The following is a 70562-nucleotide window of genomic DNA, read 5'->3' as shown; positions in this document are numbered from 1 at the left end:
GCTTTAAAAGAATGACATGTGTGATTTTTTTAGTTTTGTATTCATTTGTATAATAATTAGTTGAAATAATTTCTATAACTGAATCAGTTTAAATCTTAATATATTATGTAATATCATCCAAATATTTTTTACTTTATTTTTTTTTAAAATTTCTCTAACAATAATTTATTAAAAGATCTATGGTTAATATTTTGTTCCCTAATTTATAATTTTAAATTTGTTAATATCAGCTAAATGATTCTTAATTTATTGTTTCTATTCTCATAGTCAATTTAAAGATTAGAGTATTTAATTAGTTGAAACAATTTCTATAACTAAATCAGTAAATTTAACGGGTTAAATATTGATTTTGTCAAATCTTTAATTGATGTAAACTGGTCAGCTATTAAATTTCGTTAGTTTAAATAATTCAATAGAAAAATCATACATGGCAAGTGCTCTAGAAATTTGACACTTAACTTTTCATAGCTTTTATTAATAGATGTTATGATTCATGCATAATGCTTTAGTTTTCAATCATTAATTTTTATTTAAGTACATGATTAAGATTAGTTTAATTGATATGTTATTAAGATACTTGTTCTTTCACCTTAATTTTATCAAACATATATCCAAAATAATATTGTTTTGAGATAAATAGCACATAGATAGTATAATTACTTGGCATCAAAACATTAATAGCTTTTAGAAATAAAATTACATATAAAATTACGTGTAATATGTTAAAATGTTAATACTTAAGATTTTATTAGGAAAAATTACCTAGAATAATCCAATCTTTTCATGATCTTCTTACAATAATCTTAGTTATTGATTAAGAACGAATAATCTCAACTTTAAAGGGTATTTTCATAGAGTAAACCCAATAACCTACTGACTTGCTATAGCAAGTTTTATTCTAAAAAAAAGATAAATTAAAATAAAATGTCAAAAAAATAATTTTAAATGTTGAAAAAAATTCTGATTTTTTTAGTGTTCGGAATTTTAATGTAAATGCAAAATTTTTCTCTAATTTTACATTAATTTTCAGTTAACATTTTTGGTGAATTACCTAGTATAGCAGGTCATCGGTTTACCCATGGTTACTCTAGGCAAATACCCCTTAAAGTTGGAATTATTCATGGTTAATCAACAGGTGGAATTATTGTAAAAAAATCAGATAAAGGTTGGATTGTTCTAGGTAATTTTTCTTTTTTTTATTAAACTATGTATCAATCATTGATTTTATTTTATATTTCTTGATCAAAATCTCAACATAAAAATATCAATATACTATGCATCATCTCAATATAAAATTATTCTAAAAAACATTTTAATCGACATGTTAGTTTTATTTTTATATATTTCAAATATAGTTATAAATCAAAGATAGTATAAGACACTAATCTAATTTTTAAAATTTCTTCTAACTGATATTGAGATTAAATTATTTGATTGCTAATATTTATTTTAATATGCAAAAATAACATAAGTCGCAATTAGACTTGAAATTTTAGATATCAAAATCATAATTATATTTATCTACATATTGATATTAAGTTAGTCAATACAATAAGTGTTGTGATTGGTGTGACTTGAGTGCACATTTGATGAGGTGCATTCATGTGTGACCTTTGGGATGGAATCCCATGAATGTGTTAAGTTGGTGTATTAAGTTGATTATTGTGGTTTATGATGATGATTAAAGTATGGATTAATGAGGTAATGAAGTATGAGTTAATCAAGGGTGTTATGGGATTTAATGAAGAAGTGCAAATGTTTAGTTCAAGATGCTCTACAATGTAAGGTCGAGCAACTACTAACAGAAGCCTTCTGAAGTGCCGCTCGACCAGCTCGCTCGACCGAGCGAGCTTCAGGATGGGTCGAGCGAGCAGACAGAATGCAGACAGACACTTCCTGTATCCCGCTCGACCGAGCGAGCCCCTGCTTTGGTCGAGCGATGTTTCTGATGCTCCTAAGATGTTGTTTTTGACTCTTCAAGTTCTTGGAGATGTTTTATTATCATTTATTCATAGCTTTAATATACTTAATGTAACTTAGTGTGATCTCTCCTATAAATAAAGAGCTCTCAATCACATTGTAATAATCCACAAATACACCCCAAGCCAAACACTAGCCTATATCTCTTCTCTATTGTAATTCTCCATATTTGAGAGTTCTTTGAACTCCTTTTGATAATATAAGAGATACTACACACCGGAGGACGTAGCCTTAGTTGGGTGAACCTCGTTAAATCTTTGTGTCGTTTTATTGCTTTATTTTCTCCTACTAACATTGATATCATTGATAGCGTAATTTGTTAGTCACTAAAACTTCATACACTCGATCTTGGTAATATTGGAGTTTGAAACACATTGTTCGAACTCTAATACATCGTCGTTTTCAATAAGTATTGTTCATATTTTCGATTTTCAATTATTAATTAACTTTTAAAAATAAAATACATATCTCAACTTCCTTTATTATTATTATTGTTATTATTATTATTATTATTATTATTATTATTATTATTACTATTATTATTACTTTTTTTTGGCAAATAAAAAAACTTTTTCATTAATCGGAAAGACCAAAATACATTCAAGGCAAGAAAAACTCAGTCTTTCTTATTTGCATCAGTGTGGAAACGAGGCCCAACTTCTACGAAGGGTTTCCTCGTCTCACTTTTCATGTGCATACGAGAAAGGAGAGGCCTAAAATAGCCAACGCATTAGTGTCAGCTAAACAAAAGCTATACAGAGAGATTAACAAGTTATACACAAAAATCAGCAGAGAGCATTGCTGAAAAAGCATCAAAATGAAACAAAAATACAATATCAGCTGCATCAAATCATCAGATAACAGCATGAAGCTGATCAGCAGCTCAGCAAAACAATAATTCAGCTAGCATTAAGCAGCTGCACAGAATCAGCCAATCAGACCTGCAGGTACTGTTTTGTGGTGCTCAACTATGATGTACACTTCATCAGAAAACACAACACAGAAAAACAAAGGGCTCCATTGGCAGACAGAGCAACACCACTGGCAGCAATCAACTAGACCAGGTTGCCCAACAGCTGCACCAGAGGACAACAGATTAGTGAAAACCAGCTGCACCAGAGACAACAACATGAAGAAACCAGCGGGCCTGAGTCCAAGGGTGTCAATTCTCCTTCAAAGGCTTGATATTCAGCGCATGACATCTTTGAGATACATCTGCCTTAATCATGTCAATAATACACCTAGGCAATGGCACAAAGTGATTCCATATTGTCTCATTCCTGCAATTCCAAATATGGTATATAATGGAAGCATTCACTGCAGTCATCACTTGTTTTAATCGGGAAAGACCACATTTTTTGAAGTCCATGCGAGTAAAAGGCTTCAAAACGATACCTGTCCAAGCCTTAATTCCTGCCGCACATAAGAGACTAAAAGGACAATCAAAGAAAAGCTGAGTGTGTGTTTCGAAGTGTATACCACGTAAAGGGGACGAATCATCATCCACCGCTCCTACATGCTTTAATTTGTCCTTTGTTCTTAGTCCCTGTTTAGTAGCTAACCAATAAATAAATCTAGTTTTTGGTATGGATAGCCTATTCCAAACAAGATGCCTCCATTGCACCTTTGGACTAATCCCCAAACCAGATTCATATACCTCCTTGATGGAGTATTCATCTTTGCATATCCATGGCCTCAAGAGTGTCGTTACATGACAAAGCTTATTTATAGTCCAGCTAGCTGTAACTGGAGCATTGAAAATCTCCCATTTTGCACCTTTAGTATACACTCCATGGACCCACTAACCCATAAGGTTTCCCTCATCATATGAATGGGCCAAGCTATTTTACCAACCGCTGCCGTATTCCAAAGCTGGATGTTTCGCATACTACGGCCACCAACCTTTTTTGGAGTGCAGATTTCTTTCCAATTAATGTTGCCAGGTTTAGGTGATTGGGCAACCCCAAACCAAAGAAAAAAACGACATATGAAATTCACAATATTGATTACTCTTTTTGGAAGAATAAATATTTAGGACCTGTAAGAAGTAATTCCTATCAACACTGAGTTGATGAGTTGCAGTGTGGCAGTATAAAAGAGATGCTTACTTTGCCAAGAATTGACGTGCTTGGTCATCTTATCAGCCAACTGCTCACATTCGGCAATACTAAGGCGTTTGGATGAGAGAAGAACACCTAAATATCTGAACGGGAGTGTGCCAAGAGCAAATTGAGAAATGTCTCTAATATCATCTTTAAGGGAGGTATCTATCCCGGCCAAAGAGATTGCGAATTTGTCTGTATTAGCATGAAGCCCTAAAGTATTGGAGAAAACCTTGATGCACTCACAAATAACTCTAACTGAGGAAAGGTCACCTTTGCAAAAGATCATCAAATCATCCGCAAAGCAAAGATGTGTGAGGTTAATGGATTTGCATTGAATGCGAAAACCAAAAGTACCTACAATGCTCTTCAAACTTCTAGACAAATACTCCATCCCAATAACAAATAATAATGGTGAGAGAGGATCACCTTGTCTTAACCCTCGTTTTGCTGCAAAAATGTTAGTAGGAGACCCATTGGTCATTAAGATATAACTCGTGGAAGTGATACAAGCCATGATTTGTTTAATTTGTGAGGAAAATTGAGAGCCACCAGCATGTCCTTTATAAATTGCCAATTCATCGTGTCATAAGCCCTGCATAGGTCGATTTTCATGAGGCAACTGGGAGCACAACCTTGTCTAGTATAGTGTTTAATTATGTCTTGACAAAGTAAGATGTTATGCATAATACTACGACCTACTACAAAAGCTCATGAGCTTGATCAATCAAATAATCCACACAAGCTTAAGTTTAGAGAAAATAAGCTTAGAAATACATTTATACAACACATGACAACAAGAAATCGGTCTTAAATCACCTGGATATAAAGGGTTGTGCACCTTTGGAATCAACGTAATTGCCGTGATATTCCAACTCTTGAGCATTTTGTCATTTTCAAAAAACTGATTAACTGCTTTGATGATATCATCTCCCAAAACCTCCCAAGTAGCCTTATAAAATTTACTATTGAAACTATCCAACCCCCGGTGCCTTATCATCAGGAATACTCTACAAAGCATATTTAATTTCTGTTGGAAAAAACTGGAGATCAAGTAACTGATAAAGTTGAGGAGATAGGATGGGGCCCTGATACACCGTGTCAATATTGATCGTATATATTTCTATCCTTGCCCTCAAAGGAGAATATATCAGAGTATAAGTCAAAAAAAGCCTGATGAATTTGAGAAGGCTTAGTGATGTCCTTCCCCTGGAATCTGAATTATTATTATTATTATTATTATTATTATTATTATTATTATTATTATTATTATTATTATTATATCAAATAAATCATAAATTTAAACAGAAATTATTAATTAATGATCAATTTTTTATTTTTTGAGTTGATGATTGATTTCCTTATATTGATTCAGATTGTCATTTTGATTACTTAATTTACTATTTTTTATTATAGAATATTCAAATAATATGAACTTATGATAATCTTTATATTATTATTTTCTCTCAAAAATAGTTAGAGTCAATTATGTGAAAATATTTGTGTATGTATTCTTATTTCCGATCCTAATACAAAAGATTAATGGTAAATATTTTCTATACTTATTTCCTTAATAGTTGTTATATATTTTAACTTAATCATTTACCATTTTAAGTCATATTATTTTTAAATGAAATTTACTCCGAATAATATGCCATATAGTTATTTCTTAACCAATCAAAATTTTCCACTTGTCATGCCTCCTTAAAGGATGATACGTGAAATTTTCCAAAATTTTTATAGTATTGTATGATATGATATGATATGATGAGCTCGAGCTATTATTGTTAATGTTCATGAAGAAGTTTAAACCTAAAGTAAGGAGTTCTACTTATGCTTATAACCTCTTTAAAAAGTCGAGTATTTATAAAGAATATTTGAGTGCAAATGAGTTCTGAATAATTATTTTCCATTCAACTTGTGCCATTTTGAGTATTTCTTTGACCTCTTGAGAAATAAGTTTTATTTCAATTGGTGTAAATATTATCGTTTTTAAATACGATATTTGATTTGATTATCACTTAGTTCTCTCATTCCCTGGTCTAACATGTGTAATTAAACAAAAAATATTTTCTAATATCTATAGTTAATCGTATTAAATAGTGCTAATAATAATGAGTTTTAGTAGACATTTAATAATGAGATTTGTTGTATTATTCAAATGATAATCCTCAAACATGTTTTTCATTAACAATTTTTCATTACCGTTTAATATCAATCAACCCATGATGTAATGTATGAAAATGGATTTTGTGAAGAAAAAAAAAAGGCTATGACGAACGTAATATATACCTATTTATGTAAATTTTCTAATAAAATTACTTTATATTTTTATTTCCAATATTTCATATCAACAATGAAATAGGTTATTGATTAGATTCAATTTTTAAAGGCCTTATGGGGACACAAATATAAGAACACAACCTTATATTAAAGCACACCTATTCTTCATTATCATACCTAATTGATAAGATTGTGGAAACTTTGACTACTTACAAGATTTCCACCACTTGGATGAATTTTCTAATACATTTTCTTAAAGATTCTTGCATATTAAAGTTAATCTTGCACCTAATTAACCATAATTAGACCATTTTTCAACACCTTAAGTATCTAGAAGAAATAAGGTCTTTTATTTCTCAATTTCAACTCTTAAAGAATCTCAGTCAAAATGTTGAAGATTATGCTTACAAACAAAGCCCTTCCATGACTATTTCAACCCATATGTTTGGAACTTAATTTGGATCTTAAAAGTTAAACCTAAACATACTTCTATTTGTTAGTCAATAAAGTTTAATTTTTAGATATTTATTGGTCAACTCTATCAACCTAATTATTATCATTACTAATGTATTAATTAAAGAATTGTGTTTGGTTGTGATTACCACCTATATAGAGGTTCACCAAGAGTCTTGGTACTTATATAATTGGATCTACATATATTACATAAATTTTACTAAAATTAATTGCTAGTAAGTGAAATAGCCTGTGTTAATTTTTTAACGTGAGATCACAAATAAGGTTTTCTAACACTTAAATATTAAATTCTAAAATATACTCGTTAATTTGGTATGTGTCACTCACTTTGTTACTCTTATTCATAAAAACTTTATTGAAAAGTTTATTTACAAATACAATGAAATTTATGAAGTTTAGGCACTAGATTTAGAACTTTATTTATAAATTAAATATATATTTTTGTATGTAGAATTTTAGATAACAAACTCTTTCAATCCACTTCAGAAAAAATTAGTATTTAAACACATATTTCTCTCCATATATAAAACGGGTTTTGAAAAAAAGTTTAGACAACAAAACATGGTGGACTATCTTTATATAGAATGCCAAGTTTTATTATATTTAATTTGACATAATATTTATTTTTAATTCGATAAATTCGAGTTAAATCTACATAACATTGTCCCATTTGATATTTGCAAGTTGAACAATACACATTGTCCCATAAATGCAATACTAGTGAAAAACAATATAAGAAAAAAAAGTAGGTGAAAAAGTATGATTTATAAAGAAGCGAGAAATTTGTAGCTGAGATGAAAATATAAGTTAAATGTATGAAATGAGAATTAAAAAATTGTATGACTCATCCAAAAACAGAAATAAAGCAAACTCTATAAGTTGGATCAGAATATAAAATGTGACAAAAGTCATGGGACGGAGGTATTCAATCCTATATAATTTTTTAATTTATGTATAATAAGAATTATAAAAAGTCAATGTTAATAAAATTTACATTGAATCGAATCAAACACGTTCATATCAAAAAATATTTTTAATTTATAATTTAAAAATTGAACAAATAAAATTATAACAGAAGAATATTAATTGATCCTTTTCATTAGACGTAAAACTATGGCCTTGAACTTTGAACTTGCTTGGATTTCGTATAGGATAAGTTTAATATTTTGAGTATCGTTGTATGCATGTCCCACTTATACTTTGTTAGACTTAATTACCATTTTAATGTATGATGATTGATGATAAGTGATAGATTTATCAATAAGAAGTGCTCAAGTACAGATTTGTTTCTATTTAAAATTTGTGGGTTTGTACAACATCTAATCAATATAAATGAGTATTATCATGCATGCAAGTATATCTTATAAGAAATATATATACTTCTTTCCTTTCTTTACTTTTTTTTTTTTTCAAATTTTCTTCAAGTCGAAGATTTCACTAGTTGTAATCTTGACTCATTAGATAGGGAGGTATATAACTGACTTTTATTCTGCGGTTTTGAACTGAAACACAAATAATTAAACCTCATTCGCTACTATCACAAGTTCTTAGGGTCAAAATCGCTGCATATGATGTTTTTTCACTAATATATGACTGTATGAGTTGTTGTCTCCATCCTTCTAAAATTCGTAATCGTAGTTTTCTATGAGGCTATATACTAATTACTGTGTATGATAAAGATGAAAAAGCTGCTAAGTTGTTATAGTTTGATTTATTGTGAATGACTTAATCATCATAAAAGATTAACTTGGCAACATAAATCAGAAAATTAGTTTCAATATTCGACCATATGAATACTTCACCATTCATTTCAATTTCATACTTAAACTTAGTATCCCTTGAAGTTTGTTTTATTAATAAAAAAAATTTAATAATAAATAGTTGAAAGGACAAACTCAAATAGACAATGCAAAAATATTAAAAAATATGTAATTCTTACTCTCCCTATTCCTTTAAAATAATATCATTTAATTCAAAAGCTTCTATATAATTGGGTCATTTGATGCCATCTCAGAATAATGGAAATACGCCTTATAGGCTTATAGCCTTAGTGAACGATATGCCATGCATATACACAATGACACGTGGCTAAAGCCAAAAGTCTTTCCAAAGAGCCGGCTCTAAGAGGGCACTTTCCTTTCTTTGATTCCACATATGGGACCCTTTTTGTATACAAAATTTAGGCTAAGTCAAGTCAAAGAACACAACCTTTGACTCTCCCAAAACATATTTAATCTATTTTTATTATAATTTATAATTTTTTTATTTCCTTTTTTACCCTTTTCCATGGTCAAACTTTTCTCATCTATCACCTTCTTAGAAAGACCTTAAACAAAGACCTTCATTTTCAAGCCATCCATCACCACAAACATACATACCCTTAAACCAAAACCCACCTCTTTTTATCATCTTCCTTCTTCCCCTTCAAACACCCATATTTTTACTTCATTTTTCAATAAAACCCATTTCATATTTTTACTTATGTCTTCTTCTATAGCAAGATTAGAACCAAATCTTTCCTTTAATAGCAATACTTTTCCTTTTACAAACCTTATGAACTCTTCTTCCTCTTTCACTGATTTTTTTGCTACTACTACTAATGATGGATTAGAGAGTGATTATCATAAGCAAAAGAATACTAATAATGATCATCAAGATGATATAAATAGTAAGAATAATTGGCAAGGGTTTGATCAATTAATTGAAGTTCCCAAATTTAAATCTTTGGTTCCTTCTTCTATTTCTATTTCTGATAATACTTCTACTCCTTTTTTGAACACTCCTAATGCTTTTAGCCCTTCTATCTTCTTGGATTCCCCTCTTCTCAATGTAAGTTTTCAAATCTCTTTGGGCGAATTCAGTTTACTAGTATAGATCAAATGGACCGAATAATCATCTTTGTGTGGTGTGTACTAAATAAATCAACTCGATTGATATTTTTTTGATCATATGATACATCATTGAATTCATTTTACTTGTATAGGATGGATCGAAAAATCGTGTATGTGTGTAGTGTGTACTAATTAAATCAACTCGACTGTTATTTTTCTGAGCATATTTTTAACCATTTAATATTAATAGGGGTTTTTAAATGATAATCGGGGTCACGAGTTAGACAAATTATATGTATACTATATTAATTTTGGGGTGTTTTATCTTTGCAGAATTTCCCTTCTCCAACTATAGGAGCTTTTGGTGGTGAGAGTTACAATTGGACAAATTGTAATGACAATAACCAACTTGATGCTAAAAATGAAGGAAAAAACACCACTTTTTCTTTTGATACTCAAAACCCTTCAAATGTAAGTCCTTTTATTTGGTAATCTTCATCTTAATTAGTGACTTTTAGCTAAATTTAGACTTGATTTAAAGTCAAATTATTCAATAATATGACTTAATTCTAAACATTTTCATTTCATCATAAATAAACTAATAAATTATGAAAGAAAATAGATAAGTATCAAACTCAGATCTTATTTTTTTTATGAGATAATGATCAATCAAACAAGTGACATGTAATGGTTGGTTAAATTATTTTAAAATATTTTTTTTGATAATTATTTTAAAAATATTAAATGCCCACTAGAAAGACTTTGCACATAAGTCATTGCTTAGAGACAACTAAGTCAAGTCAATGCATATAATGCCAAGAAAGACATTATTTTACATTAATTTTCAGAGCCGCCTTTAATTCTAGAAGCCCTATTTTTAAAATTTTTTTAAAATAAATTTCCATTATTCTGTATACTAACATAGGAAAAGATACTAATTGCTTGGATGAAAAGTAAAGGATACGTAGGGTTATTAAAAAAAAATATAGCAAATAATATACGACGAATTTAAAAAATTATACAAGTTAAATATGAGTGTGTTTGGTAAATAAATTTTTAAATAACTTTTAATTTTGATCTTTTTTGTCAAACATTCAAAAATATATGATAATATGAAGTAATTGACTGAAAATGGCCTTTAAACGAAAACTAAAATAGTTAATATGAACAGTTTTATTGGTTTTTAAAACAATTTAATTTATTTTTTTCCAACAAACGACTAACAACTAACAACTTATATATATAAGACGGTCCCACCTCAAGAAGCGCCTTATATATAAGGCTAAATAGCCCAATAACACAAATTATTAATATATAAATTTTTTTTGTTTGTTGTCTCACCGAGAGTCAGTCTCTAACATGTGTGTGTGACACTAAATATGTGCAGGAAGGATGGAGTTTAACTGAACCCAAGAAGGAAAATGAGATGATTAACAACCAACAAATCACATCAAAATCTGAGTTTAATGCTCCTAATCAAATCATGCCCGTAGAAATGAACAATATTCAGACAGATTCCAATAATATGCACACAAACTTCAACAACAATCAACATCCAATAGTTCAGATGAACAGAGCACAAAAAAGAGCAGAAGATGGATATTGTTGGAGAAAATATGGGCAAAAACAAGTTAAGGGGAGTCAAAATCCTAGGAGTTATTACAAATGTTCGTACCCGAATTGTCCTAAGAAGAAGAAAGTCGAAAGAGCTCCTGAAGGTTATGTTACCGAGATTGTTTATAAGGGAAGTCATAATCACCCGAAACCTCAGCCTGGTAGAAGATCGTCTTTGCAAAGTGATTGTGCGAATGGGTTTGATGGTTCGGATAGGCCTAATGCATCGAGTATTCAGGCACAGAACGAGTACTCGAACTTTAATACTCCCGAAACCTCTTCTGTTTCCCTCGAGGAGGACGATGAGTTTGATCAGAGTTCTGCGATGAGTAAATCGGTAAAGGAGGATGATTATGAACAACCCGAATCCAAAAGATGGTGAGTTTATTTTCTTGCAGTTAATACTCCCGTCATCTGATTGAATTTGCAACATTTCATTTCTCAGCCTGATCACTATATGATTGTTTTTTGTAGGAAAGGAGAGAATGAAGGGGAAGTCATGTCAGGATATGGTAGCAGAACAGTTAAGGAACCAAGAATAATTGTTCAAACAACTAGTGAAATTGATATTCTTGATGATGGATTCAGGTGGAGAAAATATGGGCAAAAAGTAGTGAAGGGAAACCCTAATCCTAGGTAAATACTCGGTTTATAACTGTCAATCGGAAATAACCTCTTTGTTATCACTAATAAGGGTAAGATTGTGTACATTTGACCCCACCAATCCCCTATTAGCGGGATCCATTTTATGGCACTGGGGCAATGGAATGTTGTTGATAACAATGATGGGTAGAAACTAGAAAGCTCTAATGCTTGAAAATGATGAATTTTACAGGAGCTATTACAAATGTACCAGTGCTGGTTGCTCGGTGAGGAAGCACATCGAGAGGGCATCGCACGACACAAGGGCGGTGATCACAACCTACGAGGGGAAACACAACCACGACGTTCCTGCAGCTCGTGGTAGTGCAAGCTACAACAATGCCCCAATTTCAGTTAGGCCATCGGCTATAAACAGCCAACCTAACCAGCTAATCAGCCTAAGGTCAATCAATAATGACATTACGAGCACCTCGAGGCCAGAAGCTCGACAGGCACCTTTCTCCGTACAAATGCTGCAGAGCAGTAACAACTTCGGTTTTTCAGGGTTCGGAAATGCTTCAGAAACCAAGGAAGAGCCGATCGATAGCATGTTTTTGGACTCGTTTCTTCGTTAAATTTCATGAAGAAAATGAAATATAGGGTTTTAACAAATAGGTGTAGAATCATGTACTTCTTGAATGTATAAATCTATACTAGTCTTTCTACTCTAAAAGATCATAGGTTTCACAGAATAAGCATAGTTAGATCATTTATTTATTTGTTGAAAGGCCCTAAGTTTATAAAGCTTCCAAGGCCTATTCAAGATTTTAGTCATGTGTATTATTCCTCTGTTCAATAATATTAAAGCTTCTTCCTTTACTTTTCTAAATATCAGGAAAAACCCATGTGATTTTCATTAAATAAAAAAGGCGAAAAGGGTGAACGAAGGAAATGAATGTCATTTACAATCAGACAAACCATAGTGCAAAAACAAAGCTGCATCAGATCATATAGTAAAGGCTTTTGAGTTTATCATAATCGAAATATAAGCTGCATTGGTCGCTAAATCATGCGCGACCACAACTGCGTCTGTGACTGATACCGTATTTTTCCAATATGTGACAAATTCTTAAAATTCGGGGCAAAAAAATTAAGGTAAAATAAGTCTTGGACAAGCTAAAGGGCTCAATAACAAGGTTTGGTGATTAAGTATGAACAAAGTGTAATGACTATATACTTTTATAAAAGAATCAATTTCAACAAATTTCTATTTTTCTCTCTCTATATGTATATGTATGTAGACATAGACCTATTCATAACAACATAAATCCATTAATCCTGTATAATTACGTGGCTCCCACCTAGGCAGAGTTTGAAAGAGTCAGATGTATGCAATCTTACCCTTGTTAGTAATAACTAAGGGGTTGTTTCCGATTACCCTTAGTAACAAACATAATCCACAACTTACATAAATAAAAAGTTCACGTGATTATATAGCCATTTGCATGGAGAGCTTATAGCCAGCAATGATAGACGAACAAACGAGTGCAACGAAAGCGAGGAGAGACATGCTTATCGCGGCTGCAGATGAATCGGTGAAAATATTGTCTCCTCCTTCTCGCATTCTGTTTGTCATGGGAATAGCAGAAGAGGCGGATGACAGCAACAAGTATACAATCACCTGCATATTTGCACCATTCAGTTAAAATTCAATATACTTGCATAGTTCCATAGACATCAACTAGTCCCTATATTCTCTGTTCCTTTGAGGTTCACACACTTATCTCAAAAAGCTCTCACGAGTCATCGATCTTTGAAGTGTGTCAAATTCAAATGAAGGAGGAAGTACTTCAAACATGATTGATCAACAATAAAAATGAATAATAAAAAGGTCACATTTGGTCACAACTTATGTTACTCGAATTCTTCATTTTGCTTCACGTACCCGTGCCCCATCCTTGATGCTTGGACATTGTATGGCACTTGAACACTTCATTTTAGGCGTAAAATTGTATTTTTAGACGTATCCGACATCAGTACCCGAGTCCAAATAACATAGGTTACAACCACTTCTTATCTAGAATCCTAGAATACCAAGTAAAACACTATATAGTATAATGATAGTCTTCCAAGCCACTTGAAAAGCCGGTTTTTAAGCTAAAACCAAAAAGCTATAATGAGTTACTTTTTGATTAGTTTTTAGTTTTTGAACTCACTATAAACGTAAAACATTTAACATCCAATCACTAGTTTTCACCAAATATCCTCATAATAGCCGACTTTAAATCATATAATACTTTAAGCTAATTAAATTAACCAAAACTCCAGTTAACAGCTTCAACCATCAACCAGCAGTCATTTTGGCAAACATAACAACAATAAATTAACTAGCCTAAATCTAAATATCCTACATAATTTAATTGTAAAAAGTGTTAGTTGACACATAACTTTAGTTTATCTTAAACTAATCAAAAAGCCCAGAAAGTTCTATTTCCTTTCCTAGATTGCAATAGTTTCTTTCTTTCTTTTATTTGTTGTACTAGTAATCAATCAAAAAAGCAAAGGGGAGTGGACAAGGATTCATCTAGAATCATGCTTCTATACACATCCAAGAAACAAAACAAAAATACACTATAAAAAGGAAAAATAGATAATTTGAATCCTTGACATAAAATCAAAAGCTAACGTAATGAAAAGTTACGGCTTTAAATCTCATCAACCGTCATTTTAAGTGGAATTTTACGTCTTGTAACTCAAAAAAACTCTCATATAAGGTGTTGTAATTTCAGACTTTCAGCTATGAGCTGAAATATTTAGTTGAGTTGATTCATTACGTATAGAAAATTGGCAGTAAAAACTCACCTGATCTCCAACAAAATCAACAAAAGCTGAAGTCTTGAGATTAAAAAAATCATTCCCAGTAGATAATTGATGAACATGTCTCAAACATTGCAATCCTGTATACATTGTTGATAATATTGCAATTGCCAACAAGTACCTATACATCCAAACACACCCAAAACAATCCCTACAATCAAATTTCTCAAAACAAATAAACAAATAAATCCAACAATATTCCATCATCCTAACGTCATTAAATTGCACCCACCTACTTGGATTTAAAATCAAATGTAGGCAACCTCGTGTTAAAACTTTATACCCGTAATATATTTCGGCGTTTCAACCATAAGCTTAAGCTTTTTGTTGAGTTGATTCCGTGACAAGAGATCACAAGTTCAAATCTCATCTACCCCTTATTTAAAGTGAAATATTTAGCGTCATATATGTAGAGGGTATCCTCTACATGAATTTCGTGTTAGAGTACATCATATATTCAGAGGTCATAACCAGCTTTGTGGTTCCTTGACAAAAATAAATAAAACTCAATTCTAAAAATCCAAAAAAAAAATTACCTATATTCTTCATAATTACCAAAATTTTTCCAACCACCATGATTATTACAAGCCATGATAATGAATGAAAGCAAGGAAAAAACTAAACCCAAAGCTCTTAAAGCTAATGACCCTTTAGTAAGAAGATCTAGCGTTCTCCATTTTTTAAGTACTGAGCCAATTCCAGATTCTGATTTTTCTGTAACTGGATTTACTCTTTCTATGTCACTTTCTGGTGATGATTTCTTTTCCAATTGTAGACCCTCTGAAATTGACATGTTTTGATTAAAGGGTATTTTTTATCTCTATCAATCTTGTATGAAAATTCAATTTTAAATTGAGTTGAAATCGAGAAGAATTATGAATTTTGGGTGGGATTTTCAAAGGGTGAAGTGGAAGAAAGGAAAGCAGAGGAAAGAAGAAAAGTAGAAAACAGAGTAGATTGATTAAATCATAGACTTGATACTTCGGATGACAAAGCAATTTCTATTTCTTATTATTGGTAGTACTAACGAACTTATAAAAAGTGGGCTACGAAGCCCAATTATGGTGAAGGGTCAAGTCGGGTTGGATCAGGCAGTGTAAGGTAGGGATGGTCATGGGACGGGTCTGGAGCGGGTCTGGCCGGACCCGAACCCGGATCCTATTTTTTTTTTTTGGATCCAGACCCGGATCTGGAGCCTAGGGTCCAAAATTTTCAGACCCGGACCCGGACCCTACGGGTCTGACAGGGTCTAAGATCCTTAATGGGTCTTATACAAACCCTCTTTGATTTGTCAAAATTGAACCTTTTTCGAGTTTTTTTTATTTTTGTAAGCAACTTATTATCTTATTACTAATACTTGTTCGAGTCTATGAAATTCAAATACAAAATAATTACTAAAATTAGGGTTTTCGAGGCTATGGCTGCTGCTACTCTGCTTCTTGCTTGAGTATTGAGAGAATATACTGGAAGTCTGAAATTGGAATAGATAATTGAGAGAACGAGAATGGCCCACTGTCACTCCCAGTCTACCAAAGTCCCACGCCTATCCATTGACCATTGTTTTAAAATTTTAAATTTAAAATTTAAAGTTTTAAAGTTTTAAATTTAAAATACCCAGTAATATGACTATGGCAATTCAAAAATTTAAAATTTAAAGTTTAAAAGTTTAGGGTCCGGGTTCGGGTCCGGGTCCGGATCTTCACCTTAGGACCCGGATCCGGACCCGTAAAAAAAAATTGGATCCAGACCTGGACCCGAATCCGACGGGTCTCAAAATTTAAGACCCAGACCCTTATAAAAGGGACGGGTCCAGGGCGGGTCCTACAGGGTCCTGGACCCATGACCATCCCTAGTGTAAGGTAGAGTCGTTGAAGGTCGTGTTGACTTGAAACGAGCAACATATCTATCTTTTTAATGATTTATGCACGGATCATGTCATATATTGTTGGTCATCCTTAAATAATGGACAGTAATATGACACTAATCCACGAGTTGATTAGTCTATGACATGGGCTACAACACAAAAGGCCCATTTAGTAAGTGGTAATAAACAAGGATAATGGGAATAAAAAAATTATTGTAATTTTGGTTGAAAATTCTCTTAGTTAACTTGATGGTCATATTTGTCCAACATTAATCATCTCATTTTCTTTATAAAATTCATTCCAATGCATTACCATTGAAAGAGGTGGCATTAGGTGGTAATGGAAATTTGTAAATAAAAAAACCTTTTTGTGATCAAAGTTTTATTACCACGGGAATGATATGGAACTTTTGATGAAATTTTACACTATAAAATCATTCCTAAGGCCATTACTGCCATTTAGTACGACTAATCAAACGAGCCAAAATTACTTTAAGATTCTGTGATAGTACTGATTCTAATCAAATATCCTTTTTTTTTACATTATCGCTAATCACTCTTAATTTGTAAGTAATCTCAATATAAATTAAAACTTAGCTAATTCTTAATATACAAAAATTTTAATGCAATTTCTTCAGCTCGTTTTGTATGAGACCATTTCTCAATATAAATTAAAACTTAGCTAATTCTTAATATACAAAAATTTTAATGCAATTTCTTCGGCTTGTCTTGTATAAGACCGTCTCACCATGAGACGAGCCCAAATATTAACCCATTTCTTTATTTGATGTAGAAAAGGAGCGTGACGCATCGATGTAGGAAAGAAAGAGCAAAGGAGCATGACAAATCGATGTAGGAAAGCAAAACTCATTTACGATCATTTAGCTAAAGAATAAGCACAGGAGGGTGACATCTAGGAAAGCAAACATGTTTGCGATTGTTCGTCTAAAGAGAGAGCACATTTACGATGCTTTAGCAAACAAAAGAGCAAAGGGGTATACACATCGATGTGGAGATCCAAACACTTTAACGATCGTTTAGCTCAAGAAAGAGCAAAGGGGAGTGACACGTCGATGTAAGGAAGCAAACACTTATACGATCATATAGCGAAAGATCGATGTAAGGAAGCAAAAAGCTATTATGTAGGCTCTTGTGAAAAAGGTTTCCTTTGCAATAAGTAAATGAATGTGTTACAAAAGAAAGCAATACAATAACATAAACAAAGTCAAAGAACAACTTCATGAATAAAATTGAAGGAAAGACCAATGCAAAAACACACCTCAATCTCCGAAGGGATTGAAAAAAGCTTGATCATTTCCAAAACCAAACATAGATTTATACAAATCACTCGTTTTTTTCCTACTATAACAGAAAATCGGGTATTTTCTGGTTGTGTATAGCAACATTCGAGTCGCCTTGTTTCTCTGTCGCCTTTTGTCGGCTTTGACGGTGATGACTGCTCTTTTTCTTCTCCTTTCGACTTCTTTCTTCTTTCCCTTTACCACTTTCATCATGGCTACGATGTCGCCTCTCCTTATGTTTGCTTCTCCCAGAGCTTGGATTCCCGACCTCGAAATCTGCTGCACCAGAATCTTCCCTCGAATCAGGAGGACCGCCAATGACAAGTGTTTCCTTCCCTCTCCTTTTGATCGATAACTTATCAGCTTCCCCGTACTTTGATGAAGTAGAAACCTCGTTATTGCCTAAAAGAACGTCTGTAACAGCACCCGAAAGCAAGTCATTCGTAACTTCTAACTTCTTCGTGGGTATGAAATTCTCGCTCTCGTCTAGTTTAACCACCACAGGACGAGGCTTAGCATGTTGCGGCTTTTTTTTAAGTGTAAGTGATTGCCCCGTCAATTTCACAAGATCATTCACCTCATCGCCTTGATTATCCGCAGCTTTGCTTTCGTTGGCAGGAGGGTAATCATTTGATCCTGCCTCCGAAGAAAGATAATATAATCCATGTCGTTTACGATGCATAGCAAGCAACGATGTGGATTCACCGGATGATTCCACATCTTCTTTACCTGGCCCGTTAGAACGAACATCATCGGTTTTCTCTTTGGAATGAGAAGTTCCAAGAGAAAAGACCGATGCGGGACTAATCTGAATATCACTATAAATCATGTCCAAATCAGAGAGGTTATCTACGAGTGTAAGATCACTGGGTACAGGAACTCTAGATTGAGCATTTACAGAGATTGGACCGAGCTCTTCCGTGAAAAGATCATCCAAGAATTTAGTTATTTCAGACACTTTAGTTTCTTTCTTCCCTGATTCGTCTCTGTGCTGACCAGAACAAGAACGAATATCAGGCTTCACTAATTGCACAACGCCAAGAATATTTCGAGCTCGCTCTTGTACTTCCACTTCATGGGTCCAAGATAATGGTCCTAAAGTTGTTTCAATAAGATCTATTAACTTGACGATAGCTTCTTCGGAGCAAGTTTCGGTCTTAGACAGTGATAAAGTGGCCGGCTCTTGCAAGGCATCGTCGTTGTCATTGTCATTATCATCAAAAGACATATCGGAGTCCCTCATATTAGAAAAACTACGACTTTTAGGATCCATGTCATAGTCGACTTCATCTTGCCGCCAGAGACAAGACTGAAGACAAAACACGAAAACCTTAAATGTGGATTGAATGTAGACAGCTCGTATTGAGGGTGGTAGTAAGCTAGTACGTGGCTGCAACAATGCTTCCACCAATTCAAACGGGTTTTTTGAAAACTCGACATACTCACCACAAACCCAAGCAGCGGCAGATAATATCCCATGTAAAGACGGGTTACCAAGTAACGCGGGATCAGTTAAAAGATCACGGCCAACTCTAACTAACTCTGGTCTGGCATCCTTTACTCTCATACCAATATCAACAAGCTGGCTCTCAATCTGCTCCCCGGTTTGACAGTGTGGAACCCTAGCCATTTCACCGAGAAGATATACATACCAATCAAAATCAAAAACAATCTCGTAATAATTTCTAGAGCAAGTAACTAGTATTGATCTAAGGATCTCATTACAGAAGTGAGGATCAGACTTTAGCGCATAATTAACCAAAACCCTAGTAATTTCGGCCACATTATCCTCCGATACCATAGCCATAAGAAGACGCAACGACGCTAACTTAATATTGGGATCCACATCACTAAGAGACTTTACCACAGCATCCTTATTCTCTAACACAGCCCACAAGTTACCCTCAGCAAGATCCGAAAGTGCTTGTAAACCAAGGTACTTCAAATTAGGATCATCCTCGGACAAAAACTCCTTAATCTTCAAAACGGAAACTTTAACAGCAGATTCATGATCACTCAAGCTACTTACAACAGTTCGAACGCACTCAAACAACAATGACTTTGCCATGGTTCGCTCCATCATCTCGCAAATCGGACCAACAATCTTTTTACCTAGCCTAGGTTCTAAAACAGCCAACTTAGCAAATATCTTTAACACCTTAATCAACACCCAATTATTCTTACAATCAAGCAAAACGCGGTAAAACTCGGGCGCTAAAGGCAAATAGGCTTTCGGGTCTCGCAATGTGAGCTCACACAACACCCCAACAGCTGCTGAAACAGCTTGAAGATCAGAACTTTCCAGATTATCAACTAATCTCTTAAAACATATCCTAACCCCATCTGGGTACTTACTAAAAACCCTCAAACAAACAGCAATTGCCTTCTTTTTAACATAAATTCTAGTACTTGACAATAAAGTAAAAACATCATTGCATAAATCACAAGATAAATCAGGTGTAGCAATAACTGATATACATTGAAGAGCAAGGCTCACCTCAAAATCATTAGGGCTTGAAAGATCTTTCCTAAATTGATTTGTTACAAGAAGAAGAACTTCAGTAGATTCATTAAAAGACAATGTAGCAGCTAAATACCCAATCTTTTTTAGAGAAAATTGTGGGTAACTAATGACTTCAACTACATGAAAAGCAGCCCAATTCATGTCAAACCCATAAAGAGAATGAAGATAAGTAAGTTTAAGAAGAGCAGTAGATTTTGTATGTGGGTCATTTGACCTAATTTCTTTATGAATTTCTTCCATGGCTTTTGAAAGAAAAGTTGAAATGGATGTTATGGAATCTGGGGCATGTAACCTAATTCCCTTGATTAAATCCTCTAAAGAACGCTGAAAAAATGAGTCCATCATTATAGATCAAATCTTTCAAGCACAATAATACAAAGAATCTGAAAATTGATTGAAATTTTAAAGGATTTAAGGGTTAACCTGATTGAAAGTGTAATTATGAAAGGGGGGGGGTTAGGGTATGATGAATTGGGTAGATTTGAGGGGAATTTTGTGTAGCAATTAGGGATTTGATCTTTGATGAATGGTGAAAATTTGGGGATTGTTTTTGTGTAGCGAGAAGGGATTATTGTTAGTCCCAGATTAGCGAGTGAGATGAAGGTATGAACTTATTTTTTCTCATGTTCTAATCAAAAATTCTACTCGGGTTTACACACTTATACATATACTTCCTCCGTCTCAAATTATTTATTTATTCATCATTTTGAATTTGTGATTATTTTTTAATGTATAAGTTAAAACATAATTAAATAGAATCTTATTTGATTTGTCTTAATATAAAGATTACTAATATAAATTTTTATTAATTTTTATTATACACAATTAGATATATTAAGCATTGAATTATTGCTTGAACTGCATAAAAAATTAAACGTTGTAAGTATTTCGGAATGGAGGAAGTACTACTATAATCTTAAATATCTCTAATTATTTTTAATTAAAAATTATATACGTCGATATTAACAAATCTTCAACTTAGACGAATCACAAAAAATCTAATTTAATAGTGTTTTAACTTATGAATAGAAAATAAAAACTAAAATCAATTTGTAAAATTTGATTACCATAAAAGGAAGTAAATGAACTAAATTATGGGGCTATTTACTCGGTATACGTATTAATGGGGTACGATCCTTAATACATATAAGAGGGAGTATATGGACTCAAGTATCTTCTTATCTTATTGCTTATCTAGATACTTAAATTAGATATATTCATTCAGATCATCGGTTTGATTTTAAGTAAGTTATTTTAAATCGATTTAAAATCGAATCTTGTGTCCAAATTAATTTTTACATAATTTCAATTTCATTTTGATGTCCAATCAAATACTGGTATGCTACACTTATCTTCTCAGAGAGATGGCGACTAGCAAGTAAATTCCTGCCAGCAACAGACATTACTATGTATCAGACTATCAGCATATATATTTCTTGCATCTTCATTAACAGATTCAAATGATTCATCAACATATATTGCTGCATTATAAGCAAAAGTATCAAAATATACAAATTTTGCTTCGAATGATTCGATAGCATAATTATGCAACCTTAAGACAGTAAAACACATGCTACGACTGCCTCATATTAGGTCTCCGTTCTTGGTAAATGCTTCAAGATGCTGGATTTCTCGACTTGGTATTCTAACCTTACACGTACGAAGCTAGCAATCATAGCAGAAACGGGGTGTGCATGTGTGGCTTCTATCCAGTTTCCTGCATATGTATCAAAGTTTACTTGGTTTAAGTAAAAGGATATGTCTTCTAAAGATGAAAAGTGCAGTCATCTGGTAAAGTTTCGGTATTCCTCACACCCTTTAAGACTTAGAATGCTTTCTCATAACATGTAAATCAGAAACAAGCAAGCTCAGGTGGGCTCACTAGTCCCCAATTTTGTATGTTCTGCATTAGTAACATGCACATGTATTCAACTAACATTCAGAAAAACATAGCCAAGCTGAGAATATTCAAACCAACAAATAACCCATGGTGGCCATGGATGCAAGAAACACACATAGAAAACTAGAATACCATGCAACCCTGTGCAAGCTATTGTAAAAGGAGATCCTGTTTGCGCATTCAAATACTATGAAGTATGAACTGGGAAATTGTTGGAGAAACATCAAGAGATGAAGATGAGAAGAGATTTAGGTGTATCACAATGGCATTCCTATCAAAAACCAGCAAACTCTAATCCCCTTCACAAGAATCCCATTACAAGGAAGAACTTCAAGAAGAAGGAAAAGTTCAGAAAAAATTTCATTGGGGTTAAGGTTGGAGAGTCCCCCACGTGCAAGGGACATCAATCATTCTTGTAGCTGGTGAGAATCGAACCCTTAAGTGAAAGAAAATTTCAAGATTGTAAATTTGTAATGACTGCTATAGAAGATCAAAGTATTTCAGATTGGGTAACATAAATCAAGGTGGAAATGGATTGTAAGAGATAGTATACATAATATTTCATTGTCCCAACACCACTAAGAGACTCCCAGCAAGGGTAAAATTGGGGGTCAGATGTACGAAATCTTAACCTTGGTATACACTTTAGTTATAATAAGTTATAATAAGAAGAAAGGCACATGATTTAATAGTGATTTTACTATAGTACACTAATCCAAAACAAAATAACTAAAAATCTTTGACCCTATAAAAATAAGCAATATAATGTAAGAGATGGTATAAGCAACTAAATTGAATAATCAACGTGCCTTAAGAGGATATCTGACATAATCTCAATACCATCATACATGAAGCGAATTGTAGCACGCCTTATTCTTACGCTACTGCATTTTGGCCTTAATGAAGATGTGAAGAACCCTTTTTTTCAGTATGGTTGTTAATTATAAGAATTGCTATCCTTATTTCTAGCCAGAAAAGCTACTAACTTCAAACTTAGCTATGACTTGGCTATTTTTTCAAGTCCGCGTACATGGGCATTTTACCCCCTTTTTTCGATTCTCAATGTAAAAGAAACTACACTTGAACTTAGGAAGTTGGAATTTACCGTATTCGATTTAGCTCCTTGCCTTTTCTGAAACTTACTAAAGTTTGCTTTTCTCTTTCTGCTGCTGCAATACGAAGTCTTCCACTCGTATAGCTTGTTTTCGCATGTGTCCAACGACCTCATCTGCTGTTGCATAAATCTGCTTAGGCAAATGGACTTCCAAATACTTCAACCAATCCTCTAAAGTCATTTTTTCCATATCAGGCTCTTTATCTGTCTCTGGGAACGTGCTTGAGCTATAATACTTAGCCTCTGACTCTGTATTAAGCTCTTCAATGTCCGAATCTTCAACTTTCTCATCATCAGACACCGCATCACGAACGACTCCCTCAACGAGAGAAGAGCCCAACACAAAGGTATCCTTCTGATTAGGTTCATCAATGAATTCTGCACAAAGCTGCTCATTCACATCTGAAGCAACACAATTTTCCAGCTGATTATAGTCTACCGTCAGTTCTAAACAATGCTTCTCACTCTTATTCATGGCAACAGAGTCATCCTGCTGATTGATTTCATCCGTCAATTCTACATGAGGCTGCTCACTGACAGATAGAACACATTCCTCTTTGGAAAATCTCAATTTCATTAACTGCTCATTCTGCTCATTATCCACTATGTTTGGCTCATAAGCAATAACTATTGGTTCTTCATGTGGCTGCTCTCTCAAATCTACCGCCTTTTTAGGAACTTCGTTATTCAAAATCTCAGCGCCCTTAGAATGATCGTTCTTCGTATCATGAAGTACAATCTGCTCGGAAACAGCAAGTACTGGTTCTTCATGTAATTGTTCTCTCAAACCTAATACCTCTTCAAGAACTTCGCTTTCTAGCAGTGCCACTTTCATAATCTGCTCATTCTCAGTAGCATCAGTTACCTCTGGCTCAGAAGCAGCAACTACTTGTTCTTTGCATTGTTGATTACTCGCACATTCCCCTTCACCGAGCACTTCTTTTTCCAACACTTCCACTGCCACAAACTGCTCATTATTCGTGTCATCAAATACGTTTATCTCAGAAGCAGGAACTGATGGTTCATTACATAGCTGCTCACTCAATTCTATCACCATTGCAGGAACTTGTTTTTCTACCACTTCTCCATTCATCTTCTCTTCCATAACAGCATCCAAACACTCAGCATCCACTTTTTTCTTCCGCCCACGACCTTTCGTTGTCTTCTTTTCAACCACGCTTAGGTTCACACCTACCTCCTTCAACATAGCATGTTCAGCATTCTCATCTTCTAAAGTACTTGCTTTCTTAGTCCTCCCTCTGCCATGTCGTCCCCGATTACCTTCAACCTCCCTTTCCACATTTTCTTCCTTGGAATCCCCAACGATAGAATAACTATCTTCCTCCAAACTTCCCCTCAAATCATGACCCGTACTAGAAGCCCCTTGCCTCCTCGAGTTTCTACCATTATAGATCTCTTCTTTAAATTCAACTTCCTCCTCTGTTAAACCCTTCTTGACCTTGCTCCCCAAATTAGCACAAGTTCTAGAAGCAGCTCGTCGTCTAGGATACCTACGATTATCAATTTCTTCTCCACTTTCAACATTTTCACCCAGATTTGAACTCTCCTCAACCTTACCCCCCAAATTGACACAATTTTTAGACGCCCCCCTTCGTCTAGGGTTTCTACGATTATCAACTTCTTCTCCACTTTCAACATTTTCACCCAAATTAGCTAAAGTTTTAGACGCCCCCCTTCGTCTAGGGTTTTTACGATTAACAATTTCCTCGGTAATTTCAACAATTCCTCCCAATTTTAAGTCCTCCTCAACCTTACCCTTCAATTCAGTACCAATCTTCGAATCGACTAGTCTCCTACGGTTTTTACGAGTACTAACGCCTTCTTTAAACTCAACAATTTCAACCCTAAATGACGTAAGTTCACCAATTTTAACATCATCTCCATTACCAACATTAAATGGAGTAAGAGAATCAAGCTTAACAGAGTTCAAAAAAGTACCATTAGAAGAATCAAGATCTGTAACCACCCATTTCCCAGAAGCAGGATTAAATTTAATTTCAAGGTGTTTGGAAGAAATACCTGAATCTTTGATTTGTAAATTATTGCCTTTCATAAGTCGGCCGATTCGAACTGTTGATCTTGGGGTGAATTCTAGGGATTCACCTTTACGAGGACCCTTTTCTATAATGAGCCTTAATGTTGTGGACGCCATTGTTGGAAACTCAAAAAAGAAATTCAAAGCTAAGAGAATGTGAAATCTGAAGGTTGGATTTCTGTTTATTTGTTAAGCGGGAAACCTGAAATCATTGAACCCTTTCGTTTTAAATTTTGGCCGATGGGTATAAAACCGGTCTTGAAAGGGATGGTCGTTTGTGTCACAGTGAGATAATCTGTATATTTAATTATTTTTTTTAATTATAAAGAGATTATTTTAAATTTATAAGTAATTATTTAAAAAATTATAAAAAATTATTTTAAAATTATAAATAATCACTTTCAGATTATAATAATTAATTTATGATTGTAAGATTACTTTAAGACTGTAAATATATATTAAACTAGTTTAATAAAAATATAATATTAAACCTTTTCCTTTGAGTATTGGTGGTTTGGGAAGTGATTGATGGCTAAGCAATACTCTTCCAGTGCCATCAAACACCAAATTTGCTCAGAACATTTAATGAACAATTTAAGACAAGGAAGACAAAAGCAATTTTCATTGAAAAGTAGGAGAATTACGATGATAAATTAAATATGATGAAAATTAAGGAAATAGTGTATGTCATAACAAAAAAAACTTTAAATATGAAAAATGTATAAGGATATACGAAAAAAGAAAATGAGACAAATTTTGTGGAGCGTAAGAAGTAGTTAGTTGGATTGTTTCATTTGATATGCTGGATTTTTCAATTGATTTAACTAAATGAGTAGTAAATTACCTAAATCATAAGAGCAAATTGCTCCAACAATATAATTAACCAAGCACTAGTTGAAGTATCAAATTGTTTGACCATCAAACCAACTTATTGTACCTAAATAAAATTATAAGTTATTTTTTCAAATACACCCTTAATGAAATTTTATAAACAGTGTTCCCTAAATATATATTATAAATATTCACCAATTCCTTAATCCATACAAATTTGTTCGTTTGTTAAGCATTAACATGAAACATTATTTATTTTAAATTGTAACCAAAGATTTGTTGATACTCTTCCCATTTGTTGAATAACCTCAAAAAGGACAATAAAATCGTATAAATGAAATACATATACATAGTAGAAGAAATGAAGAGAAGTTGATTTTGTAGATGAGAATTTGGACAATAAAAGATATGCTAATTGTTACGAACGTAACTGTAATTTTAAATTAGAGGATCGATAAATAGTCAAACCCATTACATTGACAAATTATTTTATAGTCAAATGGTTGATATACTATCAACTTGATACCCAATCGTGCATGATTAAAGCTTTGATTGTGTTCTTGTGTTCCATATGCTATAACACCTATGTTAGAATATGCCTTGTACAAGGACTATACTTTTAGTTGGTTATAGTTAGTTAGACTGCTATACAATTATTAAATAATATTTGTTATAATCTGTTGTAACAAATTCTAAATAGTTTGTTTTTCTGTTATTCAATACAAAAAGCGTTGAATATTCACTAGTAATACAATACGAATTATATATTCTAAGATATTTTTTTTATAATGGTGTCAGAGCCATTATCTTATTTCTTTTTTGATTCTGATAGTTTTCGAAGGGTTTAATTCTTCTCTATTTTTAAAGATTCATCCATTTTATTCGATGTGTTCTGTTTTTGTAGTTTTCTTTGAGAATTAATAGCACAAACCCACCTTTCTTGCCTATTCGTTTGTTTCTTTGATATAAACACATCTTGGTAAGCAAAGCTGATAAATTCCTTGTGTCAGACAATGATACAATCCGATGCTTATTTCCTCCGTCATATTGACATTAGGCTTAAAAGTGTGAGAAATGTATTCACAAGGTTTGGGTTAAAAGAGCGTAAGAGCATCGGCAATGACACCCTTTTTTAGTTCTTAGTTATTAATAGAAACCAAGTTTACTTCCCAATGCGATGTCATCTTCCTCCTACAAAATGGGGTCCAATTTTAAAAAGAACCTCCAAATGTTAACGTCCACCTGTAAAAGCAAACCAAAATTTGCTCCTTCCTATAATATTGCGCCACTTGGCAACTTGTATGGCTTTTTTTTCAAATTTTTAAACACTATAAATGAGTTTTTTGCTTTTTAAAAATAAATTCAAATCAAAAAAATAAATCAATTATACTAACGGTCATAATTTTTTTTATCTATAAATTGACACCAATTTTGCAATATTTTCAACACTTTCAAAAATCTCTATTTTTCTTATTTTTCTCTAAGCATAATAATTCTCTTTATAATTCTCTATTTTTTGCTTTCTTTTTTACAATTAAATTTTTACTCTAATTTTTTATAATAATTATGGATAATAATCATCCTTATTACGGAAATAACCCACAAAATCCAAACAACTCTCAAAATTCATATTTTCGTCCATATCAATATATCCCACAACATACAAACAACCCACAAAATCCAAACATTATTCAAAATTCCAACTCTAATCCTCAATTTGATCCAAATTTTGAAAATACTCTTAAATTTCAAATCATGATGAGGCAATATATAGCACAAAATCAAAATAACATTCAAAGTTTCAACTTTATTCATCATCAAACCACTTTAAATTTGGGAAATAATCAACCAATACTTTTCCAATCACAAAACCAAGATCAATCTCCTTCTACCCCAAGAGCACATAGGAGTAGAAACAGATCAAGGTTTGATGAAATGTTTCCTACTCAACAGCTAGCTGACGATGAGGTTGAGAATGAAGTAACAAAGGGAAAGGAAGAGGAAAAGAAAAAGGAAAAGGTGAACAGAGATATATGGTCTTGTGAAGAAGATTTGTGTGTTATTTCCACTGTACTTAATTGCGGAGGTGATATAGTAGTTGGAACTGATATAACGAAAGCAACATTATGGAAGAAGATAATACAAATTTACAATGATGAGGTAAGAAAAAGGCCAAATATAATCCAAAAAAGAACTGAAAAATCTATAAGAGGTCGATGGGGTCTAATTAATGGTGATGATTGGGAGAGGTGGAAAGAATGCGAGATAGTGGTACGAATGTTGACGACGTGGAACAGACAACATTACTCCTCTTCGAACAAACACATGGTAAGAAATTCATTTTTCAACATTGTGTGGCTGATTTGACTGAATATTGTACAAGATGGATGTAACAGGCTCAAATTTCTTAATCTTAATCTTCCGATTAATTATTCCGAAATTTCTTTTCGAATTCCTAATCCTTTGGTTATCAAATTCAAATCACTTTTAATTCCTAAACCTTATTCCGATTTTTGTAATTTCTTCCAAATATTAAACTTAAAAATATATATATATTCTTAAATTTCTTTATAAGCACTAAAATATTATTTTATTATTTTATACTACGAAAAGTAAAATTTTAATATTATATTTACGGTTTTATTAAAACGTTACGTTTCAATTTCGTTTCCTTAAACTAACTTTACTACTTATCATTTTAACTTTACAACTTTGATTTAATACCTAAAAATTAACTATATTTTTTTTATTAACTTTAAGTATAGTTTTAACTAAAATTTTCTAAGTAAACTATCATATTTTCATAATCAAACCTTAATCATACTTTCCCATTAATCTAAAACTTTTCACTATAAACTAGAACAAAAATTTGATGAATCAAAATCCTTTCTACATCAATCCATAATGTTCATCACTTACACAAGCTATCACCATTTCCTTACACAAGTTAACCTTCTTCTACACTCCAAATTCTTACACATCCACTTACACACTCCAACTCTTACACATCCACTTACACACTCCAACTCTTACACATCCACTTACACACTCCAACTCTTACACATTCACTTACACACTCTAAATCATTTACACAAGTTAACCTTCTTTTTCATACAATCTTATGAACTAAAAAGTTGCCCAAAACCCATTATAAATACCCCTCCTTAGCCATGAGATCACTTGCACCCCATCATTAAATCTTTCTACCATTCTTTCTTATATCTTCACTTCATTAACATCTTACTAACTTTATACCCTTTTTATTTGTTGAAGAATCAAATGAAGATGGAGCTTGATCTTATCACTTCTTAAGCCAATAATCATCAACTTTTGAAAAGTCAAGTATTATCTTTTGGAGCTTGGATATCATTTTCTTTTGGGTAATTGAAGATCTACTTCTTTGAAGCTTGGAGCCTTGAAGACTTTCTCTTTTGGAGCTTATTTCTTTAAAGTTCTTATTTTTCTATTATTATTCTCTTACTTGGTTTAGCACCACCTTCGGAGGAAAATGGTACACATTTTCTTAACTCTCTCGTTATGTGATATTTATTTATGGTTACTCGATAATATAAAAGCATGATCAATATGATTTTATTTTAGTCATTTAAACTTTACATGGTAATATTAAAGTTATATCCAGTTTAGTGATATTTTCGTCAAAACAATAATACTTTTGGGACACTCGAAAAAAAAAAAAGTCATATATATGGAAATTTTTGATTAATATGATAATATAGATATATATGAATTTTACTAGTTAAATAAACTTATGTGTTTAAAATGATTTCATATCATCTTGGTGTTTTGATAAATTTTTTTTGTTGGACTCAAGTAATTATAAAGAATTATTAATCGGTTTATTGGTAAAATAGTCAAACAAATTTGTTAAAATGCTTAGCATTGTTTTTCTTGAAAACTCATTTCATATAGATTTTGGACCCTTAATAATTTGTCGGATTATGTTATTTTTATAGTGATGATAGATCCGTTTTACTATTTTACTGGTTATTTGATAAAATATGTTATTAAGTACTTAGAAATATTACCCTTGACTGTTATGATTATTTATGACACAATAATGACTTAGTTTAGCCTCAGGAATCTTAGTATAGCTATGAAATTTTGTTATTTAATTAATATTAATTTATTAGATACTAGTAATTTGTTTCTATTAAAAGGGTAGAATTGTCAAAAATTTGACTAGGGGAAGTTTGACTTATAAGAATGTAAACTATTTCGGTTTAGAGTCTTGTTTGATATTGCATGATATTGATTGTATGACTCTGATAGTAAGGTAACGTCGAACCATGGACCGGCATATAAAATCCCGGCGTCCGTGTTAGCCGGCACGTAAAATGCGGTGTCAGACAGGGGGTCCGAGAAAAACCCATCCTGTGAAGTCTCGAGCATAACAGTATTGAGAGGAGTGACGACTCCCACCACAGTTAGGGTTTAGGACTACGGTCCTCACCTAACCAGACCCTTACATATATCAGTTGTCATTATTGTTGTGATCTTGTGATGTGCTATGATGGTAAAGCTATGAGGCTTAATTGAACTTGATTAAATAAGCATTAAGGCTACCAAGTATTTAGTAGCAGTAATGAACTTCTGCAAGTATTGAGAATGTAACTTAATGGCTTAGTAAAAGTCAATAATGAGTAATAACCTTCTATATTGTGCTTGATGATTATTCTGTAAGCATGATTTAACTATCGCATCATAAGCTTGTTGAGAAAATTGTACTCGGCTTTATCGCTGACCGATTTAATCGGCTGTCATCCATATTATGGATGACAGTATTTTGCAGGAAAATTTAGCTCAGGTTTCGATCCAGGCCGCAACTTTAATTATTCTATCGAGGACTTAGCTTCAATGATTTTACTTGATGACTATATTGTACTTATGTTTTTTTTATCGTATTTAAGTAAACCTTATTTTATATTTTCTCAGTTGTAAGATATATATATTTTTTTTTTACTTATGTTTTGAACAATTTTAGTTTAAATGGTTTTTAGCAGTTCGGCGTTTTACACTTCCGCATTATTTATCTTAAGTATAATTATTAATGTTAATTATGTATCGAGAGTGTCGTTCCTGCTACAATGGAGACCAGGCGAATACTCGACCGATCTTACTATTGATAGCTCTAAAAGATCAAGTGATGAAGTTGGATTACCAAGGTCTGATGGAGTGAAGAAGGTGAAGGCACAAAGAAAAATGAAGGGGATTTCCACTTCCTCGGATACGAATGTGATAAATGTCGCTATGAGTAGGATTGATAGTGGAAGAGACTTGGTTCATGAGAAATTAAACAATGCTATGCAATTTCAAAAGACACAACATGAGCAAAAGTTAAGGTTTCAAACGTGAAAGTTACTTACGAAAAAAGAGATGAAAAATATCACTCTTACTGACGAGGAAATCGCATATCTAGAGGAGCTCAGGGAGGACTTTGTACTTAAGCGTTTTTAATTTTTTTTTAGTAATCGTTTATTTATAATATGTTTTTAGTACTTTGTGTTTTAGTTTGTAATATGTTATTTATTGCAATCTTTTCTCATGATTTGGCATATTGAACTCTTATTTTCTACACACTGAAATTTTCTCTGCAACCCAATCATATCTTATGCGATGAATCTTATCTCTGCAACACAATCTTATCTCTGCAACCCAATCTTATCTTCAGCAATGAATCTTATCTCTGCAACACAATCTTATCTTCTGAATTGGAAAATTGCAATCTTATCTTATACACATTAAAATCTTCTCAAAAGACATCTATAAAATGAATCTTAATAACAACATATAATGTACATTCAATGAAAAATTAAAATGAATCTCAATAACAATTCTTCAAATTCTTCAAGTTCTTATAGTTCCTCTGGTGATCATGATTTTTTTAATAATGTGTTACTTAATATAATGTTTATAAACCAGAGTATTAAGGAACAAGAAGATTTTATAATCCAATTCGCTATCCAAAAGCATATTGAATCAACATCCAGTGGGAAACCTGCTCAAAAAAAGAAGAGGAAGTTCATTGATCGTAAACGTGAGGATGCCGAGGAAAGGCTTATGAACGACTACTTTGTTGAGCATCCACTGTATCCAGAATTTATGTTCTGACGTAGATTCCGTATGAGTCGATCTTTGTTTCTTCGAATGGTTGAAGGTGTTACAACTACAGATCCATACTTTCAACAACGACCAAATGCGCTTGGGGAACTAGGCGCGTCTCCTATACAAAAATATACTGTCGCATTGAGGATGCTTGCATATGAAACATGTGCTGATGTAGTTGATGTGTACATAAAGATTTGGGAAAGCACTGCAAGAAGTTGTCTTCTCCATTTTGTCCAAGCAATTAGACAAGCCTACACAGAAGTATACTTGAGAAGGCAAAATATCACTGATTTGCAACGACTACTTCATGATGGTCACGGTAGGGGATTTCCAGACATGTTAGGCAGTATAGATTGCATGCACTGGGAATGGAAGAATTGCCCAAAAGGATGGAAAGGGTTGTATCAAGGAAGAAATAAGCATGTATCAATCATTTTAGAAGCTGTGGCCTCTGATGACTTGTGGATTTGGCATACTTTTTTTGGAACGCCTGGGACTTGCAATGACATAATTGTCTTGAGAAAGTCTCTTGTTTTTGATGATATTTATCAAGGTAGAGCTCATGAGGTAACTTATAATGTAAATGGGAACACATACAATAAGGGTTACTACCTCACGGATGGCATATATCCAAAATGGGCTGCTTTTATCCCTACAATTCGACTCCCACTAAACTAAAAGGATGCGTTGTTTACAAGACGTCAAGAGTTAGCATGGAAAGATGTTGAACGTGCATTTGCAGTTTTACAAGCACGATTTGCAATCATACAAAGAGCATCTCTTATTTGGGATCAGGATTTAATATGGGAAATAATGTTGGCATGTATCATTCTTCACAATATGATTGTTGAAGATGAACGTCATACATACAGAAATTATAAGGACACAATTGAATTCGAACAAGATAATATTCAATATGTTGCTGAACCATCTTCCCAACCACGCAATACAACTTACCAAGTTCGAGCAGGCAAATATAATAATTTGACGTTGGAGCAATATATGCATAGAAGAGAACAAGTTCGGGATAGACAAGTTCATAATGCATTGCAAAGAGACCTGGTAGAGCATATATAGGAACATTGTCAAGGATGGTATGATGATGCTTGAAAAAAATTATGTGTAGTGCAAATGTACGAGTTTAATTAGTTGTTCAGTTTAATTATGTGTATTATTTTTCATTCAACGTACGAGTTTTCATTTAATGTACGAGTTTAATTAGTTGTTCAAATTTACGTTTTTCAATTAATATTTCAGGAAATGAATACTTTAAAAATTTTGATAAAAACTTAATTGTTAACTAACGAAGTTAATTAATAATGAAAATAGTAATTTAAAAAAAATTATCATTCATTAACGAAATTAAATTATTTATTTATTAATTTAGTTAATCATTAATTAAAATTATTTAATCATAAGTTATTTAATTTTAATTACGTGTAATTAATTATTAATTAAAAATATTTTAAGTTCATCTTTAAATAAAAAATAAATAATGATATATGAATAGGAGTGAGAAAGTAAAAGTGGGTCATGTGAAATAGTGTTTGGAGAGGTAAATGAGAAGCTGACCACTGCAGAAAAGTTATTAGAATTTGTGGAGATAGATTAGAAAAGTTAGTGAAAATAATGTGGCAAAATATAAAAAGAAGAGAGATTTTATGGAGTATATGGGGAGCCCTCCCATTGCCGATGCTCTAAGATTTCATTATATATTTCTCATTTTGAAAAGAATAAAATAGGTTTGTTGATGGAACCACCAAGTGTTGAGCATTCAATCATGGCTTTATTGTTCCTATACAAAAATGTTTATATTTATGTAATAAATTTTTGACATAATTAATCTTGTTCATACTTATTTATATTTTAATAAATATTTATGATCTCCACATATTTTTAATAGTTGTGATTCTCATATTTTATCCGATAACTTTAATTATTATTTTTTAATATTTATAATATACACTATTCGACCAACAAATTTAATACTTAAGAAAATAATATATTTATCATTAATACTTAGAAAATATATTTACCATTTAAAAGATTAGGAGTATTGTTTAAGAAAAGCATAAACCCCAAAATACCGTCTCTAAACCCCTTTTTCCATCCCCAACGACATCAGCCACCATTCTCGTCCTGACCTACGCTATCTCTTCCCAGTCCGTTGTCTCATTCCTCCAGTTAGGTTTGTTCACATATTCAAATCCTATTATTCTTATATATTCCTGAATTTGATTTGCTTGTTTATTGATTCCCTATTCAGTTGTAATGCATTGATATTTATTTTCAAACTTGTTTTAGGCAAATAGGTTGGATTTTTTGTTCAGTTCTTGTTACAATTCATTTGAGAAGTACATTTCAATTTCAATTTTTTTTTAAAAAATTTGTTTTAGGTTGTTGATCTGTGAATTGTGATTGCGAAGTAGAATTTGAAGTTTGATTTTGTGCTATCTTTTCTTACAAGTTCTGTTGCCAAATTCTTGTTACAATTCTTTCATTTCGATTACAATTCATTTGAGTAGCATTACAGCAGGTTTACTGTTACCCAAGCATGGCATCTCGCAACTCAAAATTGCTTCTTGTTGCTTGTCCAAGCACATTGACGCCCAAATCATGCTAAAAAAAAAAATACTTATTGCTTATTGCTGTTTGCTCGAGCAGCTCGTCTGAGCATGCTGTTTCCTCACACAAATTATGTAACAAGCTAACCTCCATGAAGATTATGTGGAATGTAAGAGCAAGATGGACAACAATAAACCTGCTGTAGTGCTATTAATGAAGAAAATATGGAGGCTTTAGAAGAAATTATACCGCCTTCATTTTTTTAAGAAGTAGGATGACTTTCGTTCCCCTAGGGTTGTGTCTAAACTTTTTGTGTCCCTAAGCCTTCATTGGTGAGTCGTAATTTGAATCGCCTTTTCACTGTAGTCTATAGATATTAGATATGTTTTATTTATCCAATATAATGGCTTTACAGAACAAAATGGCCAACAACAATGCCCCTTCAACCTCCGAGATGCAAGAGGTATGCTGCTATATGCCCATAGCTTTTTTTTAACCAATTTTGTAACTAGTTAACCTCAATGAGAATTATATGGAATTCCAGATCAAAGTCGATGAAAGCTGTGAACGAGCCTTGGATAAAGAAAAGGTACGCAATCTTTATGACCAGTTTTTGTTTTTTTATCTTAAGTACAAGAATTTACTTTTGTTCATTTTGTGTGTGGGATTGTGGGTTTTTTGTTTTGTTTTTTTGTTTTTTTCATTCTTTGTTGTTGATAAAAAATTAAAAGAATTTATTAATTTCACTGTGTATTATTGTGCAGCTTATTGGTATGGCAACAAGTGAAATGGAATATAGAGTAGAATTGTTCAACAGGTTTGTGATTCTTGACGTGAATATTGTTAGAAAGTTTATTTGTTACCTTTTTTTGATCATTACCGATGAATTGTCATACCATTTTTATGAAGAAGCTTATAAGATCACATCTTGGTATTGATAAAGTGGTTTACTAGTTCCCATTAATATGAAGACAGACAGGTCATGTGGTACTTGTTTTTGTTGACAATCATTATTGGTGCCAAGTCCTTGCCATTGTTATTGTTCATGAGTTGTAAATATTGCATTTCCTTGTTTTGCCAAATTATCCACCCATATGCTTCTGGTTTGACATAATCCTGCTTATGATTCAGGCTTACCCATAGCTGCTTCAGTAAATGTATTGATAAAAGGTACATATACAGCATGACCAATGCTTTCTTGTCAGGAATTCTTTAGTAGTATTAAATACAGAGTTTCCGAAGGACATGATAAATGAAATTTGTACTTTTTCCCCAGATATAAGGAAGGCGAACTCCATATTGGTGAAAACAGTTGCATTGATCGTTGTGTTTCAAAGTATTGGCAGGTAATTACTTGAGAAGTGAAAATACATTAATGTGATCATTTTAGTTTAGACCGTTCTACATGCCAATTGCATCAATAGTTTCAACATTTATTTTATTGTATTTTTTGGTTATTAATTGTTCATTTGAATTTGATATGATCTGCCTTTGTTGATACTTACAAAATGTTGAATTATGGTATCAAATACAAAATGTTGTTGTGGTAACAGTCAAAAGAACGATTCACGGGTAATGTGGATGGTTTGCAGTTGTGTAGCCTAGCATAGTGGTCGAAATTAGTTTCAAAATCTTTTATAATGTAGTTGTGATCTGATACCGTGATACAACTTACTTATGAATGCATTGAGCGTCATCTTTGATATATTTTATGTAGATGATCATTGGAATTAATTTATTGGTTGTAGATTAGTGTTATATATTATTATTAGTCTCAATTAGATCTGAATAATCTTTGTTTGCGACGTTTCGGTTTTTGTGAGTTCATTTGTCTTGGTTCATGTAGTGATCCCATAACTTTGGGACTAAGGCTTTAGCATTGTTTATAAATTTATGCTTGGAAAAGTTGGAAAGTGAATTGCATCTCCAATGCATTTTTTTGATATAATAATTTCATTATACATATGGAAGATATAAGGTTAGCTAGCATGTGCACATTTCTTTTTGTTCCATCGAATATCATGTATGAGTGATATGTCGGAATCTGACTTGTAGAAGAATTGTATGATACTTTGCTTGCACCCTGTCTGAGCTGGTGCAGCAAAGGGTATTTCTGTAAAAGGTTGTGTAGAGGGTTAGTAATTGATATAGATCAGCTATTGTTTCTAGTAAGTCTCGTGGTGCAGAATGCTTACTCGTCATCAAGGATATTTGTCTTTGAGTTTTTGATCCTTTTTCTGAGAAAACCGTCTGGAGTGGTAGCTAAGAATGGTACAATTAAAAGAGAATGGTACAAAGTGGAAGAACTTCTTAATTCTGGTCCTATCTAAATTAGCAAACTTAGAGATAGTCCTTTTTCAATGTGGCTGTAGGAAAGGAGTATAGCATAACAAGTACTTTCAGCCCAAAGTATATAGCTCTAAAATGATTCAGTTACAATTCCCTACTAGCTTACTTGACACATTAGATATCTTCAATATGGGCATTAAGCCATTAATTATTGTGTTTTAGTATAACTAAAAGATACCTCATACTAAGGCAACATATATATATATATATATAGGAAGAAGTTCCAGTGAAAACCATCCTTATTTGAGAACCGTAAGAACCAATCTGCTCGACAAAAAAGTGTTACTTTTTTACAAAAAAGTAAAAAGGTGTTACTTTTAGGCAAAAAAGTGTTACTTTTTTATGAAAAAAAAGATGATACTTTTAAGCAAATAAGTGTTACTTTAAAAAAAAAATTCTGATAAAAACTCACGAAAAGGTGTTACTTTTTACATAAAAAGGTGTTACTTTTCGGAAAAAACGTGTTACTTTGTATTTATATTTTTTTTCTGAAAGTAACACTTTTTTGCTAAAAAATACTAGATTTTTTAAAAAACAAAAGTAACATTTTTTTGTGCAAAAGTAACACTTTTTTCTGTGAAAAGTAACACATTTTTATCGGAGAAATTGATTCTCATTTAAGCTTGGTTCTCACTAGAACTTAACTATATATATATAGAGAGAGAAAGAGAGTAGGAACCTGCACAAGGCACGGTTCACGCAAAGAAGCTTACACAGGAGCCACTCACACATATCCTTGCCATGGCTAGTATTAGCAGTAGAATTTTGTTGAAATACAGATTGCTCTACTCATGTGTATATAAAGGATTATACAGAGAAGATGTTTTTTTAACTAAATCTCTTGCTTACATTTGGTAAAATTCTTCACGCACACAACAAGCAGTAGAATGCTTAGAAGGTATTCATGTTATTATTGCTGCTTGATTCAATTGTTCACTGTACCTCAGATCCCAGAAGCTCAGTCCCCCTTCCCCGTCATTTCCAAGAGATAAAAGACAAAGGAAAAAGGTCAAAATAAGAATATGCACAAATCTAGTTTTCTGGGTGAGCGAGGATTCAGGAATATATAATTGTTCAATTTCAGTGATTTTACTGCAACAGCACTTGAAACTGGGTGCCCAGAATTGTAAATCCATGAGAAAAGGAACCTTAGTAAATCTTGTTCGGGTGTTTATGGTGAACTTTTTCTATGCCAAGAAATTCTTATACCCATGTCCAAGTTTTCTACTTAGACATTCCATCAAGTGTACAAGTACAGCTTAGCTGTTATATGAAAAAAAAAATTATATTCTGAACCATAACTGAAGTGTTCAAGTGTCATACCTATGTCCTAGTGTCAAGGGTCCAACATAGGTACTTGTTTTAAAGTGAAGAGTCTGGGTAACAAAGCTATTAGTGATCTCAAAGTTGAATGGTATGTAGTAAATTAGACACTAGCCTATTCTATTGCGTAACTTTCTCCATGTGAAGTTTGTCAAGAAAATTAGCTCTCATCAGCTTATGAATTTTGGCCTCCACCTTCCCCTAGGTAATGATTACCTCTCGCCAGATTTTATCAGTGTAGATGTTAGAAATGACTTTGTGTCTTGATGAGCTTCTGATGTCTAACTGTATGTGAAGGACTTAGAATGTTTTCATAAAGTTAGGTTTATTGGAATTGTGCTTTATCTTATGAATCTACTATTATAGGATAAAGAAGGGAACAACCATTTTATAATAAGACAATGAACTGACAAACCGGAGTAAAACTTTGCCTTTAGATATTTCTATTGGATGTTCAAAGCTCCACAAATCAAATGATTGCATTGTACTAGCAGAATACGACCTGAATATTTTTAGTTTTACCTCCATCGTTTAGTTTTCTTCCATCAATTAGTTTCGGTTTTGACCTACAATATGTCTATATAGAATTCATGTGCGGATGTGCCTCTTGGAGGTAACTTGACTCTTAAATAAAGAATCCAAAAGCCTAATGGTGAATGGGTGTTCAAATTGAGATCATTGGCTTTTTGTTCATCAGAAGAATGTAATGGAATGGATTTGAGGCCATTTCAAGGTTATGGGATGTCCCACATCGGTTGTATGGGCAACTAATGTGGGGTTTTATAGAGTAAATAGGCTCTCTCAACTACTAGGCTAGTCTTTTGGGTGAGTTCTCTTGTTTATTCTATAATAAATAACTTTATTTTTGGTAGGGTTCAAAAGGGAAGGAGCATATATGCAAAAAAGCATGTGAAGAACTGTGAATTGTTTTGGAATCCTTTGCTTTCCCAATTGATAGGTGCAAGTCTATTGGCCTTAATGAAACTTGTGCAAGAACATTAGGAGATATAATGGTATTCTTAAAATATTGGCTTCCTGATCTGATAGAAAAGCCTCCTTTACCAATGGACAATGGTATGGAGTTTTATTGAAAAAAACATATGTTCGCAAACTAGATTCTACACACTTCTATATCTCCTTACTCTTATATTTGTCGTGTTTTATATGAATAACCCTTGTATTGACGTGGGAAACCACCGTGCAGTGGATTAAGGACAGTTGTATACTAAAGTTTACTCTTATGTTCCTTTCATCTTTAATTTTCGTGCATGGTGAAGTTTTATAATCTAAAGTTATATACTCTTTCCTATGTTTATATGTTTCAGGTGAATAGTATAGTTGGTAATCTGCTTGCATCCGGTCGGCGCAACGTGTAAGTTCTGGCTACTTCTAGCTACAGTTACTGCTCAAATTTTGATGGCTCAATCTGGAAATTAGATGAATACACTGAATACTTGGGAGTTGGGAGATTAGAACTTGAAATTTTTGGATGTGTTCTGAATTCCCTTCATTACCATCTCATCCTGCCACCATTGGAGAACAATATAATATTAATAACGACAAATTTGCTTACATTATTTATTCCCATCACAAGTTTTGTAGATGGAAAAGATCATGATTATGATTTTTTTGATTTTTGTAGTTGCACAATTCAATTGTATCAATGTTGACTCTAGTCATATTTTACTTGATTTGGTACAACTTTATAGACCTACTCAAGTAGGAAATCTTGATTTGTATTCATAGACTTGGACAAATGGAAATTGTTTTACTAATTCATTTCTACTTCAATCATTTCTTTTATTCCCAATTGTTCCCAAGTTACTATTCTTTTCCTTTTAACCCAAGTTACTATTCACCATAACATATGTTGGTCTTTTCCTAAAACATATCCTGATAACTTTTACAAGGCATTGTTCTAAATCAAATAAGTTATTACTTTAGTTAGCTTGACCAAACAATAAATTAAAAGGCAAAATTCAACCAATAAACTATTATTAAGTTAATTACTATACCAAAACTTGATTTTTTCAATGTAGGTAATAAATCAGCCGATTAAATATTGTGTTTTAAAATTAATTAGAACAGTCTAGAATACTCGTCTCCACCTCTACCTCTATCCCAGGTTCTCAGCTACACAAAAAATTCATACTTATAGGCCATCTTATCGTGTCAATCTCAAATATGATAATCATCTATGGCATATTCAATTATTCTCCTACTATAACAATTGATGAGCCGTGTCGTGTCTATTAATATTATTCTTCAAAACTAGTAGCACCATGCTAACTATTACGCCGATATTTCACTTTTTTCACTCATCATGCGAGAATAAATAAGATTATTTTTATTCAAAATTTTTGATTATAAATAAATTTTTTTTATATACAACATCAAATAAAACAATAAAAATGAGAAATAAAAACTTTTTTTAAAAAAATCGAGAGAGTAGTATATAAAGTCTTTGTTTTGAATGGTGTGAATTTCTCACTATTTCTTACTAGTATTCCTTTTCATTTCTTCTTGTCTCACTTTGTTGGAATACTAACCCAAAACTTTCCCCTTCCTTCCCATTTCTCTCTCCCATTCTTCTTCCTCAGAGTTTCTCCATCACTGTAAAGCACTAAAAAAGCTTCAAATTCCATGTCAATCCAAATTCGTTAAGTAAATTTTAGTTCGTTCATCATGATTTCCAGATTTTTCAGGCATTTTCCGGTTTATCGAATCTTCTCCAATCCTTCATCTCGCCGTTCTCTTATAGGCGCTAATCACACCTCCGCCAGATTCTGCTCTAAATAAAGTCTTCGTTAATCCTTTTTTTTTTCCTTTCAATTTCACTGAAAAAAGCTACAAAACTTACATTATTCTGATTTCTGACAATTATAACTTTATTCTTTCTGGAATTGTAAAGTAGTTTTCAATTTATTTGTGAATTTTTTTTATTTTTTTTGAAATGAAGAAGTTTCCTCACACAGCAGAAACAGTATTAATGGAGTCACCTACGAAGCCAGGTTCTCTACGAAACTTCTTGGTGAAGGTTTTGGTATTTTGTGTGTTCATTATCTGTTTTCGATTCGCATACATTGTTACCATTCGAGGTGAATCCTGCGATGTTGGAGATTTCTGCTTTTTCTCTTTGCCGGAACCGTTTAAACTCGGCGGAACCGTCGGTTCAGCTACTGACGACGTCGTTTCCGTTGATCGGGAAAGCTCACCCTATACCAACGAAAAATGGATAAAATCTGTTCAATCTTACTCTTCGATTTTCCAAGATCTAATTACCGAAGGTTTTCTCTCTCCAAAATCGAAATCTCTTTGCGTTGATACGCAATTGGGTCAGGAGGTGTTTGCTTTGAGAGAACTCGGAGTTTCTGGTGCCATTGGTGTGTCGAAAAAAGCGTCGAAGCCTCTGGTTGTCTCACTCAAGAATTCTGGTCGCCGTCAGCCTTTTGATGATAATACCTTTGATTTCATTTTCTACGGCAGTGATGGAAGAATAGACAAATTGAACAAATATTCGGAAGTTTCTGAAGAAATTGGAAGGACTTTGAAGCCCGAAGGGTATGTAGTAGTCCATACAAGAACAAATGACACTTATAGTTTACATTCCTTTATTGCTTTATTCAATTGTTGCACATTTATTAAATCTCGTGAAATTCAAGGTTTTGTTGATGGTGAAAATGGTGGTGAAAGTGTTGCATTACGAGAGATTGTGATGAAGAAAGAAGATTTTACTTACAATCATGGTTCTTTATACTGGAGTAACGAGTGTTCTATTGTTCCGGGGTATAAGCAAGAGATTGTTTGGAAAGCCGAGGAATTGATTAAGAAGGAACCACTGAAACCTTGGATTACGTTGAAAAAGAATATACAGAATATTAAGTATTTGCCATCAATGGTGGATATTAGTTTTAAGAGTAGGTATATATATGTAGATGTAGGAGCTAGGAGTTACAGTTCAAGTATTGGGAGCTGGTTTAAGAAGCAGTATCCGAAACAGAATAAGACATTTGAGGTTTATGCGATTGAGGCGGACACATCTTTTCATCAGGAGTATGAGGCTAAAAAGAAACAAGTGAAATTGCTGCCTTATGCTGCTTGGGTGAAGAATGAGACATTGTTTTTCGAGATTAATCATGATCCTGGGGATGATCCGGAGGAGAAAGGGAGTAAAGGGAGAGGAATGGGAAGGATTAAGCCAATCCAATCACATGATGGAGTTTCCAGTGGTGTTGATAAGATTGTAGGGTTTGATTTTGCTGAATGGTTGAGGGCAACTGTGACTGAAACAGACTTTGTTGTGATGAAAATGGATGTTGAAGGGACAGAATTTGATCTCATCCCAAGGCTGTTTGAGACTGGGGCTATTTGTCTGATCGATGAGATCTTCCTCGAGTGTCACTATAATCGATGGCAGCGATGTTGCCCTGGAGAACGAAGTTCTAAGTACGAAAAGACATACAATCAATGCTTGAATCTGTTTACTTCCCTCCGGGAGCGTGGCGTTCTTGTTCATCAATGGTGGTGAATATTTGGTAAAATCACAAGAACCATACTTGAATGTTCATGTTGCTTTCTTTATGTATTGTCAAATGCTTTGTTTACCGGCAATTCGGTTCATGTCAAACCTAGTCCCATACAGTTGATTATCGATAAAGTTTGTTTGGAAAGGTTTATTTGATAGTAAAGAATTATATCTTCCCAGTTACAACATATTCTTTGATTGGTCTCCTATACATTGTTGTTTATCTTTTACTAAAATGTATTTATTTATGTATGATGAAATTATATATACTGCTGGTCTCGTTGATGGATTTTGCACCAAATGTTCATACTTAATTTGTTCGGAAGCAACTTTTTGTTATTATAAGCATTGAGATGAGGGGATGATCTACGGCAGCAGTATGTTATGGATTCCTGTATTTCTGTACTTCTTTTCTTCATCACTAGTAATTTGTCTCTTGGGATGACAAGCAGCCAATATGGGGTAATTGTTGATTCTTTCTAGTCTTCCTACACAGTAATGATCGGTACAGCGGCTTGAACCATGTTTTGTGACCTAAGTTTCCCATTCCCTTTTCCAGATAACCACAGAAAATGAAAGTTGGTAAAAGAAAAAAAAAGTAATTGATGTTTGATGCTTTGCTGAAATTGATTCCCAACACTTTCAATTTGTTTAGTGGAGATCTCTTTTCACTGTTTGTTTCATTGCTATTCATACCAACTCCTTTTAACTTCGGTGATGTTATATTTTTTCTCATTAGTCATTTTCTAAAGCACAGCCCTTGGGATTCAGATGTATTGTTCTTGTATTTATTCATTCCATTGTTTTTTCTGTGTCTTCGAGTTGTTCCCCTGACTGAGGTGGATCGAAAATGACTGTTAACTGCTGTGGGACGAAAGATCCATTGGGGGTAATGTAATGTTGTTGTACTATTAGATGCAAGAGTTGGTTGCGTGACTGTGACATAGAATTTAGAATGTTGGTTCTTTTTTAAAGACTACATTGCTATGCTTTTCAAGCCTTCCCTATACTGATATTTTCCTTCTTGATTGCTCATGTTTTCCTGTAGAATTGCGACTACCCGATAGTCGATATTGATGGCAGATTTTTGATAACCAATTACATTGAAGAGTAAGGAGTGGTTTTTCATTCAGTCTTGGACCTAAATAGCTGGCAGTGAAAGGAAAAGGTTGAAATACAATAGAGGTGGTGGGGGTTGGAAAATTGGTTGTGTATGAAACTTTTATGAAAAGGATTGTCTTTCGGTTGTGTGGTCCTTGCATTTATTATTACCTTGTTTTCATTTAGATGTGGTGAGTTTTAGCTTAAATAGTTGAATTAAATTCTAATATTTTGTCTAACTTAGCTGATTATGTGAAGTTATAGATGATGTTTGTTGATAAGAATCGACGTGAGATAAGCTTGTTTATCACTCTACATTCCATTTGTTGATAATGATATTGGAATGATGAAATGTTGTAAGATAGCTAATTATGCTTGTGACTTGTGACTTTGTGAGTTTGGGACATGTGATATTTCTGATGTGATTAGTTGATGGATTAGGCTTTTGTATTGTTCCTTTGTCTTCTATTGGGAATTTTTGATGTGATTAGTTGGTGGATTAGGCACATCATCATTCTACTCAGTGTTGCCTTATTGTGGTTATTGGTACATAATGGTGATATAAATTTTCGTGAATTATACCATGTTATTCCATGTAATGAAAAGTTGATCGTAAAAAAATGTTTTCATTTACAATTTTTCATTACCACCTAATATCACATATTCAAATAATAATGTATTGGAATGAATTTTGTAAAGAAAATTAGATGATTAAAATAAAATAAACATGACAATTAAACTTATTCAGAAGTTTTTTCAATAAATTTACACTGAATTTCCATTATTATTTCTATTATTTAATAGTGATTACATCAAACGTAAGTAAGTAAGTGTAACTTTAGAATGTTGTGGTAGTATACTTTTTGTTTACTAATTGATTGGTGATCATGTGAACTAATTATTTGGAGGATGGCCATCTAGATGGCCCATAACAATGACAGCTTCTTACTCTTCTCAGTCTTCGGTCTTCACAAATAAAATTATCAACGATCTTTCTTTTTTTTTTTTTTTTGTTTTTGTTGCAAGACAAATCTTGTTTTTTTTTAATTTTATTATTAATAAGAATTCAGAAAAGAATAGAAGAAGACTACACAGTAGACATGTCACACTGCCTACACAGAAGAATCTTCATTCATCTTCATCACTCATCAATCTTGTTGTAGACAGATAAGATTAGGCATTACAAAATGTGAGTTCCATTGGTAGACCGTAGAACTTTTATTCTTACATTTATTTTTATATCACACAGGTTTATTGTGAGACGTTTTTTATATATAGATTGAATAATTCTACTAATACAATTATTAACATATGAATTTTTTATTTTGAGAACGTTTCATCGAGAGACAGTCTCTCACAAGAATAGCTCATCAAAATAACACAATTTAGATCCAATATATGTTTTTCAATTAGCATAATTAACTACAACTCAGTTATCACTTGACCACTTTTTCAATAAAATGACACAATTTAGGTCCAATATCATTTCTGTTGCGTCATTACCAATCTAATCTTCATGGACCTCAATGAATATGGCCCAACACAAACACTTTTAATTGGTTGCTCACAGTCACGACCCCGAATGATCCTGAATTTACTTTTTTTTCTACAATAAATTAAATTATAAATTACATATATTTAGTTTGAGTTATGCTAATTGAAAAACATGTTTCACAAATTCTTATATGAGACGGTCTCACTGTGAGACATGCCTTATACTTGGGTTAATGACCCAATAATAGACACTTTTAACATAATGAATCTTCTATATGGACTCTTTCACGATGAGATGGTCCGTTACAAGAAAGACTGGGTTTATTAAGGCCTTCATTTCAGCTAGTCTCTTGAGAGACCGTCTCTTTGAGAAATGTATTTCAAGCCTTACCCATTAAGGATTAATGTCTACTTACATTATCCTTAATACTTACTTACCGTATTCTTAATGCCTATTTTCAATATCGTAAATGTCTACTTACATCATTCTTAATGCCTACTTATAATATTTTAAAAAATATATAATGGGTCAACCCAAATTAGAGATGGTTTCTCAAAAAGACCGTCTCTTACAAGATTTTGTGCCTTTCTTCTCACCAAATTTTTGTGAATTGTTTTTTGCCAATTCTTGGATGAGACGATCTCACCGTGAGAGGTGTCTCATACTTTGGTTAAATAGCCCAATAATAAAAACTTTTAGCATAATGGACTTTTAATATGGACCCGTCTCACGGTGAGACGATCTCATACAAAAGGGGCTGATTGTTTTTTTTTAATAATAGATTTAATTTTGTTGAAACAATCTATTTCTATTAAATAAACATAACAATTATAGAAATTTCTTTGCAAAATATAAAAATCTCTAACATGTTAGATAAATACATTAACTTTTAAGAACATTTTCAAAGTGTTCAACTATGACTGGGTTCCAAAAAAAAAAACCCAACCCTTCCTCTGTACTATCACCAATAGCCCTCTCTCCATCTCTCAACAACCACCTAAACCTTCCCCCACCACCAAATGGTGAAACCATCACGCCTTTCCTCGAGTCCCTCTTCCTCCACCTCCCACAAAACCTCAATCCCCATATGTTTATATCAAATTATATTAAAAAGATTAGGAAAATTGTTAAAAATAATTCCTACTTTTTACGTTTTCATGTGAACAACCCATACTTTTGATTATTTATGAATAATCCAAATTTTTTACCTTATTTGCTCACAATACCCCCTTCGAAAATGTGACCAGCTACAGCAGGTGATAGAGTCGTTTCTAACCTGTTCTCTCCGTTCTTATTGTTGCCATCTTCATCCTTCTTCTTACTCCATTTCTCCATTGTTAAACCCAAATTTAGGAGAGAGAAAATTCAGTTCATCCTTTTGCTTTGTTTTTTTTCTCTTTTTTCTTTTTTGCAAAAATGAATTCATTCGAAAAATGATGAACCAAAATTTGAAAATAATGATGAAGAACAACAGCATACCCAAGGCTAAAAGAACAACACCATTTCTTAATTATGATGAAGAACAACATAAATTCGAAAAATTTGGGGATTACATTCGAAAATTAAGCAGAAATTTGCAAATACTAATATCGAAACCTCCACGAGAACAGTAGCTTACCATTTTTATGAAAAACAACAACAAAAACAACTAGATTCAACCTTCCTTCTTTGAATTTGGGGGTGAATTAGGGAGATGTAAATTGGGAATTTTAGGATGAACCCTAGAAATTTAAGGGTGAATTGAATTGGGATGTAATTCAAATAGGCATGGAATTAAATGTTGAAAAAGGTTATTTTGGTGAAGACATTAAACTCAGCTTTTCGATCTTGTAACCAGTCACAATTTCGGTGGGGGTGCTGTGAGCAACTAAGGTGAAAAGTTCGAATTTTTCATAATAATCAAAAGTAGGAGTTATTTATAGGAAAACGTAAAAAATAAGGATTACTCCCAACAATTATTCCAAAGATTTATTATATAATGCGTGTTTTTTATTGATGTGAAATTCCAAATGATATTTATTACAAAGTGACAATATAAAATTACCTTTTTATTGTCACCGATATGGTAAAAACATTGCATGCATCTAGTCATCCTAAACGTGACCCAGTTGAAAACCTTTTGGTAAGGAATTAAGGATGTTATAATATGTTCGGTTGTTAGTAGTAAATGATGATAATGAAAATCATTCATACTAATATCATTCAAATAGTGATGAAACATTGTTCATAAATGGTTTATTTGTTCGGAATTTTCTATTTAAACCTAATACTACTTCTCAAAATAAAAATGCATTTACATAAACTATATAAATAATATAAAATAATTAAACAACTCATGTTCAAATAAAAATACACTTATTTTTTTATTATTATTTTAAATTTTTTTATACCGACAATTAAACAAGCCGTTAGAGTAACAAAATATTTGAAGTTTTATATCAAAATATCAAACTCATGATGAAATTGCAATTGCACGAGCACCTCATTGTACATTTGTACTAACTACTATCAAACCATATTCAAGAATCAAGATCAAAAATTGACTTTTCCCCATATCTATTCTCCCCTCTTCTCCCTTGTCTTCCTCTCCATCATCATCATCATCATTCATCCTTTGTGACCCTTCCCACCTCCATTTCTTCCGGGGGTCAATTCCCTTTCACCCAAAAAAAATCCCCCAAAAAATTAAAAACACCATTTTAAATCCTCAAAAAACGAAAAAATAACTTGAATTATCAATGGCAACACCAGAAATGGTAGGAACTCAACCAATTTCATCAGATCCAGAAGGAATTGATGGAGTTAGAATGACATGGAATGCTTGGCCTCGGACAAAAGTCGAATCATCAAAGTGTGTTATCCCAATTGCTGCTTCAATTTCTCCGATCCATTCACACCCAGAAATTTTAACACTCCCTTATGCTCCCCTTCGTTGTAAGACTTGTGTTGCTGCCTTGAATCCATTTTGTCGGGTCGATTTCACTGCAAGGATCTGGATCTGCCCTTTTTGCTTTCAACGGAATCATTTTCCTCCGCATTATTCCGGTATATCGGAAACTAATCTACCAGCTGAGCTCTATCCACAATACACGACTTTAGCTTATTCGTTGTCGGGTTTGAATCAAGACCCGCAACATCAAAATTTGCCGCCTGTGTATTTGTTCGTTCTTGATACTTGTATGATTGAGGAGGAATTAGGGTTTGTGAAATCCGCATTGCGTAGAGCGATTGTTTCCTTACCTGATAATGCCCTTGTTGGGTTTATTTCATTTGGTACTCAAGTGCATGTTCATGAATTGGGGTTTTCGGATATGAATAAAGTCTATATATTTAGGGGTTCTAAGGAGATTAGTAAAGATCAGGTGTTGGATCAGCTTGGATTGGGCCCTGCTTCTCGTAGAGGTGGACCTGGTACTGTTGGGGTTGGGCCTGGATACCCTAAACCGGTTATGCAAAATGGGTTGCCAGGTGATGGGGTTAATCGGTTCTTGTTGCCGGCTTCCGAGTGCGAGTATTCACTTAATGCTGTGAGTTTTTTGTTGGATTGATGTTGGTTTTGACAATGTAGGAGTAATGGATGGTTTTGATGTTTGATTTTGTGTAAATATGTGATGAATTATGGTTAATTAACTGGTTTGAATCAAAATCTTCAATGTACTATGATTGTGATTTGTGATATTGGATGTGTACTATTTGTGTAGTTTTGTTTTAGTGTTTAGCACGGGCGAGCAAACATACATAATAATTTTTGGGCCATGTTTATATTACATTTTTCAATATTTTGGGGCTAAAATGAAACAATAGAGAAGCAATGTAAACTAATTTCAACTGAGGGAGGCTCTTAATTTAGGGGCTGAGTGCCACCCTGGTGTTTAGTTTGGATAATATTGTGTACTATAAGCTGGGTGATGAGATTTTGCTGCTGTAGTTTTTTTTTGAACATTAATGATGCATGGATATTGCCTTAATGAGGTTGAGTTAAATGCCAAAACGTTAGGGAAGCTAAACAGTTTGTTTGATTGCAATTTGCATCTTTTTATGGGAAGTTGCTCGTCTGTTTTCCCATATGTTTTATCAGGACTTGTAAGTTGGAATTAGACAAGAACTTATGAGAAGTCCAAGCCTTTTTTTTCACTTGAAGATAGTTTGCATGTTTTTGGCCAAAAGCTAAGCTAGTGTTTTTAGTGTCAACTGATGTATTTGGTATCAGACATGGATAGGCAAAATGAAGAGTCTTGTGTAGGTTCTTGTCAATAAACAACTTATTTTTCCAGTGTGGTGTTGAATAATCACTTATTTTGACATTTGTGGATGGTGTATTTTGAGATTTGAAATGCTGAAATTTTGTTTCGGTTTTGTGCATTTCAGTTATTGGATGAGCTACAAACAGACCAGTGGCCTGTTCAACCTGGAAGTAGAGCATTACGATGCACTGGTGTGGCGTTAAGTGTTGCTGCAGGGTTGCTTGGAGCATGTTTGCCTGGAACTGGTGCTCGGATTATAGCTTTGGTGGGTGGTCCTTGCACAGAAGGGCCAGGAACGGTATGTTTGCTCCCCAAAGCATCATGGATTTTCTAAAGCAATTCAACCGTTTTCTCACAATAATTAACTTAATGGCTTCTTATGTATGTTCGATCATGTCATATTTGCATGTTTGCACTAAAGTTATATTCAAAAGCTTTGTGGAAGGGTCTTGAGAAGGGGAATATAATAAAATTTTCACAGTGCCATTGTACTAATTTTGACAGAAGCGAGGCATTATAAAATATTATAAATATTTTGTTAAGGCTCCTCTTATTTTACCCAACGGTATATGCTTGAAAAGGTTATCGTACTTATTAACATTGTTGTAATACAGTTCATGTTTTAGACTTTTGATTGAAATTTTTAAAAAAATGTTTGAATTGGCCATTCCATGTTGTGTGTACTATGGATTGTAGTAAACTATTGAACATTTGTAGCTGTGCCTTTTCTTTTCTAGGGGGGAATGGGTTATTGGGCTGGTTCCAGCTAACCTTCCTTCCCTTGTTCCATTTTACTGCTTGCTATATGTAAAATGTAGGTTCAGTCCTTGCTTTCCTATGTTTTACATTGAAAATAAAAATGCTAATGCTTTATGTCCAAAAGGTGCTTAGCGTGAACGGGAATTGTGGGTAGGACTAAGGAGGTTTGGAAATGGCAACATCTAGTGTACTTCTAAGCTACATTACCTATACTCTTCAATCTTCATCTTGCCTTTTTTATCCGTGTGGGACGCAATACTTCTTCAAGGATATGGATTTTGTATACAACACTTCAACTGTTAGATTCACACTCGAAGCACCTTTAAAAAATGTAATGAGAGACAATGCCAATACGAAGAAAATATCATGTGATGTGTTCACAAGGCATATGTGTATGCAGTGAAAGCTAAAATGTGTTAGCAAGCATTTGTATGTGATGATTGAAGTGATCATTAGGACTCTCGAAAATCAGGAATATATTATGCAAAATGCCGCGTCCTCGCACAGGTGTTCAGTTTTAGGTATTTGAATCTCCATGCCTGAAGTTTTAGCTTTTATATGTCAGATACTTGGAGATTTACGCCATATCCAACGCTGTACTCGTGAGTAACATAGCTTTTGAGATAATACAAGTTCTAATCTGAGCAAGATTTTGATTCGTCATGTTCCGATACCCGTTTAATAATTTGCTATCATGTTTCTTCATTTATCTGTTATCTGTCAGTTTCTTTATATTTTCTTTCATGTTTCTTTTACAGATTGTTTCTAAAGATTTGTCAGATCCTGTACGTTCCCACAAGGATCTTGATAAAGATGCTGCACCCTACTTCCATAAAGCAGTAAAATTTTATGATAATTTAGGAAAACAGCTTGTTAACCAGGGTCATGTTTTGGACCTCTATGCGTCTGCACTTGATCAGGTTTGTTGCTCATGTTAAACCCTGTATTTGCGCCATATTTTTTCTTCACCTTCTTGTTTTTCCTCTTTGGCTAACATAATAGGCATGGTGAATGTTTTAACCTCTTATTCCTATCTTTGTTGCTTTCCTATTGGGATAAAATGATAGGCTTCTGCCTTGATAGTCCTATCTTACCTTTGTAGTCCCAGATTTTGATTTTCATTGTTTTGAGGGCATATATTATATTGTGCAACCATTAGCTCTTGCTATACGCATGGTTCTGAAAACCGATCGTATCATATTTTTGCATTAGTAGTTAATAATAGACAGACATAGTAAGATTAGAGTTGACCTTTCAATGGAGAACTGGACACGTGGGGAGTTTGCTCATAATAATCCCACCTGTGTGTTTTATATTAAATAATTTGATGACTAGGATTTACTTTCCTAAAATAATTCATAGTTGGAATTGTTTTGTGAAGACTGACAATAGCTGAGAGTATTGTCAAATTTTCCTATCTTTTTTCCTAAGATCATATAGTTTGTGCAGGAAGTTTTTTTTAAACGCCAATCTTTCGGGTTGTTTGATATGATTCTTCAGTTGCTTTTTACGAATTGAATAAAATTTGTTAAGCTCTTGAGGGAAATCCTAAGTTTTCCATCGCAATTTTTGTTGGCTCACCTCGTTTTTGCTAAATTTGTTTGCAATACTCTATCGAAATGGATGAGCACTAGCTTCTAATTTTTGTTTTTGTATGCAAGTCTCTAGATTTATTTGTGATATGTTCATTAACTGCCTCATGTTTGAAGGTTGGAGTGGCAGAGATGAAGGTTGCTGTGGAAAAAACTGGTGGTCTTGTTGTGTTATCAGAGAGTTTTGGTCACTCAGTGTTCAAAGACTCGTTCAAGCGTCTGTTTGATGTAGGAGAACAGTCTCTTGGTTTGTGCTTTAAGTAAGTCTATATGTTAAATGGGAATGTGTTGTTATAACTATTCTTTTCGTTTCTGTCTTTCTGTTGTCCATCTTCTGGTGCTATGTTCTTCCGGGAATTTTTGTATGAAAACTGTCTGTATTGTTCTTGCTTGTTCTGATATGAAACTTATATGCTTTTGTGCGACAAAATACTCCATGATTAAATTTAATTATTCATGGATGGTGGTCCTGGGAGTATGATCAGTCAAGAAACACCGTATATAGAAGTATCCTTGATGTTGGGAGTGTACAACACTTGTCGATTCTGGATTTAGTGTAAGTCTGAACCTTGTGGTCCTGGAGATAAATTTTCTTTGTGAAAGAAAAAGCTACTCCCTTTGTCCTCTTTGATTTGCATCAAAGAGAAATGGAGTAGTTTTTAAGAATTTGGTAATAAATGAAGAGAGATAATGAATTGTGTGAATGAAATTAAAAAAGAGTTAAAATGTATGGATGAGATTAAAAGAAAGTGGTGGATCATCACCCAAAAATAGAAATGATGCAAATTAAGTGGGACAAACCAAAATGGAAAATGCTGCAAATTCAATGGGACGGAGGGAGTATCTAGTAAAAAACAAGAGCCGTTCTGAACAATATGCTACGGGAGCCTTTTCAATTAAGAAAGGGTACCAAAAGTTAAACTTGGATTCAAACTTAAGTTTTGAATTTTCAACATATTTTCATGCTCTTGTGTGCCGGTTTTATGGTCAACATATTTTTCGAATGTGTGAGAAAAGATGGCTATAGTCGTGAACATGACTAATTTCCATACTGACGCAACTTAGAGTTGGTTATTTCCTAGGTTTTCAAGGTGCTTGGTACAAATTGTTGAGGTCTTTTCCCCTTTGTGTTGGTTGGTGTTCCTTTTTGCTTTGTGATTGATAAAATTTTAATTGCCAACTCTTTTTTTTAATGAGTTTTTATCCTTTTTGTTTACATTTTTTACGCAAGTTTTCCCTTCAACATGTGTTTTGCACGGCCTTAGGGTTAATTAGTATACTTAAAATTAAATGTCTTTTCGGCCTATTTAACGGTATGCCGAATGTTCAATGCTGTGCTTAATATTGTATATTTGTATGCAATATTGCCGCCTTAATTATAAAGCTTTTTGTGAGTCTAGCTGATCCTCAACCTTTTTGTTAAATATTCTAGTGGCACGCTTGAGGTATACTGTTCCAAGGATATAGTAATTCAAGGTGTTATCGGACCTTGCACATCTCTAGAAAAGGTTCGTCCTGAACTCTTTTGTCAAGTTATTCATTTAAATTTCTGAAAGGTTTTCCTTTTCAAGAATATTCATCCGAAGTTTCGTGGCCCAAGGTTTGTGGAATCAGGGATGTTTTCAGACTAGAATCAGTGAAGTAATTTTCTTATCGTTGCAGAAAGGAGTTTCTGTATCCGATACAGTCATTGGACAGGGAAATACTATGGCATGGAAGTTGTGTAGTCTTGACAAAAATACTTGTTTGACTGTCTTCTTTGATATATCATCTAGTGAACGAGCAAGTTCTCCTGGATCACAATTGTATCTTCAGTTTTTGACCAGGTGCACTGATTTCTGCTTAAAAAACTCTCACCTTTCCTTTATTTTTATGAAATATATCCTGAATTTCATTCGTAAGAGTTATCTTATTGTTATTGTTTTTGATATTTTGGCAGTTATCAGACCCCAGATGGTCAAACAATGCTTCGGATAACAACTGTCTGCAGAAACTGGTTTGAAAGTGTTGTTGGTTCAGAGGTGCAGCTTTTTTTCTTCCTGATTGTCGTCTTAGAAACCTTTATCCTGCATGTATTATCGTAGTGCAAAATCTCATCTGCATCATCTTATTGTGACTGTATTGTAAATTTTTTGAAGCTTATCACACCTGAAATATAGAATGAATCAACCATCCGCATTTACTGCGAAAGCCGTTTCCCGACCATTGTCATATGAAACTGGTAGTCTGCAAGTTGTTTCATATTCTTCATTCAAGTTTCTATGTGTTATATTCCCTGACTCGCTGTCACATGAATCTCCTTGTGAATTGTGAATTAAAATAAGTGAATTGTGGTCGGTTTTGGGTTATTTTAGGGTCATTTTGAGCGAATCGTGAATTCAAAAAGTGAATGACATGGCAAATTATGTTACACATGTGTTTTTGATATAATGTGATAGATGTTGGAGAAAATTTTCGTTGCTATGGTTTTTGAAATCCTTCAGATAAAATAATAGTATTTTGATTCTGTCCTGGATCTCTATGTGTAAACTGTTCCAGAAGCCGTCTTGCTTAAACAAAATTTGCAAACTTGATCAAGCTTCTATAATTGTTAATCTTTTTTAGTACGTCATCTTCTGGCTGGATGTATTGGAAGATAATGAGCCAATCTTGAGGCAGGGCATTCTTTTTGTAGGAACTTATACGAGGCTTTGATCAAGAAACTGCTGCTGTAGTAATGGCTCGATTATGTTCCCATAAGATGGAAATGGAGGTAGTATCACCTGATTCCTTAACTGCTTGTGTACCTACAATATGAATACTTGTGTCTGATACAGTCTGATATATCTGACATGTTCTTTGAATAGCTTAAGAAAATCTTAAGCTGGTCCATTTAGGACCAAGCTATCAATCTTTTTCTCCATATAGATTATGATTTTCATCCATCTCTTACCATCTATTCTTTTATATTGTGATTTCTTGATGGACCCTACGGTTTATAGTTCTTCGGTTTTTGATTATAATGGACTATAGTAAAAGGGCTTATTGAACCTTGTGTACTTCTTATTAATATGAAGTTGCATATGATGTTTTGCAATCAAGGGTCAATCAAAAACAATCTCTTTGTTATTGCAAGATAAGGTTGCAACGTTGTGTACATCGACCCCCTATGGCCTATACTCCTAAGTAGGAGTCAGTGACATTGGGGTAATAAAATGTTATGTTACCTTTTCTTTAACAAGCAGTTTCTTTGAAAATAATGTCTATAACTTCCTAGTTTTCTTGAAATCATATTTTCTTTAGTTTCCATTAGCTACTTGTGTTTGATGTAGGCTGTCGTATTGCAGGAAGGATTTGATGCTACACGGTGGTTGGATCGAAACTTAATACGCCTTTGCTCCAAATTTGGCGAATACCGGAAAGATGACCCATCATCATTTACATTAAATCCTTGCTTTTCTTTATTGCCCCAGTTTATGTTTAACCTTAGACGGTCACAATTTGTGCAGGTACTAACTTGCGTGTTGTTTGTGTTCTCATAACTAATTATGTAAGGTTTTTAATTATGTCCTCTGTTACAGGTTTTCAATAATAGTCCTGATGAAACGGCCTATTTCCGCATGCTGTTGAATCGCGAGAACATTACCAATGCAGTTGTGATGATCCAGCCATCTCTAATATCATATTCCTTCAATGCTCCGCCATCTCCTGCATTGTTAGATGTGGCATCCATTGCCGCTGACCGCATACTTTTGTTGGATGCGTATTTTAGTGTGGTTATCTTCCACGGAATGACTATTGCTCAGTGGCGCAATATGGGCTACCAGAATCAACCTGAACACCAGGTCTGTCTATTATAGGATGCCTAATATTATTTACAATGTAAGTTATTTTATTGGCATTTGATCTGGATGACCAGTGGAGAATCATAGTTGAGCCGAGTACAAGGATTTTTGTTGTGTTCCCCCCTCGGGACTGGTTTACTGCACTAGATGTGAGGAAAGAACATACCCCACATGAACAAGGTTTTTAGTCATCTTAAATGTCATTACTGAATCTTGAGTCACATGAAAGTCATCGGACTCTCCCCTTTTGCCCGAGAGGTCACTGAAAGTCGCCTCATAACGTTTTATACAGCACCCTACTCTGACTGCCCCCCATGCCCGTCATAGGAAAAACCTGCTCTTAGACGACAAATTGCTCACAATTTTGGTAGTAGGGGAGACCTAGTGTTTGTGCATGTACATTCTTTCATTGGGGCGTTTGACAATTAGTTGTTGGCTGTTTATTAGAGAAAAAGTAAGTCAATAAGCTAAAAGCCAACCAAAAGAACTAACTGGTGTAGCTCTTTTATTTTGGCTTAAAATCCAGGTTTTCAACCGGCTTAAGCCATTTACCAAACACTTTTTTTTGGCTGTTTGCCGACCAACAAGCCAAAAACCAACCAAAAAGCTAAGCAAAAAGCCATGAACCAAACACCCCCATTTTGTTAATTCATCTCTCATTCTGCAGACGGGACCTTATTCTATTTTTCGTTCATCTTTGACTTTTCAGGCTTTCAAAGATTTATTAGAAGCTCCACATCAGGATGCTCAGATGATCATCCAAGATCGATTCCCCGTCCCCAGATTGGTTGTCTGTGATCAACACGGTTCTCAGGTACTTACATTTCCCTGATCATCTCTCGCCGATCATGGTCGAGAAATACTTGGTTTTTGCTTAATAATCGTAAATTTTATAAAATGGAAGGCAAGGTAGCCCATTTCTCTCATCGTCTCTCGATCATGTCTATTTAACTGGTGCCTTTTTATTAAACAGGCTAGATTTCTGTTGGCAAAGCTGAACCCATCAGCAACATACAACAACGTCAACGAAATGGGGGCTGTTTCTGACGTAATTTTTACGGATGATGTTAGTCTACAAGTGTTCTTTGAGCATCTTCAGAGATTGGCTGTGCAATCTTGATGACACGAACGATAAATGTTCAAGTTGTACAAGTTAAAACAATATGAAGTCGTGAATATCTCGGGTTCTCAAGATGTTAACCACTCAATGCCTACGAGTCCTCTCAGCTAAAGATAATTGTGGACATACGTAATTCTTTTGAGGGGCTTATTGGAGGCATTTTGACGGTCGACACATAAAAGAGAGCGATACCGGCCATTGCGTTTTTGTAACTTTATACAGAAGACAAATTCGATATATATTGTGATAATATCAGATGTTTGAGGCAGTTGATTTTAATCGGAATATCTTTCCCTCCTCGTAATCGTCACAGCTTATGAATATGTTTTTTCGTCTTCGTTTTTGATGATTTCGGTATTTCGAATTCTTTAGCCTTTCTAGTTTTTGGTACTTAGAGAATAATGTGTTTGGCCATTCTATTTTTGGTAAATTAAGATCTACCTAGAGTATCGTTGAAAGTGTTTGATTAAAGATTGTACCAATATATGGTAAATTACTTCGTCATCTGAAATTTGTCACACTTTTTTTAATATGACCATCAAATTTGTCTCATTACCACAATTTACACTTCTTTTAATTTGAATTTACATAATTTATTTTTCTATCTCATCATTTTTCTGGCTTTTTCATAAAATATCATATTATTTACTTTTTAAAACATTTTCCCATTAATAGCCAATAAGGTAAATTTCATGGGATTGAGAGTATTTATTTGAGCTTAGTTCAATCAATAACTGCCTTATAACGACTTTGTTTGATTATATAATTTTAATTGAAAAGTAATTGAAATATCAAGGTTGTTTGACTTGTTTCCTTAGTTCACATGTTCACAACAATAATATGATCAAAGAACTTGTCAATAAAAACTGGAAAGACAAGTTCAACTAATAATAGAATTTAATTTAATATCCCTTTACATTCTTAGTCTAAGGATGACTTAATTAGTAAGTAAAATATTTTGTCTTATTGTCGGCTTTCAAAATCATCTATCAAAATTGTTATAAAAAATTCAACGGTCAATATTGAGTGGTCTAGAATCTACATTCAACAATTGAATCTATTTCTAATTTGATAATTATATTTCATTAATGTGGTTATTGGTTGATTGTTTTAAGTTGTTTATTATGCTATTTATAGTAACTTATTTTATCGGGTAACACTAATTAAGCAATATTAAGATCATACAAAATATTATTTGCACTAATATATGTTAAGAGAGAATTAGGTCTTGTCCAGTTAGTGTAGATATCACATTTCTCATGCAAAATCTTGAAATCGATTCTCACAATACAAAGCAATTATGTTCGCTTAAGTTACCCCTGTGATATAAAAAAATTTATGGTAAAGAGTCTTTTGTTTATTGAGTTGATTCCCTTTAAATTGAAATTACTTATATTTTCTCTGTTTCAAATTACTTGCAACACTTCTTTCTTTTGGATATCTCACTTTATACATCATTAACTTTTTACCTATTATTATCAGGGCATTATAGACGTTAAGCACTTGACAATGACATTTCTAATACTTGTGCCAAAAGACAATTTTTTTTGGAGAAATGAGATTTTCATTAAACCAAACAAACATTACGAACTAAACCAAAGGCAAAAAAGCCTTCATAGGGCCATAGGAGCCTATACGCTCTCCAAGGCAGACAAGTTAATCAAGCATACCAACAGACAAGGGATACAAACTTTGCATATGATGTTTTACAAGAAATTTAACATTACTAATAAGCTTTGGAACAGATTTAAGTTTCAACTTCCACACACAATCATTTCTCGCTTTCCGGATCATATAAATTAGGTTGCAGACTGAAGTAAGGATGATCTTCCTCTTGAACCTCGACACCTTCCATTGTCTAGGGTTCATAGAGAAGATGTTGCCACATTTAATATTAACACCAAGCCATGAGGTGAGCTGCACAAAACATTGTTGACTATAATGACAGCTAAAAAATAAATGTATAACAAACTCACTATCATTACAGCAAAAGTGACAAGAATCCTCATCAATAATACCAGCATGCTTCAACTTTTCCTGAGTTTTCAACTTGTTGAGCATGGCTAACCAGAAAATGAATTGAGTTTTTGGAGCAGAGAGTCTGTGCCAAACCAAATTAGCCCACTTTACAAAAGAAGAATGGACTCTAAGACTATCATACACTGAGCTAATGTTATACTACACTGCATTCATCCAGTGGCTGACTGCCTCCTTAGCTTTGCATAATTTTTTGAACGCCCAACTAGTAGTGATAGGAGGGTTGAAGATCGTCCAATTCCCCCCTTTAGTATATAAACCATGTACCCAACGAACCCAAAGCGATTCATGAAGGTTACTAATATGCCAAGCATTCTTGCCTATGGCAGCAAGGTTTCAAATTTCCAAGTTACGAATGCCCAACCCTTCTTTTTTAGGTTAATAAAGAGCATTCCAATTTACATTTTTAGATTTAGGGTTATTCTCATCATAATGCCACAAAAAAGCTCGACAAACACTATTGACTTGTTAAATAACTTTCTTTGGAAGAAGAAAAATCTGACACCAATAAGTTGTAACACTCATAAGAACAGAGTTAACTAATTGAAGCCTACCAGCATAGGATAAATTTTTGCCTTTCCAGCCACGAATCTTGCTAGTCATTTTATCAACTAATTTCTCACAATCAAAAGCTGAAATGCTCTTAGAGTTTAAAGGGACATCCAAGTATTGAAAAGGAAGCTTACCAAGAGGTAGTTGATCCTGCTAAGAATATCTGATTGATGTTTCTTACTAATACCAGCAAGATAGATAGCTGACTTGGAGGAATTAGCATGAAGACCAGAGGAATCAAAAAAAATTTCAAGCCCTTGGAAGATAATATGGATGGATGTATAATCACCTCTTGCAAAAAGTATAAGATCATCAGCAAAGCACAAATAAGTAAGCTGAAGAGGCTTGCATCTAGGGTGAAATTTAAAGGAGTCATCTTGACTAGTGCACTTCAGAATACGTGAAAGATATTCCATTCCCAAAACAAATAAGAGAGGAGACATAGGATCTCCCTGTTAGAGACCTCTTTTGGCCTTCAAGAATTTAAGGGGGATCCATTCACCTCTCGGAGAAAAGGTTGTGGAAGTCAGACAAGTGGTAATGATTTTCACAAAGTGATTACCACCCAAAGCAATAAGCATGTCTTTAATAAAGTGCCACTCGATGGTATCATAGGCCTTTCTAAGATCCGCTTTAATCAGACAACTAGGAGAACAGTGCTTTCTAGAGTAATGACGAATGAAATCTTGACACAACAAGATATTACGAATGATACTTCTTCTAGAAACAAACGCCCTTTGATTCGGACTGATCAAATGACGAAGAATAGTGGCAAGTCTAGAGCAAACCAATTTGAAAATACATTTATATATAGTATGACAACAAGCTATAGGCCTAAAGTCTCCAGGGGTAGTAGGACAAGAAACCTTAGGCACAAGTGTTACGGCTGTATTACTCCAAGCTTGAAGAAGCTTACCATTTCGAAAGAATGATTGAATTGCAGCTACAACATCCTTGCCAACGATGGACCAAGCTTCTTTATAAAACTTGCTATTATAACCATCTAGACCCGGGGCTTTCCCATCAGGAATACTCCACATCGCCTCTTGGATTTCTCTGTGAGTGAATTGTAAGCTAAGCTTTGATCTCAATTCATCATTAAGAACAGGGCCAGCGTTTATAACAGACATATTGATGAGCTTCCTATTATTCATAGAACAACAAAGAATCTCAGAGTAAAAGGAAGAAAAAACTTGCTGGATAAGAACAGGATGATTGACCAATTTCCCATTAATGTGTAGTATAGTGATGGAGTTTGCAATTCGTCTTCGCCTCAAGATTGTAGTGTTGTCATCACCATATTGAAGCTATTGAATCTTAGCAATTTGCTGAATGTAAGATAAATAATCCTCTTTAACTTTTTTAAGATTCAAAGCAGCAGATACTTCACGAGCAACAAGCAGGGGTAGAGAATCATGCATCTCGGTCTGGATTAAATGCAACTTAGTTTCAGCAAAGTCAAGAACAACTTTGATAGAAGCCCTATGGAAAGTTGATCGAAGCTTATGTTTAAGCGTGTTTAGCTTCTGTTGGATCTGAAAGCATAGAAATCCATTAACTGGTTTCTCCCAAACCTCCCTAACCACCTCCAAAAAATTCCTTTGCTTAGCCCAAAAGTTACAAAATTTGAAGGAGAACTTCCTCTTTTGTTGTTTCAGGAACAGAACTAACATAGGGGAGTGATCAAAGGTTCCCTCAGAAAGGAAAGAAGCTTCAATTGAGGGGTAGCTATCCAACCAACAGCCATTGCATAACACTATCAATTTTGCTCAAAGCTCTTTTCTCCTCATTACGTTTGTTATTCCAAGTGAAAAATCTACCAGAGTACTTCATATTATCCAACCCACAAGTTTGCATACACGAACGAAGAGGAAGAATTTCATTCATACAAACTGGTTGGCCATGCCTCTCATTGAGATTAGCAAGACAGTTAAAGTCTCCAAGAACAATCCAAGCCTTATGAATCTTGGCAGCAAGTTCCTCCAGTTGAGAAAACATAGATAGTCTGAGATGACTAGAACTTTCTCCATAGATGAATGTACAGAAAACACTTTCTCCATGAGAGGAGTAACATGAGTATGAATCATTTGACTACCACAAAAGGTGATCAACAGTGAAACGATTAGGTTGCCAATCAACAACTATACGACTAGGATTATGCTAACCTATGTTGCTAGTCACACACCAATTATTACCTAATTTTTGGTAAAAGAGCCCCAAACCTTGCTCTCTCACCTGTGTTTCAAGAAGCTCAAAAAGACCTACATTGTTGTGATTTAATAACTTAATCACCTCAACTTGTTTGCAAGCCCTATTTAGACCTCTCACATTCCAAGCAAGGATGTTAGACATTGCCAAGATGGGGTAACACCCCCAGCACGTGATTATTCTGATCTACTGCACAAACAGGAACAATGTCACTATCATTAACACCTAAAACCTCAAACCCATTCGAAGTAAGAACAACTGTAGCTTCATGAAAACCCTCATTAACAGGAGCAGCAGAATCCAACCCCTCTTTCCTGGATGTCTCCCACGAACCTCCTGAAAGCCATCCTCATCTATCACTGGTGTAACATCAGGAAGAGTTTCAAGAATAGGCATAGTAGAAGGTTTAGTTGGTTGAGATTGTCCAACCCTACAGGTGTCCTCCATATGACCAAGCTGGCTACATTTGTAGCATTGAACAGGTTTCCAATCATACAAAAGCTTTTGGATAATCAAATTATCATTCTCATCAGTAAAAGCAATCTCATCAGGAGAGCTACCATTGATTTTAACATCAACCAGAACTCAAGCAAACATAAGCTTGTCAAAGTTTAACATAGCATTCCAATCATACTCCCTAGCTTTCTGAGACTAGCCTCACCCCAATAAGAAACATCAAGTTTGGGGAAATGAATCCAAATAGGCACAGAAGAAAGATCATTCTTATCATAAGACAAGTGTTTGGTCCAAGGCTTAACAAGAAATGGTTTCTTATCAAACAAAACACCATTCATATTACAAGTAGCATGCATATCTTCAAAATTCTTAAATCTCACAAAGAAAACACCTTTTAAAACCATACCAATTTATCAATACTATGGTCCTGCCATATTCTCCGAACAAACCCCTCAATCACATGGAGAGGAGGGTTTGCGCCAAGAACGAAACGCACCACAGATGATTTCCAGAACTTAACCTCATTAGCAATATCATCAAAAGTTATTTTAACAGGTGGAGGTGTACCTGATATCGGTGAGGAAGCACGTTGTTCAGGAACCAATGAAACAGTAACATTAGAGGGAGTTACTGGTGTAGCAGATTTAGAAGAAGACCCACGCAAAACCGAGACCCTATTAGCTTAGCATCCAAGGTCGCCCCCTGATCCTCCATAACAAGGTTAGGGTTTATGGGGGTATTCTTTGGAAGCGACACAATAGGAGTAGAAGGGGCAGAGACAGAATTAATCGGGGGCCGAGATTGATTACCAGCAGGAGAAGAAGAAGGTTTAGAAGAAGAAGATGAAGAAGATAAGCGTTTGTGGTTCACTTGCTTTCTCGGTCGTCCTCTTCCCCGGGCCATGGCCAAAACTAACGAGAGAGAAGAACAGTAGAGAGAAGGTAGAGAGGGAAAACGCTTCAAAGACTCAATGCGGAGAAAATATTAAAATTGTTTGTTACGTTGTCATTACCAAATAAAAATTATTTTTAGAAAATATAATTTTTCCCAAAAGGGAAGAAAATTTAGTCATCTAAAAAGCAATGAAGGAAACTTCTTTTCTTCTTTCTATCAAACTTCATTTCTTTTTCCTAACATCATTAAAGAAAGTAACCTTAACTTATTAATCTTAAAACTAAACAAATAATACACTCATACAAATATTCCATTGCTCTTCCTCCCTTCTTCAAAGAAATTACCTTAAGTTTTCCACTTTAATTTTCTTCATAAATCATAATCATATTATTTTCATTTTTTAAAAATTAAAAAAAAAAATAAAATAATATTTATACCTCTTAAATAGATCCATATATAAAATTAAAAAATTTACAGATGACAAATTTTCAAATAAATAAAATTAAAAAAATATAAATATAATTATTTACTTTTATATATTCGTACTACTATACACTACCTCCCTCTTATTACTTGTACCATTTATTCAAACAATTTTTTAACGCAAATGATTACTAATGTATTGAATAAATATAGTTAAATGTGATATCATTAGAATTATCTTGATACCTAAAATCATAATGTGTTTGTTCTGTACAAGTTAATCATACGTTTATAATTATAGCTAGTCGTTAGATATTAACGGTCTAAGTAATTTTGTAAAATATTACTCGTAAATTACTAATGTATATGTTATAATATTTAGCTATTATGATACTAGTTGATAGTTGTAAAATCGTCCTATATATTAAACTATAATTACTAATAAACTATTAATTTTTGGAATTATAATTTTTTATCATCATTGTATTATATTCGGGGGTATATTGCTTGTGGAACTATAATTAGGATCCGAAAAATAAAATATGTGGATAAAAGTTTTTTTTTTAATATTATTTTTTTTCCATTAAGACTTGCTCCCCAAGGCAAAAAATAACCGCCTTATAAAAGCCCCTAGAATGATAAAACATTCCTTAAAACCCTTGTTCTCGAGTTTGAAGAATACTCTAATGGAGATCAATTTCTCAACTCATTTCCCAGTAAAATTCTTCGATGGCATAACAGAATCCGATGAGGGTACGATTCCGATCAACCCATCACTCACTTTCAAATCATTTCAATCTCTAATCAGTCAACAACTCAAAATTTCACCTCATCAAATCACAATCTATTTCGAACGCAATGATCAAAACCCTAATTTTCATCAAAACCATCATCGTCGTCGTCACCCTGTTACAAGAAAATTCAATTTCTCATCGATAATGACCGATTCTGATTCGTCCTTTTTCTGGGTCGTTAAAAAACGTTCTCGCCGAACTCGAAGAAGAAATTCCAGGATTATTAATAATTTTCCTTCTCCAGGTGATGTTCTTCCTAATTTTGTGCTTCTTAGAAGGAATATTGAAGAATTTGATTATATGAAAATAGTAGAAGAGAGAGAAAGGGAGAAGTATTTGATGTCATTAAGTTTGAATTCAAATGTTTACTATGATTTGAATTATTTATATGGTTATGGAGGTTTAAGGTTCGGTGATGATGGGGCTTCGTCTTCTGGTAATGGAAGTAGTATTGATGTTCATAGACAATGTGACATTTGCTTGAACAATGCTATCAATGGAGGTGAAACGATGCCGTTTCATTTCTGTACAAACGACGTCGTTGTTTCAGATTTCCGGTCGACTGCGGGCCCCATTGCTCCTCCTTCAAAGACGGCGTAATGGAGTATAGTTATGGTCTTAATGTGAACAGGGGAAAACAGAGGAGTGGCATTAAATAGTGAATTATCCAAAATTAGGGTTTTAATTTGGGTGTGATTTTGATTAATCCCCAAATCCCAATAGTTTAAGATTATAATATCATTTAGGGTTTATGAGATTGAATGTAATCAATCAATTATGGGTTTATTTTTGGGTTTGTTGATGGATAATTTTAATTTTAGTTGAGGAGAATAATGCCCTCTTGTGAATTTTTTGGAGGTTAGCCTTTGACATTTTCCTCATATGGAAAGGTTATGCAATTGCAAACTACTATTACTATTAATAAAATTGTAGTTTTATTTTTAGGTAATTAATTTGTTTAATTCTATAATTAATTGTAAATAATATTTTCTGTTTAATTTATTTGTTACACTTGTATTGCATTAGAAACTAGTATTCACTACTATACACACATATTCATTAATATTGTTTTTTCCTTTTATTTTAAATCAAAAGTGTAAATATTGATTTTTTTTCTTTTATTTTAAATCAAAAGTGTAGCAAAAAATTTGAAATAGATTGTGTATAATTTTGTATATATATATTTTCTTTGTTTTAATTTTATTTTGTGAAAAGTTAGTAATCAAAATATACATACTTTTGCTAGTATGATATTGAGTTGTGTTTGTGGATTGGAAATCTTGGTTATATTTTTATATTGATAAATATTAAAATATATAAATAGATGGATTTAGATGAAGTCAACAACTTTTATGAGTTGATACAATATCATATAATATCTATGTAAGGTAGTTAGAAAAAGGTCACTTGTGTTGAATTAGTCTTCCTTCACTTAAGTTTAATTCAATGATTTATTGAATTGAACTCCTTAATTAATTATAAACTTTCTAGAAAAAGCTAGATGTGACTTGTTATTTCTAAAATCAAATTAGTCTTTCCTTTCAAAATTGACAAAAGTCATGAGAGAACCTATATTTTCTTCCATTTACAATTCTACTTGCATGAAAGTGGAATTGTTTTTTTAGGGTGTTTGGTTTATTATTTTTTGCTATAGCTAACAGATTTCATTAACATAATTATTATAAAAATTGGATAATCATTATCATTACTCGAGGGTAATGATTACCATTACTTTGTTACCTCTTAAAAAGTTGTGGAAATAATTATCTTTTCTCTTCACGTTCTCACAAAATTATATACAACAAGCTCCACTATTAATGGCCCTCTATATTAGTCCTATTGTTTGTTACCCATACTTTTTAAGTTTTTATACCAAATAAAAATTTAACAATAACACTTATTGTTACCTTTATCCTTTCTTATCCATTTCCTTTTAATTTCCTTTCCTCTCTTAATACCAAAATCTCCATTAGATTGTTTTTAGCTTAAACAACTAGTTGGTAGTTGAATGGATTACATAGTTCGATTAACTGATTTTATGAACTTATTTAATAGGTGACTTTAAACATGGTTCTTAGTGTAGCTTATTTATAAACAGCCAATTCATAACAAATTTTTAACCAATTAATTTACTAAATATTAACATTAGGTAGTTTGACTACTAAATATTAAAAATTAACTAAAATTGTCTGATCAATTATTTTATAAAACACCCCTTAATTAACCAAAATTATTTCAACATCCATCTAAAATTGTGTTAAGCTCGAAAGTTGATGTTATTTGTTTAGCTTTATAAAGAGCTTAGCTTAGTCAAAAAAATAGTCATCACTTGAATATGATGTTGAATTGTAAATCTTAACTACTTTGGAATTCATTTTAATGGATGTATTCAAGTTCAAGAGTTGAATGTGTCTTTTGTTTCTTCCCCCTTGTTCTATTTTGACTCAATGTTGCACTAAATTGAAGAATCTTAAGAAGAATAAATATTGCATCATATAAATTTTATTTAAGTGGAATCCATTAATTATATAATAAGAATAATAAAATGTTGTTGTGGTATATACTATATACATCGTTGAATCATTCACAAGCCTAACCAGATCAAACAAACCACAATGGATTCCCTTGAATCTCCTAGCTAGGGTTCATGTTAATGTAGGGTTTTATTAACACTACTTAATTTGTGTCTTTGAATTTAATATACCCCTAGGTTTCTTTTCAAACGTTTCATATAAACAGAAAACTTAACAAAAACTATTATATAAATAGGAAAATTAACAAAAACTATTATACAAATAGAATAATTAACAAAAATCTACATGTAAAAAGAAAAATTAACAAAATCAACCAACATTAATAATTATCAGCACGTACAGCAATATAAAACTAACTGAAAAATTAACAGAAAAATATTTATAAAAAAATAAAGAAAACATGAAGCACAAATTGAAATTTACCATCAACAACGTACAAAATCCGAAAAATTATGATCTACCAAAAAAAATATGTTAGAAAACTAACTAAAAATGGATGATGCCAGTTGAATAAATGGTGAAGGTTGAAGGATGAAGATTAATGGTTAAAAAATAAAGGTTGAAGAATAAGCGTAACAGATTGAAGATTGAAGGTATAAGTGAAAAAATGAAGGTGAAAATAAAAGTGAAAAACTTATAAACCTAAATTCCCTCCTTTTGCGAATTTGAATTCCCACAGAATACTATTGGCGACGAGACAGAGACAGATTATACCCGTAGACATATTAATGGCGACAGGATGGAGACGAAAAATGTCTGTAGCAAACTTTGGGGACAAGATGAAGACAAAATGCCTATAGCCAACCTTGGCGAACGGGACTCTCCTGCTGTCTCCATCCCGTAGCTAAGCTCAGCGACAAATTATCTCAACATCAGTTTGTTTTTTTTAGTGTTATCTTAAGTTTTCTACTTTTCTTCCGAATGTTTTAAAAGTAAAACAAAAATTATATTTATACCTCTTAAGTCCATCAATATATAAAAATAAAAAGTTCCATATTAATTAAATTTATTAAAATGCAACTTGATGATAAATTTTCAAATAAATAAATCAAAAAATATGAATATAACTATTTACTTTATTACTTGTCCCATTTTAGTGTTTTATAATTCAAATAAAGTTTTATCGGAATTAAATACTAATGTACAAAAAAAATATAGTTAAATTTTATATTATTAGAATTATCTTGATACCTAAATTCATAATGTGTTTGTTTTTCACAAGTTGTACTTTTATAATTGTAGTTGTTAGATACTCCTGTTAATGGTCTAATTAGTTTTGTAAAGTATTACTCCTATTCGATAAATGTAGCTGTTTTGATAATGAAACGAAGAAGTGTAAAGACACTTGAAACACCTGGAGTGGAAGCGTTATCGAGATCAACGATCAACGGAGTGGAAGTGACCTGAATTCCTGCAACGCAACACGTTAGCCTTGCCCGGGGGTGATCTCCCGGAAAAACCCTCCGACGCTCAAATCAGATTGGTGATGAGATCAATAAATGAATAATATTAACTTGGATGTAATGTAATATATGGAGATGCTGAATGATTGTATTCGGGATTTTTGGTGAATAATAATTTGGGCAGAGTTTCGTTATAGGATAATGAGCTTGAACCAAAATTGGTGCTGGTGGGTTTTATTTATAAGAATTAGAGGGAAGTTATTCCAGGATAAAGGAAGGCATGATGGGTCTCATGGGGAATGGTGGTAAGTGATGGGCAGGTACTTTAGGATCATGGAAGTTACTTGCTTGATAGCCAAGCAAGACGGTTGAAAAGTTAAGAAAAAGCCCCTTTACCGAGAGTCAGCAAGGTCCACGAAAAGTCAAAAGGTATTAAGGTAATATAATACTAATAATTAAGTAAATAAATAAATGAATAAATAAATGTTACCATAACAATAGCTATTAAGATAGTTGTAGGCTTGTAGTTGTAAAATTGTTTGGATACCATAAATACTAGCTAGTGATTCTGCTAATAGCAACTATCAAACTAGACAAATATATATATATATATATATATATATATATATATATATATATATATTCATAATTTTTACTCGTAAATAATTAAAGATATTTACATAACAACGAAAACAAATATTAAAATTACCTTTTTTGTAGTAAAACAAAATTTTAAAATAATGCGAGTCACAAGATAAAATTACTACTCTGCAAAGTGAATATCGATAAATATAGTTATTACTTATCAATTACAATATTTTTTTAGTGTAACATTCAATTATTTTAAGATTATTTTAATGTTGCTAAGAACTATGTGACTTGAGTAAACATTTGATGAGTGCATTCATGTATGACTCTTGGGTTTAAAATCCAATGGGTGTGATAATGTGGGAGATTAAGTTGTTAACTTAATGATTGTAGTGTTTAAGTGTGATTTATTGTGGAAGAGTATTCATGAAAATTATTAGTGTTAATGATGATTAATGAAGAAGTGCAAAGGGCTTTGATAGATGCTTGCTCGAACAGAATTCTGACAGAGGAAGTCTGATGGTTGCTCGATCGAGCGAGTTTTCTTGGTTGGTCGAGCGGTTAGACAGAATGCATCCAGAAGGTGTCTGTAGCCTAGGTTGCACTAAAACGGACACGGACACGACACGGGTACGGGAAAACGCCAACTTAAAAATGGCGGACACGGGAACACGAAAATGGTAATATAATAAATATATCAAATTAAAGATAATTTTACAATCTTTCATTTGATATATATAAATAAACACTTTAAAAACATAAAACTCACATAATACCAAAGACCCCACTTTACCAATTCCCCATTCTATATCCCCTTGTTTATTTCTCGGTAAAACAAGTCAAAAATTAAGACCTCATTTCCCGCACGTCTAACGGCGCAAGTTAGAACATAAAGTTCCCACTCAAAACTCAACATCCTTCTTCCTCCCTTTTAACACCACCCCACCAAACTCATCCCCACAAACCCTAACCTTTTTTGCTTTGAAATTCCTTCATTTCTCTCATTTTACCCACACAAGATCAAGATGGCACACAATCCTACTCACAGGTGCAAGTTAGCAACACCAAGCTCACCTTCCATCTCACAAACTACTAAAAAAAGACATCCAAAGCCTTCTAGTACTACCTCAACATCTACAATCTATAACCTTACAAATCACTTTTCAAGGTTACATCCTAATCCAAAAAAACCCACTATTTTCCAAAACCTACCTACCCAAAACATATAGATTCTCATTTACAAGGTAAAGCACTCTCAAAATCGGTTAATTTAGACCCTAAAAATCCTAGCTTTTATGGTCAAAATGTTGGAAAACA

General features: G+C 33.2%; 10 protein-coding genes across 11 annotated transcripts; 6 read left to right on the top strand and 4 right to left on the bottom strand.

The window, feature by feature from the left end:
• The first annotated feature begins 9186 nt into the window (after positions 1 to 9186).
• Positions 9187 to 12755, top strand: LOC130827803 (probable WRKY transcription factor 33). Its single transcript, XM_057693656.1, has 5 exons — positions 9187 to 9668; positions 10004 to 10141; positions 11058 to 11662; positions 11759 to 11920; positions 12120 to 12755. Exons 1-5 carry the CDS (start codon positions 9321 to 9323, stop codon positions 12499 to 12501), a joined length of 1635 nt encoding a protein of 544 aa, XP_057549639.1. The 5' UTR covers positions 9187 to 9320; the 3' UTR covers positions 12502 to 12755.
• Positions 12756 to 13038: 283 nt separating this feature from the next.
• On the bottom strand, positions 13039 to 15830 carry LOC130827804 (CASP-like protein 4B1). Its single transcript, XM_057693657.1, has 3 exons — positions 15280 to 15830; positions 14729 to 14864; positions 13039 to 13547 (listed from the first exon to the last, which is right to left on the bottom strand). Exons 1-3 carry the CDS (start codon positions 15534 to 15536, stop codon positions 13356 to 13358), a joined length of 585 nt encoding a protein of 194 aa, XP_057549640.1. The 5' UTR covers positions 15537 to 15830; the 3' UTR covers positions 13039 to 13355.
• A 1927-nt stretch (positions 15831 to 17757) lies between these two features.
• LOC130827802 (AP-3 complex subunit delta) lies at positions 17758 to 21074 on the bottom strand. The gene has a single exon (XM_057693655.1). The coding sequence runs from the start codon at positions 20775 to 20777 to the stop codon at positions 17970 to 17972; it is 2808 nt and encodes a 935-aa protein (XP_057549638.1). The 5' UTR covers positions 20778 to 21074; the 3' UTR covers positions 17758 to 17969.
• Positions 21075 to 21844: 770 nt separating this feature from the next.
• Positions 21845 to 25767, bottom strand: LOC130827801 (uncharacterized). Its single transcript, XM_057693654.1, has 2 exons — positions 23438 to 25767; positions 21845 to 22149 (listed from the first exon to the last, which is right to left on the bottom strand). Exon 1 carries the CDS (start codon positions 25617 to 25619, stop codon positions 23475 to 23477), a length of 2145 nt encoding a protein of 714 aa, XP_057549637.1. The 5' UTR covers positions 25620 to 25767; the 3' UTR covers positions 21845 to 22149; positions 23438 to 23474.
• Positions 25768 to 27899: 2132 nt separating this feature from the next.
• On the top strand, positions 27900 to 31775 carry LOC130826720 (uncharacterized). The gene is made up of 3 exons (XM_057692284.1): positions 27900 to 28661; positions 29607 to 29844; positions 31134 to 31775. The coding sequence occupies exons 1-2, from the start codon at positions 27900 to 27902 to the stop codon at positions 29643 to 29645; spliced, it is 801 nt and encodes a 266-aa protein (XP_057548267.1). The 3' UTR covers positions 29646 to 29844; positions 31134 to 31775.
• Positions 31776 to 32474: 699 nt separating this feature from the next.
• Positions 32475 to 33536, top strand: LOC130826719 (uncharacterized). Its single transcript, XM_057692283.1, has 2 exons — positions 32475 to 33026; positions 33141 to 33536. The coding sequence occupies exons 1-2, from the start codon at positions 32475 to 32477 to the stop codon at positions 33534 to 33536; spliced, it is 948 nt and encodes a 315-aa protein (XP_057548266.1).
• A 983-nt stretch (positions 33537 to 34519) lies between these two features.
• Positions 34520 to 40524, top strand: LOC130827800 (mitochondrial import inner membrane translocase subunit TIM10-like). Of its 2 annotated transcripts, XM_057693653.1 has the most exons (8): positions 34522 to 34647; positions 34993 to 35356; positions 35440 to 35487; positions 35569 to 35613; positions 35789 to 35841; positions 36156 to 36194; positions 36301 to 36370; positions 40022 to 40524. In XM_057693653.1, exons 3-8 carry the CDS (start codon positions 35446 to 35448, stop codon positions 40070 to 40072), a joined length of 300 nt encoding a protein of 99 aa, XP_057549636.1. In that variant the 5' UTR covers positions 34522 to 34647; positions 34993 to 35356; positions 35440 to 35445; the 3' UTR covers positions 40073 to 40524. The 2 variants fall into 2 exon arrangements, with proteins under 2 accessions (XP_057549635.1, XP_057549636.1); XM_057693652.1 differs by lacking the exon at positions 34993 to 35356 and having other exon boundaries at positions 34520 to 34647; positions 40022 to 40520.
• Positions 40525 to 41200: 676 nt separating this feature from the next.
• Positions 41201 to 44779, top strand: LOC130827799 (uncharacterized). The gene has a single exon (XM_057693650.1). It carries the CDS (start codon positions 41650 to 41652, stop codon positions 43222 to 43224), a length of 1575 nt encoding a protein of 524 aa, XP_057549633.1. The 5' UTR covers positions 41201 to 41649; the 3' UTR covers positions 43225 to 44779.
• Positions 44780 to 48207: 3428 nt separating this feature from the next.
• LOC130827797 (protein transport protein SEC23 E-like) lies at positions 48208 to 57727 on the top strand. The gene is made up of 12 exons (XM_057693648.1): positions 48208 to 49344; positions 50186 to 50359; positions 51579 to 51740; positions 52530 to 52672; positions 53845 to 53920; positions 54075 to 54238; positions 54352 to 54433; positions 55087 to 55164; positions 55739 to 55900; positions 55973 to 56236; positions 56946 to 57050; positions 57210 to 57727. Exons 1-12 carry the CDS (start codon positions 48556 to 48558, stop codon positions 57354 to 57356), a joined length of 2346 nt encoding a protein of 781 aa, XP_057549631.1. The 5' UTR covers positions 48208 to 48555; the 3' UTR covers positions 57357 to 57727.
• Positions 57728 to 59012: 1285 nt separating this feature from the next.
• Positions 59013 to 60388, bottom strand: LOC130827798 (uncharacterized). Its single transcript, XM_057693649.1, has 2 exons — positions 60080 to 60388; positions 59013 to 59273 (listed from the first exon to the last, which is right to left on the bottom strand). The coding sequence occupies exons 1-2, from the start codon at positions 60386 to 60388 to the stop codon at positions 59013 to 59015; spliced, it is 570 nt and encodes a 189-aa protein (XP_057549632.1).
• Between the last annotated feature and the right edge of the window lie 10174 nt (positions 60389 to 70562).

The sequence above is a fragment of the Amaranthus tricolor genome, chromosome 11 (genome assembly GCF_026212465.1).
Source record: "Amaranthus tricolor cultivar Red isolate AtriRed21 chromosome 11, ASM2621246v1, whole genome shotgun sequence".
Classification (NCBI taxonomy): Eukaryota; Viridiplantae; Streptophyta; class Magnoliopsida; order Caryophyllales; family Amaranthaceae; genus Amaranthus; species Amaranthus tricolor.
Note: the sequence above shows the minus strand (reverse complement) of the source record. Positions and strands in the feature narration are given on the sequence as shown.

Bases quoted from the DNA above. Each gene is read 5' to 3' on its own strand.
- LOC130827803 (XM_057693656.1), top strand. From the start codon at position 9,321: ATGTCTTCTTCTATAGCAAGATTAGAACCAAATCTTTCCTTTAATAGC. The intron at 11,663-11,758 runs GTGAGTTTATTT...TGTTTTTTGTAG, and splicing joins CAACCCGAATCCAAAAGATG to GAAAGGAGAGAATGAAGGGG. The intron at 11,921-12,119 runs GTAAATACTCGG...TGAATTTTACAG, and splicing joins AAGGGAAACCCTAATCCTAG to GAGCTATTACAAATGTACCA.
- LOC130827800 (XM_057693653.1), top strand. From the start codon at position 35,446: ATGGCCAACAACAATGCCCCTTCAACCTCCGAGATGCAAGAG. The intron at 35,842-36,155 runs GTTTGTGATTCT...CTTATGATTCAG, and splicing joins AGAGTAGAATTGTTCAACAG to GCTTACCCATAGCTGCTTCA. The intron at 36,195-36,300 runs GTACATATACAG...CTTTTTCCCCAG, and splicing joins AGTAAATGTATTGATAAAAG to ATATAAGGAAGGCGAACTCC.
- LOC130827799 (XM_057693650.1), top strand. From the start codon at position 41,650: ATGAAGAAGTTTCCTCACACAGCAGAAACAGTATTAATGGAGTCACCT.
- LOC130826720 (XM_057692284.1), top strand. From the start codon at position 27,900: ATGGATAATAATCATCCTTATTACGGAAATAACCCACAAAATCCAAAC. The intron at 28,662-29,606 runs GTAAGAAATTCA...TATTTGTTGAAG, and splicing joins CCTCTTCGAACAAACACATG to AATCAAATGAAGATGGAGCT.
- LOC130827798 (XM_057693649.1), bottom strand. From the start codon at position 60,388: ATGTCTCCTCTCTTATTTGTTTTGGGAATGGAATATCTTTCACGTATT. The intron at 59,274-60,079 runs GTAAGCTTCCTT...TGTTTTGTGCAG, and splicing joins GCAGGATCAACTACCTCTTG to CTCACCTCATGGCTTGGTGT.
- LOC130827797 (XM_057693648.1), top strand. From the start codon at position 48,556: ATGGCAACACCAGAAATGGTAGGAACTCAACCAATTTCATCAGATCCA. The intron at 55,901-55,972 runs GTACTAACTTGC...CCTCTGTTACAG, and splicing joins GACGGTCACAATTTGTGCAG to GTTTTCAATAATAGTCCTGA. The intron at 56,237-56,945 runs GTCTGTCTATTA...TTGACTTTTCAG, and splicing joins AGAATCAACCTGAACACCAG to GCTTTCAAAGATTTATTAGA.
- LOC130827804 (XM_057693657.1), bottom strand. From the start codon at position 15,536: ATGTCAATTTCAGAGGGTCTACAATTGGAAAAGAAATCATCACCAGAA. The intron at 14,865-15,279 runs GTAATTTTTTTT...TTGGATGTATAG, and splicing joins GGTAATTATGAAGAATATAG to GTACTTGTTGGCAATTGCAA. The intron at 13,548-14,728 runs GTGAGTTTTTAC...GCAAATATGCAG, and splicing joins TTGATTTTGTTGGAGATCAG to GTGATTGTATACTTGTTGCT.
- LOC130827802 (XM_057693655.1), bottom strand. From the start codon at position 20,777: ATGATGGACTCATTTTTTCAGCGTTCTTTAGAGGATTTAATCAAGGGA.
- LOC130827801 (XM_057693654.1), bottom strand. From the start codon at position 25,619: ATGGCGTCCACAACATTAAGGCTCATTATAGAAAAGGGTCCTCGTAAA.
- LOC130826719 (XM_057692283.1), top strand. From the start codon at position 32,475: ATGAGTCGATCTTTGTTTCTTCGAATGGTTGAAGGTGTTACAACTACA. The intron at 33,027-33,140 runs GTAACTTATAAT...CTAAACTAAAAG, and splicing joins ATCAAGGTAGAGCTCATGAG to GATGCGTTGTTTACAAGACG.